Here is a 66295-nt window from a genome sequence, read left to right as displayed (position 1 = left end):
TCCTCTAATTATGCAGAGATGAAAAAAAATATTATTCCAGTTAGATTACCCTGTGGGGCAGGGATGAGATCAAAATTGGAAATATGTTCTTCCAAATTAAGAAAATCTTGTTAATCTACCCCACAGTGTATGTATGTGAGTGAGAGCAGTACCTGTATGGAAAACCCTCATAAGCAAAAAATCAGCTAGAATGATCTCCCTTCTAACAATACAAACTGCAACATAAAAGAATGAATGACTAATGAGTGACACTTACGTGGAAGTCATTGGCTTTATTGTAGTGCATGTTCAGTGCCCGGAACAGCTCTGAGTCCCTGCTAACTGTAATGTCTTTGACATCACTGATGCCATCAACAATAGCCTGGCGGGCAAACTTCTCCATCTGGATATAGTAGAACTCCCTGAAGTTACTGAACCACTTGATCAGCTGAGAGGTGATGCAGCGGTTGAACTGCAAATGGAGAAAAATACTTCACTTAATACCATTCATACGTTTACAACAGAGGATTAAAAGGACCCTTCTGCAAGCAAAGCGCCTGCATTCAGAACAATTTGCCGGGCTGAAGAGTCCCTGAGCAAAACAACGAATGCCTAGCAGCTCCAGAAGTGCTTTTCTGACCCGTGATCTCCCTGTGAAGAGAGCAAATGAAAGCAGAGATCGCCGTTTTCAGGATAAATGAAAAGTGTAATGTCAGAATTTAATTTCAGACTTCAACAAGAGCATATAGAAATTTAAAAATATGAATCCTCATGTTTTAATTAAAAATGTAATGGCCACCCTTTCCATAATTGGCTGAAAACCTGAATTTGGTACCTGTAGGGCAAAAAGCTACCAAATGGTCTGTCACTCTACGCAACATTAATTGCTCTAATCCTTTCCCACCAATGTCCGGGGTGAAAAAACATCTGTCAGGGCTCTGTATTTCTAAACTCAGTCTTGACATTAGTCTTGTTATTCTATCTCCTCATCCAGAAAGACAGAAAAAAATGCCTAAGGGCTGGGCAGGCATCAAAGACGCTTCTTCTCTCTGGTGTGGTGGGTGAGAAAGCGGCAGCATAAGGACAGAAGGAAGCTTCCCTCTCATTGACTCGGGCTGATAGGATGGAATCAGACACTGGGATTAGGTGCTCTTTTGTTCAGTGCCACTTCCCACCACGGGATTGTAAGCAAGGAGGAGACGTTCGCAGGGCTGCAGCAACAGCATCCTCCCCCCTGACCCCGGGGGTCAGAGCAGATTGAGAAGCAGGGGCCCGCACTGGCTCAGAGATCCAGAGCCGTGGCGGAAGGAGAGGAGATAGTAGAGGAGATGGGAGAGAAACTCGAGAGGAGAAAACTAGAGGCAGGAGGAGGTCTGAGGGGGAGATGGTGCTATAATCAGGAAGGATATACTGTTCCTATTGGAAAAGATTAAAAAGAAGGGAGTTGGAATATATAGGATGAATGAGAAGAGCTAACAAAAGGACACAGATAAGGAGACAAGAGAGAAGACAAAAAGAGGAGATAGAAGAGGAGGCATGACATGAGCCCAAGGCCAAAATACACAGGATGTTGTGTTTAGGGCCAGCTCACCACCGCCTGGTTGCTGCTGCGAAAGTCTCTAATACCAACTCTGTGTTGACACTCAATAGCAATGCCTTGCCTACAGAGTCCTTTGTCACTCCATTTGCTGACTGGAGTGGCTTTTTTAAAGAGAGAATGCCCCTGTATCTCCCTCTGCCCCCAGGACATACTAGCAGCTCAGTGGCTTTGTTATTTAAACCCTCTGCGTTTTTGTTTCTCTCCTCCGACACGCTGCTGAATTTTTCTGTCCCAAACACACACTGACAAGTCGATACCAGGGAGCTGAACGCGGGACAAACAATTCTGCAGGTTGTTTGACAAGCACAATAAAAAGCGGCATAATTTTGTTTGTAAAAAAAATAAAAAATACCTTGACATCAGGGAAGAAGGTTTTCAGCACGTTGGAGCTGGGGTAGCGGGTGTAGAAGAACATGAGCTTTGCCTTCTTCAGGTGGCTCGGGGTGAGACCCTCCTGGATGTTCACGTTTAAGTTAAGGCAGAAAAGCTGACAATTAAATATAACACGCAGCATACAGTCCTGTGCAAAGTGATAGTAGACCGGAGTATTGTGTTGCCTCAATCTTCAGCTAAATTGAATTTCCCTAAAGAACAGCTCGGCATTAACCAGGGAGTCAATAATGACCCTAACATGTGCTTATTGGCAAAACAGAATTACGAATTAGATTACGGATTTTTAATTAGAGAGCGAAGCACTTCATGCCTGGCAGTTAAGACAGCTTGTTTTGAAATGTTTTGAAAAAGGAGCTGACTTGATTTAAAGACGGCATATGTCGCTATATACATTTTCCTCGGAAAAACACCCACAAAAATGGGAAATTTGGTCAAATATTACAAAGTTGCAGATTATATATATTTTAAAGCATTACTTGGGTTATATGGTATATTTAAAATAATTTAAATGGTATAAAATGTGTTCAACATATATTTCCTTTATTGCAAATATGAATAAATTGAATACCTTCTCAAGTTTTCCCCCTATGGCAATAAAGACGCTCAGGAGCATTTCCTCTGTAGTCCACCACTATGCCTTAGGTTATAATATTTCCTTATCAGGTCACCATACCATACATTTTATTAGGGAACCCTACCTTTGAAATAAGGAAGTTGGGATGAAAGATTTATTTGGTATTGTTCAAAGAGAAGCAGAGCTCTTTGCACTGTAAAGATAAAGCGAGAGAGAGGCACCTCATATTATTCCTCTCTAATGCCTTGCTACAAGAGAATCAAAAAACCTGAACACTTTTCAATTAAATTAGGCAAAGAATAAAGAAATGTTGCTATTATTCTAGACATACTGATCATGGATATCAGCATCAACATCATTTAAAAAAAATCTATTTTACTTTCCAAACAATAGCCAAATTGTTCAACAAATAAAATCTTAGAATGATTTTATACCTATGAGGCAAAAATACTGTTATCTTGCACTCTATTGCAATCATGTACATTCTGACAAAGGTATCCAACAACAAATGCTCAAGACAAGAGCTCAAGTGTTATGGTTGGGAGGCACTTTTGATTTCCACCAGCACTCAGATGTGACCTTTTAGATGCACCCCTATCACTCTGATGATGGAGAAATAGATCCTGCACCTTTTCAAGTCTGAAAAAACGACGCTTCCTGAAACAGAAACCGATGCTTTCTCTGCCTTTGAAAAATTGGCTTTTGTTCCTGGCAATTCTTATCAAAGCCTTGTATTCCTTTTTATTTGTCTTTTTCTAAACTTAAAGTCATTACTCTGCTCAGATTAAAGAAGACGCTATAATTTTCTATGGGGTTAGCAAGATCAAAGAAAAAATTCTCCTTGAAGTTTGTTACTGGAACTGCCCATGCTGCAATGAACCTCAACCAGCCATTGTTCAGATGGAAGAGCTGATATATAGAGAGTTTGTATAAAATAAAAAAGGTAAATACACTATATCTAAACAAACCTTGCTGTAATGGGAATAGTACAGAATAGTATGATGTGACACCAAGGTTTTCATTGCATTTTTTTTTCAATTTGTGCTGGTAGATTTTTTGACTTTGAGTATATACATTTATCATCAAATATCATTCTATAAAAGCTAATTTGTATTTACACAGTATAGTCATTACTAAATTTAAACCTAAATATGTCAAAAACATATTCACAACATCTGGGTATTTTCTATATATTTTATCATCATTAATGAACAATATAGTTCTTAATCCTGCATCAAGAAATAGGAAAAAGCAAAGCCCTACTGGTTAATATTTCTTGTGAAAGGATATGTTGAGTGACATGTAGGGGTTCCGTTCAGCCATGCTCTGCAGTTCGCCACACTCGATCTTGACATGAGGGAGACACAGACTGTCCACTGTCACTGCCCCCAGGGCGGAGGAGCGCGCGTGGTGGCCGAGGTGGCTGGATGTCACCTTGGACCTCATGGCGATGGTGTCCCAGGGCAGGTCCACTGAGTCTGGGGAGGTCCTGTCCATTGATGGAGGCATGCAAGGGAGACCCCCAAAGTTGGAATGGGGCCCGTACTTAAGAAGATGCTCTAGGATCTGGCTGTCATGCAAAGGGGTGCTGTAATTGAACTGAAATGGTGTCTGGTGAACAGGATAGGGCCTCTTCACTGTCGGGTTGACTGAGCTCAGAGGGGTCACTGACGGCTTGCGGACCACCAGCGACAGAGCCTCTGTTTGGTCCTGTGGGCTCTGAGCCTCGGAGCTTTCATAATACTCCAAAGAGCGGGGCTTTACTGCAGCCTCCTCAGCCTGGGGCTGTTCCTGGATGGAGCCGGCCTGCTGGCTCTTCCTGTCTGCGCCCAGGCTGATCTGCATCTCTGGAGATGAGCACATGCGCTGCTGAGGGGACGGGTCCAGTCCTGTGGAGGACACCTTCTTGAACACCCTGTCCACACAGTCATTCACAGCCCTCGAGAGCTCCTGCTTCAGGGTTTCTTTTAGGTTCTGACTCTCTCTTTGGTGTACCAGAAAACCAACTACTTTCATTTGGTCCTTACACTCTGCCGTCACTCTGCTGTTCTTCCTCTCAAAATCATCTTCAGTGCTTATGTAGTGTGATGCTATGCTTTCTCCCAGGGTGTCATGCTCAACAGCAACTTCTGTCTCACCTCTGTTTTCAGGGTCTTCCTGGTTGTAAACTTGAAGGAACTTTTCCTGGAGCTGACGCAGGAGCCTTTGCATGCTGTGGAGCTGCTCTTTGAGCTTGTGACACTCCTCATCCTTGGTGTTGCTGTTCTCACTACTGCTGCTTGCGGGTCTTCTGTTTGTCGGTCCTCCAACACTGTGTTCCTGATGCTGAGGCAACCTCTGTTTGCGTTTGTTCTCCCTGTATGCTTCTCTGGCCTCTCTGTTGTCTCTGGCATCTGTGTCAGACCTCTCGCTGTCTCCATGCTGCCTGCTGTTGGGAGAGCCCGCCATGACCCTGATAATGTTCTCCACTCTGGCCCTCTTGGCCTGCAGGTGGTCAGTCATGGGATGCTCCCTCTCTGGGCTGGCTGCTGTAGAAACATGACCAGTGGGAGAGGCAGCTTCCACCGTGCTGTCCTTTGAGGAGACGCTGCTCTGGTCCTCCTGGCTGGAATCAACGGCAGTGGAGCTGGAAAGGTAGAAATGGCTATCATCTAGTGCCCTCTTGTTGTGGATTGTCTTGCGGAGGAGTTGAGAGATGATGGATCCGTTGGAGTATGAGGCCAGAGGCTCGTCATACATGTTTCTGCGGAAGCAAGGCAACATGACATCAGGTTTGTCGTCCTCTAGGCAGCCTTCACTGGAGCTGTGCATGTTCTGGTCGGGATGACTGAGGTTCATCCTCAATAAGAAAGCTGCTTCGGATTCACACGTAACAGAATCAGAGTTACGTGAAATGCAAGAATCTGAAATGACAGAAAAATGGAAAACAATTAAGATAAAAAATAATGAAAAAACACATTTAAAATAAGATTAAATGTATAACCCTTTGTGTTTTTTTAGTCCTATATGCGTCATATGCATATATGAGGCTGATTGCCTCTTTAACATTTTAAAGTAAAAAAGACAAATAAATAAGTAAGTATAAGTAATAAATCTGACAATATGATGTAATGTCTCTTTGTGATTTGGGTAGATAGCACAGATAAAGTATATTCGTATATTGTAAAATTACATTTATAATATTAATCTAATAGATGCAACCTTCTCGTGTAATTCTGTCATTTGTGTACAAAGCTTCAAATTTCACTTGTGATTTTAAAATGACTAAATTAACAAACAAAAGTAGAATTACTGTCACATATGATAGGAAATCAAAGAACCCTGCATTTTTTGAAGATCTGCAAAGAAAAGAAATCCTTGATCTTGATCTTTTTATCATTTCATCTTGGGGTTGCAATAATGGTTAACACAAAGGATAAAAAGAACAATTGTGAGATACCCATGAAAGGTAAATTTCAGCTTATGAAAGCCACAGAACACGCACAAGACACGGCTCTGTGTATACATTATTAATAAGAGAAAATATCATGAAAACCTTTTATTTTTCATCTTAAGGAATGATCAAGTGATGCTCTTCTGTGGTAAAAATAAAGGGCTTAATTACTCGATTCTGTGGTCACTGGCTTTATTCTCTTTAACTGTTTATTTTAAAATATTTTCTCTGCTGTAACACACGATATACTCACACAATGGGCTGCAAGTTTATTGTTAAACCAATTCAACATACTTATATATATATATATATATATATATATATATATATATATATATGGAACGGCTGGACTGAACAGATTCTACTATACATTTCTAAATTAGACACTGTATCACTGTATTAGTCCCGTTTATGTTTCTATTTCTTACTTTTAATATAAGTGAACGTCCAAACTGCTTTGGAAAAGAGAAAAACAAGCAGACTCTCTTATCCCACAATGCAAAGTTTAAGATTATTGAGATAATTCTCCTAGAATTTGTGTACAATATGAATCATTTCAATGTTTCCTTTACTCTCTACAGTTTGTACATTTCTTGCAATATAACAAGCTGTGGACCCGTTTGTGGATAAATGGTGAATTAGCTGGCACACACTACCCAAAAGAAGAACATCAAATTTACTGCTGAAATTAAATTCAAAATTAGGAAACTAATTTATATATGAATCTTTTGCAAAACTATGAAGGTGCACACTGTTTAATTGTCTACTTTAAACCTGAAAAATAAGCTACAGGCCTACATTATCCCAATAATCAAACCAAATACTTTTAAGAGTTAAAACCTAAAACAATCACTTAACAGCCAATAAACACGCAATAACTAATAATAACAATTAAAAACTAATAATAACAAACAACTGAAAACTCACCAAACATGTGATTACAGTTGGCAGCTGTATTGTGAAAGCATGCGTGAGAGTGTCAAAAACACGAGTGCAAATGTCGCATGAAAAAACCACAAAACTGAAGTGATGAGGTTTTTTTGTTGCGAGTTGAGCTGCAGGCATGCACTTTGTCACACTCCTACAGAGCTGCACTTCTAACCACCGCTCTCTCTCACACACTCACACACACACACACACACTCACACTCACTCTGAGAGAGAGAGAGAGAGAGAGAGAGAGAGAGAGCGCCAGTGATGGGACCACCTTACCTGTTGCTGCCGGGATGTGGAGCCGATGGCCTGCGCAGACTGAGTGAGTTGGACAGCGGCAGTGCAGGAGAGAGACGGTGCATCAAACTGAGCTGGGGCGTGGCCATGTGGAAGCAAAGAGGTGGTCGGACATCATCACCCACATAGTGTCAAGAGGAGGGAAGTGTTTGTAAGGTATTTGGAGCGAGAGCGGCGTGCTCGTGGTAGTTTGAAGGAGAAACGGATTTATTCAAAGAAGTCGGTCAGAATCATGTAGCCTATTCAATATAAACGTGTTTTATTCCCTCTAGTGAAACCGAGAGAGGATTAAAAACATTAACAGTATTATATAGATAGAAACACAAAGAAAATAGGAGTGAAAACCGGAGTACACAAGTTGAAAAAGTTACAATTTTAAGACAAAACATAATTATCTTCTATATTGTTTGCAGCATCTTTAAAGAGATAGGAGTCTCTTCTCATTTCAATTTTTAGTTTAGTTGAAAAAGTTGAACGTTTGCATTTATTCTCACTGTTACCTAAAGGCAGGGGCGGATAGAAAGCGTTGGATTGTTCACCCACCCACTCACACATCACATGTATCAGTATTTGCTTGGAAAAGCCCCCAAGTGAAGATATTTAAACTCAAAAACATTTCAATATTGTGGCACATTAGTAAAGCATTGGATAGAAATATCTAAAGGTGGCATTAGAAATTGATAAATTGTTTCACTTACAAATCTTCAGACCTTTTTTCCCACATACATGTTGATTCATTTAAACTTAAGCCTCATTTAGTCTAAAATGTCACATTCCTACAAACTGTACAGCTCTTCATTCAGTTATTTAATAATGGTCATGATTTGAAATCCAACAATCTAATCACATCCTCCGATTCACTTTTGTTATTGTGGAGGAAACTAGCTCGGAAGATGGAAACACTTATCTTCAGGGGTTAGAACTATTCACATTACTTTGATTTTAACTAATAAATCTGGATTTTGGGGAGAAAGCAATTAGGCTTCAAATTTTGTGGGGAGTAGCAGAACAGTAATATATACTGTAACGTATTACTGTTGGCAGGGAGTAATAAGTAAAGTAATATCACTTTTTAAGAGTAATGGGTAATGGATAATATTTTTTGAGTAACTAACCATGTTTTTATATTTGTTTATAAAACCAATTCTGAAGTCTGTTAATGTTAATCTAAAGTAATGTGTTAAATTTGACAGCATTTGACAGCAAACTGGGGTGGCCAGGCATGTTTTAATGCTCGTGCCTAGGCATAGTCTATTATCTAATTTCTGTTCTACTGGTATTGTTTTATTCTATTCTCTGTCTTTACACTGTCACCTGTATGCTATCTGTAGTTGGAGGCGCATCGTATTTACACTACTGTAGATTATTTCTCAGGGGCAGTGGTTACAACTTCGTGCAGGGGGGTTTAGAGGGGACCACAGGGGAGGACTCCCCCCCCGCCCACCCCCCCTACACTCGGAGCACTTGGTTTATCCCACACTACTTCCTCGGTTCTTGCGCGTGCCTATCCTAGCTTGTCGGTGTGACCAGAGTTTCCCTTCCGCTGGCAGGCTGCTGTCACACAGCCATCATGTTATCCCATTCCCGGTGTCTCACCAGGAATTTTGGCCGTTCCCTCTCTGCTATCCGCCAGGTAGGCAGCAAGCAAACACAATGTTGTCGTTGCCTCTCGCGGCAGCACTCCTCGCCGCGTTTGGCCGCGGGTTCAGCTGTGTGAGAGCTAGCATTAGCATTAGCCAGCTGGCTGCAGTAGGCCGGGGACAGGCCGTAACACTGCAAGCCAAGGACAGTATGACACTTAACTTCACAAGTCCTTGCTGCAGTCTGTATTAAAGTTTAAAACCATTTCCCTCTGTGTTTGATTGGTCTGGTCTCACGTGTTGACACGAGCGTTAAAGGTGTTTGACCCGAGCAGAAAGTCTCTGGTTCACGTTCATGTTCAGTCGAGGCAAACTTATCCGACATTATTTATGTGGCTAGCAAGAACATGCTAGCCACTCAAAGCTAAATGTACGGGTAGTTAAGCTAGGTGCCTTTAGCTGTCATGCTGAGGTCATATTGTGGTTGTGGTCAACTTAATGGAGGCATTGAGTTAATTATTTTTTTCGTTCATGGTGTAACTTTCTGTAGCTGCATTAGAAGCTAGGTCGTCAATGTCAAATGTCTTGGTGTTTAATTGTCACTTTGTCAGTAAGATTAGCACTAAATTATATTATTCAGTGTTAATACAACTGTTCAAACAGTGGCTTAAATAAAAATATGTTTTATGCATTTGCAGTTCTCATGCAAAACAGGACAAGCCACCTGTTTGACAGATAATTTATAGATTATGTCAGAGGTCATCGTAGAAGTAACCTTTGACCGAAAGCAGTGATTGCTCTCCCTGTTGTTGACTCCATTTCCATTTGCAATTCCCATGGAATTGGATTATCCCTGGTAGACATAGTTGGTTAACTTGATGTCCATGATAACTTATGATTGCATAAATTTACAGACATTTTATGCTCGTGAAACTCTGAGTAGTTGTTTTTCTGCGCAGTACATTTAAAAATTTTAATTCTTGATTGTATCTTTTCACAGGGGAATAATGTGTTAGCTCGTCGGGCTGCGTCAGGTATGTGTGCATACTGTTCAAGCACGTCTTAAACCTTTGCTTTGGGTAGTCCTGTTGCAAGAAGTTATTAATACATCACTCTTGCCATTTTTTCCTACAGCTCTATCGGTTAGCCATTCTATCACCTTTAACAACAATGTGTAAGTACACTAACTCATAAAACACTAAACTATTAGAAGAGACAAGGAACTGTACTATCAGAATTTAAATACAGCTCCCTAATTGTCAGTATCTATCTCTATTAGTCAGCAGTTGTCTCCCATTCAAATGATACAGCAAATATTGTGTGTGTCGTTCCAGACACATAATGTGAATCATGATTTTTGATTTTTTTTGTGGCAATCTTGAATGATAAATCAGATTTTTCTTTTCAGAAAATCTGATCCCCGGTCCAGCGTCTTCCAAATCCAGTACTTCAGGACGTCTGTAGCCTACAGTATGTTTGAGCCTGCGTGCCTTTCATTTCTACACTGAATGTGAAGCACAACCACTTAAGTCTGGAATGAAGAAAAGTAAGAAATTTCCTTTTACTTGTCTTTGTTCTCCAGGAGATGAAGTTGTCACAGTTAAGACCCCTGCATTTGCAGAATCCGTCACAGAGGGGGACGTGAGGTGGGAGAAAGGTAACTCCTTTTTTATTAATGAACATACATTAGTTGCTTCTGATACAGACACCAGACAGAACAGTCAGTTTGTATGTGGATGCTAAAACAGTTTTCTCCTTACAGCTGTTGGAGATACCGTCAAAGAGGATGAGGTGGTGTGCGAAATTGAGACTGATAAGGTAAAACTACGTTTAAATTCATAGAAATTCCCAAGGTTTATGATTGCTGGTAATTGTTTGTCTTTGCCTATGAAAATGAAAGCCTTCAGAATGTGTGGCACAACATGAAGGAAAGAATAAGGGCATGTTGTTTTTTTTCCAAAATAGCATTCCACTTTAGCCTTAAAAATGTGTATTTCTTTGGTGCCGACTGTTGTGGGAGAAATTAGAAAAAGGGCAATTCATTACTGGAATGTTCTTTTCCATATTTCTCGAAATATTCCTGAATGTCAGTATTATTTAAAATATTTTTCAATAATGGCATATAAGACTGTAGCAAAAACATTGAACTTGATTGCCAAGTTTACACTTAACACTGCATGCATTTGGTTAGTTTGGCGCCATACAAATCACAACATATACCCTATTTAGAAAATATCTGACAACTTTTTACATTTCTGTTTTAAATGTGTGATTATTTTGACTTTTTTTGTTGTAAGACATCAGTTCAAGTTCCCTCTCCTTCTGCTGGAGTGATCGAGGAGCTTTTGGTCCCTGATGGAGGGAAGGTCGAGGGAGGGACTCCGCTCTTTAAGCTTCGAAAAGGAGGTCTTAAATATTGTGTTTTTATTAAAAATTAAAAATGCACAAAAAATACTATTGTTAAGACAATACTCGAAAGTTACTGTTATCCTAACTTTTCCCCTCTGTGTCTTCAGCTGGTGCTCCCAAAGCTGAAGCAGCTCCAAAAGTCGAGGCCTCCACTGCAGCCCCCCCACCACCTTCTGCTGCTCCTCCACCTCCTCCCACCTCAGCTGTGGGCCCCATTCCCACCACTATGCCCCCTGTGCCACCTGTGCCAGCACATGCTATGGACACCAAACCAGGTTAGTTGTAATGAGACAGACGGTCTGTGTCATGTGAGAACTGTTTTGCTTGACATCTGTGCTCTTGACCTCTAGCTTACATGATTAATCATTGTTCAGCTTTCTGCAGGCAGTGGCTTTCACCAGTTCCACTAAACTGAAGTCTAGAGATACTTAATGCTTCTTTATTTCTTTTTCATAGTTTCGGCCATCAAACCCACTGCTGCTCCTGTGGCACCAGTGGCTCAAGCAGAAGGAGGGGCTAAAGTAGCCAGGACGGAGAGCAGGGTAAAGTGCAGAAATTAATATATATATATATATATATATATATATATATCTGATCACTTTTAGACTTGTTCATAGTTTAGTAAACGCATAGTCAGAGTTGGGAACTGTATACTGAGTTTGATCATTTCTGTTTTTTGATTTTAGGTTAAGATGAACCGCATGAGACTGAGAATTGCCCAGAGACTGAAGGAAGCCCAAAACACCTGCGCTATGTTGACTACGTTTAATGAGGTCGACATGAGGTAGGAAATTCGAAATTAGTTGACCTACATTATTAAGCCCCCCAGTGCTATTTAAGGTGGTAAATGTGAAATGTTCTCTGCCACATTTACATTGAAGGAAAAGGACAGACTTTGTAGAGTGTAGGAATCAAAATCTGTTAAAATATTTATAAACATGTTTGTAAGTGTGTATTTGTATGCGGTACATATACAGTGTCCTAACTGTATGTGTGTTGTGTTAAAAGCCAAAACAACACTTGCACAAATGGTTATAGATTGGAATCTGCCCAATAGGAAAAGCTTTTTGAAACCCGATATCCTCTTAAACACTGGAATGTAAATATTTGGTCGTAATGCCATCTAAAACGAAGATAAGAATTGTTAAAACAGGTTTTATTAATTTACAAGGAAATGTTATTGTCTGCACTTGCCCCCTGTGCCGAAGAGGACACTTTGAGGATTTCTTTTCCCCGCAAATGTGTGGTGTCAGCTTTCGGCTATTCAGGGTTTTCTATGTATCCTAATTGGATTGACATTGACAGTCTGGAGGAAGACTTCCCAGGCTAGGGCTCATCTGGAGCCGAAGGAGCTAGTCAGAGCAGGAGGCTGGAGCATCTGTAGGGGCCCACAGAGACCTGTGCTCTGAGTGGAAGAGCTGCCTCAACCGATATGGGCTTTTATGACAGCCCAATAAGATTTACAGGCTCTAGAAAGTGAAGATTTTTATCGCTTCTTCTCTCCTTTCTCGGAGAGTCTGTGTCTTGGGAGGGGCTAATTATGTTAGCGTAGAAACCCTAGAGCTTCAACAGGGTTAGAGACAGGAAAACAAACAATTAAAAAGAGAGATACAAGAGAAAAATGAGCAATGGTGAAACGATTAGCAGGCCAATTTCAATAGCTTTAATTCACCATGATCCGTAACAGCATTCTTTTATAGCCGTAAAACGGCAGTTTGTTTTTCCTTTTTAAAATGATATTAGATTTGTATCTTTTATAACATGGTTCTAGTCTGTTTCTAGTGTATCTTAGAGTTTAGTATACTTTAAGGCTTCTAAAATAAATTAAATATTTAAAGAGTTGTTTCAAGCAAAAGCCATGAATGGTAATTTTTTTTGCCAATAGACACCTTTTTTATTTTAATGAACGTAATTTATAAATTGCTGCTTGGTTTGTTGTACATACAGTGACAAAGCAGTAACCCACGTCTAAACAATTAATCTCTCTGAAGCTGTAGTCAGCCCATCAGCTTTAAGAAGTACACATTATTGACCAGTTGAATTTCAGTGATTTAGACTCTGTTATGACAGATATTTGATTTTTTTTTCTCTCTTATTACTTCCTCCTCTATTTTGAGAACTGCATTCAAATCCAGTAATTCAACCCTATAGGCTTCAACCCTGCTCGTTGCCTCAAATTGTTAGTGGAATTACTATGCATTTTTTTTTCCTTTCCCTGCAGCAACATCTCCGAGTTGAGGAAGAGTTACAAAGATGCCTTCCTGAAAAAGCACAACATCAAGTTGGGCTTCATGTCTGCATTTGTCAAGGCTGCTGCCTATGCTCTGGCTGACCAACCCGCTGTCAATGCTGGTATAGATTTACCCTTATAAGACCTAATTTTGTGGTGTCAGTTTGTCTGGGTCTTTGCATGTCTGATATGGAGTCTTGTGAAGAAAACGATTTAAGTTTCAGTATACTCACTGCCAAACCTCAAAACCATCAGTGACTTATTTACTGCCTTTAGACCACTCTGACCTATTTAGATAGACCACAATGAAGCAGGGGTGGTCTGTATTGCTGGCTTTTTAAAAATCCAAAATAGTCTGTGGGTTTCACCTTCCACTGCTTTTTACAGAAAATGGCACATGTGAAAAGAAGATGAATCTTGGTGGCAGATGTTGAGATCATTTACAGTTTTAATCGGTAAACATATTTATTTTTTTCTGTGTACAATGTTTATGCTTTCTCTGTGTTTCAGTAATTGATGACACGACCAAAGAGATTGTGTACAGGGACTACGTCGACATCAGTGTGGCTGTGTCCACGCCAAAGGTAAGACAAGTGCATTATATTGTAATGCTAAGTGTAAGTGCTTCATAGTCCACTTGTCTCTAATGTGAAAGGCAGAAAATTCACTAATATGACATCTCTCTCAGGGTCTGGTGGTTCCTGTAATCCGAAGCGTGGAGGGAATGAATTTTGCTGATATTGAGAAGGCCATCAATTTGTTGGGAGAAAAGGTAATATTCTATAATGCATATTATGACACATTTGAAGCCATGTGTCTGTCTTAATTGTTCATTCTTTGTTTTGTACACTTCGTCGTCAACGGTTCACATCTGGAGATTTGCTCATGTTGTGATTAACAGTATTTGTGGATGTGTGTTTGTAGGCCCGTAAGAATGAGCTGGCTGTTGAGGACATGGACGGAGGAACCTTCACCATCAGCAATGGTGGCGTGTTTGGGTCCATGTTCGGCACACCTATAATCAATCCACCACAGTCTGCGATCTTAGGCATGCATGGCATCTTTGACAGGCCTGTTGCTGTCGGTGGCAAGGTTTGTCTCCTCAATGTTAAACATGCAAATATGTGAGCAAGAATATGTGCAGAAAAACATATTTAGCAATGTAATGGTCACATATGGAAAATGGTAAAAATTAGTTAAATATCTTCAGCAGATCAAAGGGTAATTGAACTGATAAATGTTCTGTTTTCAACAAAAACATCAGTGATTAGATTACAGCATAATTAACAAAACCAACCACTATTAAATAAGAATGAGCTTGGTTTGAGGTATCTCTGTCATACATTACATCTCTGCTAATTATTTAATATTCACTGGTGTAAGTATTGAAGGCATCATTCATAATCTACACCCAGTGACAGTCAGCAATTTTCTCCAATAAGCTTAACACGTGTTCTTACCTTGTTAGTTTTTATTTTTTATTTTTGTAGTTGTAGCACCATTTTCAGTGTAGCACATCACAGGATAAGGGGATCTTATGCTTGGTCCGTGATATATTCTCACACTAATGCAAATATTGCATGATACTATGGTAAACAGGTGTGAATATTAAACTTATATTGTATCAAATCAAGCTAAACTTCAAGAAAAATACAACTCAGTTAGCCTTTTTAATCTCTTTTTTTGTGTAAAAGTTTGTTAGAATTTGGTCTCAGCAATTTTCTCTTGTGTAGGTGGAGATCCGTCCCATGATGTATGTTGCCCTGACGTATGACCATCGTCTGATTGATGGAAGAGAGGCCGTAACTTTCCTGCGCAAGATCAAGTCAGTGGTGGAGGACCCCAGGGTGCTGCTCCTTGACATGTGAACCCTTGTGAACTCCAGGCCCAACCAAACAAACCACCCTACACAAACAGTGGCCGTACTCACCTGATGAACATTACCGTAACTGCAGTTGATGTATTGTTGTATTGGTTAACTAGAAAAAAGGATTGACAGAATGGACATTTGTAGGGCTGGCGGTGATAAAATGCTTGGTGCTGTTGTGGAAAAATGTCGGGGTCTGGGGTTTCTGTGGTGCTGGTCTATAGATCAAAAAATATATTCTATAACTCATGTGCGCCATATGTCATTTTCTACATACAACTGAAACATTTTCAATTTGTTGTAAGATGAATGGCAAACATAGATGAACTGCATAGTATAATTTCATTATTTTGGTTGAGAGAAGAACAATGAGCATGTATTGGGCCAGAAACCAAGAAACACTATGTTCTGAAATGTCCAAAGAGAAGAAATCCTCAGAATTTATGCCATCTGTTTCACAAAAATGGGGAAAATTCTCTTTATGCTGTGTACGAAAGACTATTTAAGAAAAAAGAAAGTTTTAAACAATAAAAGCTGCATTACTTGACTGTAGTTTTTGTTTTGGTTTTTTTGGGGGTTCGGTTTGACAGTCTGTGTCACAAAAGTTACGAGAACAGACACTGGGCATAGATAGCTGAAAAGGTGCTTCATCCACATATAATATGCAGATGGTTGACAGATTAAAATAAAGCCAAAAGATTTAAGTTTGATGTTGAGATGTTAGGTGATGAACTGCTTATCATAATGCAGCACATCTGAATGGCAGCATTTTCTATGTTTCTCCCTTCATTTACTCGGTTTTTCCTTTAACTTGTCACCTGCCTGTACGTCAGTGGGTTGTGGAATATTGGTTACTGATTATCGATAAGTTAAAAAGGTCTTACCACCTTAGATGCCCCTTTGTTTTCACATTCACAAGTGAAATATTATTTTATCAATTAAATAGTAATGAATCTCTTTGTCCAAGACAAGTCAATCAACAGGACTGAGCCGTTTGACTGTTTGTATTAACTGAGTTAAAAATGTCTTTGGGTGCATGGTACCTCACCCAATTGAGTGCACGTCCCATATAGGCTGAGTCCTTACCGCAGAAGCCCGGGTTCAATTCCAACCTGTTGCCCTTTGCTGCATGTTGTGCCCCCTCTATCGCCCCCTTTTCCTGTCTTATCTTCCTGTCAAGGCTTGTGGTACTTGATGCCTGCTCTCCCAAAGATAATTTAAACATAATTTTACACATGTAGTGGCAGGTGTCATATGTAGCCTATTAATGAATTATAAGACATAAAGATGAAGGCCTCAGCAGTAAGAAAAATGCCAGGGATAGAGAAGTGGTAACAATTTATTGCCTAATATCCTAGTTTTTCTACAATAATGATGGCAGACAGTCCAAACATTTATAATTATCAGTCTCAGATTAAAATAATATTATAATACTATAATATTATAATTAATATCAATTTGTTTAATGTTTTGGAAAGGACACAGTTCACCAGTTTTGTTTCAGTTTTTATTACTTAATTATTCTTTGGGAAGCACAAAATGCATCCATTTTGGCCACACAAGGGTTCTTGGATGATTCAGGTGAGGGTTCCACTTCACCTCTAATGCAGGACAGAGAAATCAGAGGTGCAGCACCTGCTAGCAGCTCAGAGCTTTCCAGGATACAGCACTGAAGAAGGGATGACACTTGATGTCACTCACACCTCCACCTCCAGAACCCAAGCGATAGCCAGCGTCAAACTGAAGCAACTGTGGAGCGGCATAATGGAGAGGGGAGATACTGTAAGATTAAATTACACCGCATGCGTTGCAATTTTACAAAAAGCAGAAGCCTTGCAGGTGTTTGGAGCCACCAATCTGACCTCAGTGAGCAGTGATGCAGCTGCGGTGCTCAGGTGGTCGGGGATGAGCAGCTGGGTGTGGGAGTGGATTCCTGCTGGATGGAGCTGCCACAGTGGCTGGAGGCACAGTAAACAGGGTGTGTGAGAAACCATGACCCAGTGACAAAGTTGCAGACTTTACTCTGTAAGACTGAACATGCTTGTAGAGCCTGCACTTACCATTCCTGTTAGGAGTTCAAACAACAAAGCCCCAAGACTCCACCAATCACACGCCTCTGTAACCCTGGACACCCCACCAATTTCTGCCAACATAGAATTAGCTGAGTTTAGTTGCATTCATGCACATTATTTTATATTCCCATACAATGTGCAGTGCTTGGCCTTTTATTCAGAATTGGTGAACCAACTGAATCTTGCCACTAGGTGGTAGCTTACACCATGGAACAACCACTGGTTTTAGCTTGCAGTAAACCATGTTTTTACCTGGAGCACAGTACATCTGTTCCATGGCTCTGGAGCAAATCTCTGACTGAACTTCACTCCACTGGCCAAAAAATGTCAAACACACCTTTCCTGAAGAGAAAACATTAAAACATTTGATCAAAATCCAAAGTCCATCCAAAGCGGTATTGCACGTCTCTTTTACAGGTGTTTGATGAACTTACCATTGCTGGTGAGCAGAACATTTCTAGGGTTGAGGTCCCGACAAAGGATGCCTTGCTGATGCAGACTCTCCAGGGCCAGCAGGATCTGAGCCCCCCAGACACGCACCTCCGCCTCGGGAAGACCCCAGCATGTCTGCATGGCCTTATCTGTGGGCCCGGAGGACTTGACAGGGAACCGAGGCAGGTGGCACCAGCCATCCACCTCTATGATCTGGTCTCCTCCCTGCCCCTCTGATCCTTCTGATTTAAAGAAAGCATCCATGTCCTCCCTCGCCCTGTCGGGTGGGGCTCCAGGAGGGCCAGAGGAGAGCCAGCCCACAGATGATTGGTCTTCTGCAGGTGCTACCTTCTCTCTAGGAATCAGTTCGCGGGCCTCCTCTACACCATCTCTTGCCTCACTCGAACATGCTTCCCCTTTGTACCTCAACCCTGAGAGGGCCAGGGGGACCCCTGATAATGTCCCCTGTTTTCCTGCAGTGCTGTGGCAGAGGGAAGTAGGGGAAGACCACGAGCTTTCTGAGGGGATCCTGGTGTCTGTGTGGTCAGAAAATACTGCTCTGTCAGTGCTCCTAATGACTACCATTCCATTTCTTTCCTCTGCTGTGGGACTGCAGCTGTTGTGCTTTGAGTCTGTGACCAAATCTGCAGAGTTACTGCTCAAAACAGATCCTTGGTGAGAGCCATTGGTATCCCATGATGCCCTGCCACGAATCTGGGTTTGGCAATGGAGAGGAAGATGCAAAATGGCAGGGGACGAACTCAAACCATTATTTTCACTGTTTGGTGATCCTGCTTTTATAAATGAGGTCTGATTTGCATGAGGTGCCGTTGATCCTAGTGTGCTATGTGAATGGCTGTCAGTCACTGCATAGGGGTTTATTTTCTCACAGTTTTGTGCTTGATCGGCAGCTTTCAAAGCCATTTCAAACTCAGAGCTGCACTCGGTCAGTCCCATTGCAGCTCTCTTTGTATGGAGTTCTGACATGACATCGAGAGCTTTATTGACACGAGCGCAAGAGAGGGGAAGAGCAGGCTGTTCCTGAGTTTCACTGGAGTGCAAACACAAACTAGGAGCTGGTGGATGGATGCGGGTGTTGACCTGTGTCCTTGTTGAGCCAGAATGCAGAGTTAGTCGATCAAGCTTGGTATAAAATGATGCTGCAGAGCGTGTGTTCTGCAGACAACCTGTCTCTTCGATGTAGGAGTGAGTCCCGCAGCTCTCCAGTCGCTGCTGAGTCTCGTCCCAGGAAGTTGGGAAGTCTGTATCTGGGCTCTCATCAATTAATTTCTCTGGAATCACTCCTATGCTCCCTCTGCTGTTGTGCTGGTAGTCTGTGCTGATTGAGGGCGAGGTGTAGCTGGTCTTCAGCTTGATGCTGTGCTGGCCAGAAGTGAAGCATTCAGGGTGTTCCTTGGCCTTCTCACTCTTCAGCTTGTGCAGCTTGGAGAAGAGCCTCCCACCTAGGACAATAGGGGAAGACACTGTATCAGATATAGGAGCACAGAATAGGAGTAATGACACTTTTCATTGGTGCTACAGATAGTGTATCCATGGTTAAATGCTCAACATTGTCCCAGGAGCACTGAGAACAGAGCAGTTGTTGACAGCTCACCTTTGACATGCTCAAGATGCAGGTACACAGCATCCTCACTGACGTAATATCTTAGCAGCTTAACCATGTATGGCACCCCCTGAGGAATGATGGTTGACTGGTCCCTGCTCTCCCAGCTAGACTTGACCAGACTCTAAAAGAACACATACACATAATGACCGATCTCTTTAGAAAGCGGAAATGGTGTATTAAATCAGACATGGTTGAAAGAAAAAAAGTGGATTGCCCCTTTAGAGATTAGTGCCTGTCTGTTACCATGTCCCTCTATAGTCACTGAAATTTGAGGTGCACTGGCACCAACTAAAAGGGTGAGAGCTTTCAGGCAGATCAATGCTGGGTGATACTCAGGGAGACAGGATGGAGAGAGCTCCCATCGACTGCCCTGACACAGAATACAAGGGCTGGCTTGCTTCCAGACGGCAACCCCCAAAACGTCTCCTCTACCAGTAGATAAATGTCGGCCTGTCTTTAGTTTACGTGTATTATAAAGTGCCCAGTCATTTTTTTACTGTGTTTTTCTTCAGTGTCATACTATATCTGTTGAAGAAAGCAGAACACTCACCTTTACAACAAATGTCTCCTTATTGACCATACTCTGGACAATCAGGACCTTAGGAATAAAATAAAATAGAAATAGCATCTTTAGGCTACTGTAGCAAAGCAGCTAGTGTTAATACACAAAGCCAACACTGATACAGAAACACACAGGTACTAAAAGTCTGTCTTACTTTATCAGTCACTCCCACCACCTTACACATCTCCAGGTCCTCCACAGGCGAACTCAAGTGTCTGATTGGACGGAATCTCAGACTGCTGTATCCCTGGTGATGAAAGCCACAGAGGATATTAGCAACAGTACAATGAAGCAAGCAAGAAGACTTACTTGAATGCCCAAAACACACAAATGCTCAATTTTTGAGAGTTAGAGTAATGGGGTGTCACATAGTCAGGTGCCTCGAGCAGTAAAGGGTATTGGTGCCTTGCTCAAGGGCACGTCAGCAGTGCCTGAGGGGTGAACTGGCACCTCTACAGCTACCAGTTTACTACATCCCTTTCTGGTTACCAGTTCGCACTCTGTACCATTATCCATGCTGCCAGCTACCCTCCAGTTCCCAACCCAAGTCCCTAAGGACTGAGATTTTTTCCACAGTATTTGAGATGAATAAGGCTTAGTGTGAGACAGACAGACAGTAATTGTTTCATCTAATGTAAGAAGCAAAACAGGAGGTGCTCTTGTCAACTCATCTAATATTAGACTTAAAAAGGCCACACTGAAATAAATGACACTTTGAAGTAGTCAGTCAACAAGATTTACTTTTTGTAAACGATAGTCAAGGATAATTGCCTTACCCCTAAATGAGAGCTCCCCTTCCCGAGGTTGTCCTGCAGATGTGTTATAAAGATTTCTTCAGCTCTCTTCAGATACTGGGTTGTCTTCCTTTTCACTGCCTCCCGACGATCCTTGTTTGGGTCCACTGTAAAACATCAGACACCAATAAAAAAAAAGAAAAATACCGTAGCTGTGTGAATAGAATAAATCTAACAGACAAAACACCACACCTACCTTAACTAAAAGTGTTTTTTATCTAGGGTAAGTATTTATAACACAGAGCTAACTATTGACACTGTGGGGAAAAAATCTGTTCAACCTTTGGTTTGTGACTTCCTGTTTTTATTTTTGGTGCACATGTTCCCATCACATGTCTTGTGCAAACACGCCTCTTCAAATTCCCCACTCACAGTATCACATAGCATTAAATACTTGTGTGAAATGTTACCCACTTACACTGAACCCCATTCAGCAGCAAATCCACCCCATTCTTATAGTAGCTGAAAGCTGCCTCATAGTCCTCATTGACCTCGCTGTCCAGTGCCATGCGGATCTGCTTGGCTGCCTCCACCAGGTAATCTCTCTTTGCCATCGCTGCCTCGTTTTGGACCCGTCAAGGACCGGATGAGCCTGAGCACAGTACAGAAAGTTAGATATTACTGTTGATTCAGCTGGACTACATTCAGCCATGGCAGACAGTTGATGCGTGAACAAGCTGCTTCATTAAAACAGAAACTGAATCTTAAGCTGTTGTAAGTGAATCATACTGCTACTGTTCGGCTCTTAAACGGTATTCAACTAATAACTTTGGATTGGGACTCACCTTTGCTCCCTCGTCTTATCAGTAGCAGGACACATCTCTATCTGTTGGCACTGGGCTCGGTGTATGTCTGCCCCCAGTGACTCCAAGGCTCGGCATGATCATCTGAGCCATAGGAAAAAGCAAAGAGTTAACCTCCAGACCAGCACAGGAAGTGAGTACAAGCTTGCGCCTACTATTTCTGATGAATGGGAAGAAGCAGATTTGCAAACATCCAAGATGACTGGGAGATGACTCAGAGCACTGAGGCACATTGTCGTGTGTCTCAGTTTAATTTTTCATATATCCTTGCAGGATGGTGGAAACCTAAAGATTATACTGGAAAAGGTGTCCACACCCATATCTTACTATATTATCCCAATAATGAATGCTGACACTGATGTGGTCTAAGATATCAACTTACACCCTTACACAAATCACATGAAATGGATTATTTCCAATGGGCAAATCTGCTGACAGGAATTTTTAAAATCTCTAGTACTATGCAATTAATATTTGTTACATTATACAAATGTGTTACCAGCCAAGTACAGAAGGCTAATACTGACTAGAAAACCTCCCACTGATGTAAAATATAACGTTTCTTTTTGCTCAATTCTGCTAGACACTGAAATACAAACATCACACACATACACACCCCATCCTGGTTACAGTCATGGAGGCGACATCATCTAAGGAGTGTTATGAAACACACAAAGCCATCTTCAGTCTCCTCCAGCACCATCCATCATCTTCTCAACATGCACTGCCATAGCAGATGAGTTAGACGTACACCATACTAAATAAATGAATAAATAGCACAGAAAACAGGCCTACAGGCACACATACACACGCTGTACCTGATGTGAGGCGAGCATGCCCCGGACCATCCACCACATCAGCAGCATCAGCAGCAGCAGCACCAGCAGTCCGTGTCTTCAGCAGCCTGAACACACTCATCTCAGGAGAAAGGGGAGGAGAAGAGAGCTCAGGCGAGGCTGCTGATTGGTTTAGCATGATGTCACTATAGGGTACCATTTCACGCAAGGCGCTCACTTCCCCCCTCTCATCCTGACAGATGCTGGCCGATTTAAAGAGGCAGTACTGTTTTTTGTGTGCACTGACTGAAGGCTATTTTCAACCCTAGTTTTTACTTTCAAAATGATGATGTTTAGCTTTTAGTGTCGACAAATCCTATATTTAAACTGCTTAATTTATAACATGATTATGAATTAAAGTGTTTCTTTGATGTCTCCCATCCACTATGAATGGAGGGATCACCATGCCCAGAATCCATAATCTGCTGGGTCTCAGTACTCAGTACCAGATGGAGCCGGGCACCAACCACAGCACAAAAGGAGAGTCGTTCCCCCCCAAGGGAGGGCCGGTTTACAGAGAGAGGGGGGGGGGGGCAGGATGTGTAGGAGACAAGGGTGGGGGGGCCTAAGATCAGATGCTGCAACCTTATCCAAAAAGCAGAAAGGGTGGGCTCGTATTTATCACAGATGTTTATGATTTCTTTACACGCATTCTCAGTCGTTCATTCAGTCGTATTTAATTTTGCACACTTTTACTGAAACTGAAACAAATCAGGACACTCATTTGAATGCTCAATTTTGATTTTATTCCAGAAAAAAAGTGTAGTTTCTACATGGCATACAGATATCAGAAGGTTTGAGATAGTCAATGTAGATCATTTGTATCAATCACAATACAGCAGATCAAGAACAAGAGACATCATTCTTTGTTAAACCTCACACTGTAGGAAACATAATAGCCATTGTTGTACATGTAAAGCCTCTGATCAGTGGGGTTGTAGTGCAGGTTGGTGTATTTCTCCTGGAATTTCTGAAGGGGAATACTCATGTATTTCTCCTCTCCAGTCTCAGTGTCATATGAGTAATAGATCTCCTCTGTCTTCAAATCTCCTGGCCTAGTGGCATACATGACTCCACACACCATAAAAGCATTGCCTACTAGAGGCTTAAATGCACTAGTGGTCCACTCATTCTCAATACCAAATGATTTCTCATCTATCTTCGCGACGACAATTTTACCCTTGGCCTCGTCCGTGGCATACATTACCCACAATCCTTTCTCATCAGCTGAAAAGTCCAGATACTGGTTTGGTGAATAGGTGTAGGTGAAACTTTCACTTGCCTTTGTGACTTGTCTGTGACTATAAACAGAAGAGGTCAGGTTTAATTTTGACATTCTGAATGGGTTGGCAGCCTGGTAATACACAGTGTTACCATGAACAATGTAATTATTACCAGTACCTTCGTACCCTTGTGGCAGACCATGGTGTGTGAAGGAGGATCTCTGAGTAAGTTTGTCGTAATTGGAGTACAAGTAGAATTCATACACAGTGGGACTGCTGTATGCACCGTACCAGTGCATTGACTCATGGCCACGAACAGGTTTGGAATCTTTTCCCCAGCCACCATACTGGTATCCTGGGTTCAAATGTGCATTCATTTGGAAGAGTGTAGGCTTGCTGACGCTCATGATTCCTGTGTGATTGCAGTTGCCTGAGAAGAAAAGAAAAATCACTGTCACATGCCACTTACTGACCAGATACTGCAAAAAAAATTTAACAAATTGGCCATACCAATATCTGGCTTGACGATGTCCTGCTCCTTCTGGCACTCCTCCAGTTTCCTCTGCAGCTTAGCGAACTCAATGCGGATCACTTCCAGGTTGTTCTTGTCGAGAGTCTCCAGTTGGTTCACAATCAGGGTCATGTTGTGAATCTGGCTCAAAGAGATAACCATATAACCAATGATACAATGACAGAAGAAGCGAAGCTCAGCATTGAACTTGTCTTCTAACCTCAGCGTACAGACTGTCAAGCATGGGCGAGGAGGAGTTGAGGGAGTCTTTGAGCTGAGACACCAGAGCTTCAAACTCTCTGAGCTCAATCCTGAGCAGCTCAAAGTCTAGTTTGATGTAATTGTCAGGACTGCTCTCCAGCATGGCCACTCTCACCGTCAGGTCCATCAGTTCTCCTAAGAAGATATCCAATTTGCCTCCGTAGTGGACAAGCTAAAAGACACACACTCATCAGTTTGTGTACTGTGAAGTAATTATGTCATGCAGTTGCATTTAACAATGTATCTTATCTTTAATAACATTAACTAATTGAATTGTATGTGTAATGTGTATTGTATTGTAATTTTCTGCGGCTATTAATGGTTCTTGGCAACATTCTGAATAGTTAATCATTGCAACAATGCAACATATTTTGTAGACATTAATACACAATGACACATTTCTTGGTTTTACAGGGCATAATAAACAGAATCTGAATGCATCTGGTTTGCCAAGAATGTTGACACACAAAGAATTTTACTCCGGTTGTCAATGTCTTACAGTACAAATCATTCATACATACAAAGATAGAGAGAAAGAACAAATATAGACCAAAAAAGATGTAGTTATTACAGTATGTACTGGCTATTAAGTTTGAAAATAGATACTCAAATCATCTGGACAAAAAAGTATTACATACAGTATCTATATCCCGGTAAAATTGTGCATATACTATACAGTTGTGGTCTGGTTGGTATTGAGCTATTACACTAGAGCCTTAGACAAGAGAGAAGTCCAAATGATGCTGGAATAAATATTGTATGGCTAATATATGTTATTTTTTATGCAAATGTAGTGTTATGAGTTTCTATTGTATCTATTGTCTATTGAGTATATAGTATATAAGTAAGATCTGTAAGACCTAGTGGCCACTATCAATTATGAAAGTCCATAGAAATTACCATTATCACTGGAAATGTGGAAACAATTCAGAATTCTCATTTTTATTAGGATTTATTATTGAATTAAATGAGGATTTGGATTTTAGTTTTAGTAACTAGCAGCAATACTGTATATAATGTGCCTATCATATCATTCTAATATGATTATACTGGTAATATTATTAAATTAATTGAGATTTACTACTACTACTAAAGTCACTACTGTATCTAGTCACCTGTTTTCTATTCTTTTATGATGACTAAAATTGTCCACTAAATAGTGGCTTTTTCAGCTGGAGCTGAAAATTCCAGACGACATGAAAAACATTTAGGAAGCTGTTTCATACTTACTTTATTCATCTGGATCTCCACCTCCAGCTTCAGACCGGTGGTAACTTGCTGCATGTGTTGCACTCGGTCAGCGGGAAAGGTGCTGTCAGGCAGGAACACACTGCAAACACACTCCAGTTCTCCACCAGATGTGGTCACATTCCCTGACTCCCAGTCCTCTACTGGCTGCAAGTAAACTCAGTTATTTTATTTAGATATTAAACATACTACTATTAAATCTGAATAGTCATGTTTAAAACTTACGAGCCAAGCCAGAGCGGGGCTCAGTATTGTAAAGAGAAGAAGCAGAGTCAGAAGCATTGTGTTTGCTGTCTTACTCAGATCTGTAGGTTTTACACCTCTTATCAGCCTAGCTAAAGCACATGACATCATCCACACCTCATAACAAGTTTATTTGCATCCTTGAGATCCATGCAGGTGTGCATATTAAACACACTATCTGGGGATTACTGCAGAAGTTTTAGTTTATTTAGTCATTGACAAAAAGTGTCAAGAGTAACTCCATACATGCTGGAAAAAGAGTCACTAAAGTCAAGTGACACTATACCTGAACTCAACATTGTGCGTTTATTTAACAAAGGCACCACTTTGGCACATGTACACAGTATTTTTGAGTGAAGTGAGGATAATTTTTCTTCCTGAGGTTTATGATTATACTTTATATCATACTAAAGTACATATATGTACTTCCTCTGTGACACAAAATAGGATGGTCTCACCCACTTTTATTATCTCATCCTAAGTGCCAAAATGTGGCCTGAAATGACATCCAAACTCACTTAGCATGATAAAACACAGCTATATTGCATTCAGTTAATATACTTCAACTCAAGAGCAAAATGTAACAGTACCACTGACTTCCATTAGTCATGTGTTGTTTGATTGTCAACTTCATCTTTTCAGTCAGTTTGTATTTTTGATCAGCTGGGGCTATTGGTTCAGTATTAATCTTAAACTTTCATTCCACCCTGAAGAAAAAGAGAAAATGTAATATGAGTCTAACCAAGCAACCTGTTCTTGAAAAATCCCTGTCCATGTAATAGAAAAAGCAGAGGTCAACATGAGCATTGTGTCTTTTCTCTCTAAGCAGCAGAAAGCAATAAGTGCTGGTTCATGTTGATTTCTGATTTCTCACTCTGTTTTGAGATCATTAAACGTATATTAACGTAATACCTGTCTGCTGCAGTACTTGCACATTTTGTACTTGATTTTATATCTGTAACATTCTGTTGCTCTATGTTCTTTTAATTCTGTTGTGGTTATAGCGTATGTGTGTGTGCCATGGACAGCTTTGGCAACCCTACCCTTGGATCCATTATTCAGTTTGATTTAAAATCATGTTCAACGTAACCTAAACCTAACCCTAACCCTAACCCATATGTAAAATGCACACATATCTTAGATTAACTGATATTTCCTTATGTCTTTGTCCATTTAGTGTTTACTTGTAAAATATCCCTTTTCCTATAGCCAGAATGCATCATTTGAAGCCACCAACTTCTATTAGGGAATGTTGGGGGTTTTTTTTAAGTTTTTTTTTTTTTTTTCATGCCTTTATTATCCAATCCAACCCAACTTTATTTGTTAAGCACTTTAAAAACAACCGGGACAGCCAAAGATAGACAGGAAAGGTGGGTAGAGAGAGGGGGGATGACACACTGCGAAGGGCCACAGGTCGGATTAGAACCTGGGCCGCTGCAGCAACTCTGTATATGGGTCGCCAGCTCTACTAACTGAATGTTACACAACAACTTCATTGATGCTATATTGGATTGAACACACAGGATCTAACTTTCATTCATTTATAATTTAACACTATTTTATTATCTGGAATTAACCTTTAATTGTACGTCCCCCCCTTATTCTATGTATCAGTAATTTTGTAATAGTATTATTTATTTGCATGAAAAGTTAATTAAAAAACACATTTTGAATGCTTCAGTTTGATTTTATTCTGGAAAATACAGTTTAAAGGTCTATGTGTTACAGTACATAGCCTTATAGAGCTCCAGTGACAAAGTGAGTAGATACAGATTAATCATATCAATCACAATACAGTAGATCAAAAAGAGGAGGGATCATTCTTTGTCAAACCTCACATTGTAGGACACATAGTAGCCATTGTTGTACATGTAGAGCTTCTGGTCAGTGGGATTGTAGTCCAGGTTTGTGTATTTCTCTTGGAACTTCTGGAAGGGAATGTTGAGGTGTCTCTCCTCCCCGGTCTTAGTGTCGAACGCATAAAAGATCTCTTCTGTGGTCAGATCCACTGACCTGGTGGCATACATGACTCCACATGTCATGAAAGCATTGCCAGCTAACTGCTTGAACACACCAGTGTTCCACTCATCCTCGATGCCAAAAGATTTCTCATCTACTTTAGCAAGGATGATTTTGCCTTTGCTCTCCTCTGAAGCATACATTACCCACAAACCATTTTCATCAGCTGCAAAGTCAATGTTCTGATTACCTGAGTAACTGTATGAGAATTTTGTGCTAGCAGATGAGATCACTCTGTAGTCATATTTGGAACTGGTCAGATTCAGTTTGGTCATACTCAAAGGTGTGTTGTGCTGGTAATATATGGTGTTACCGTGAACAATGTAATTGTTTCCGGTACCCTCCCACCCGTTTGGTAAGTCATGGGTTTTGAATGCGGACCTCAGAATGAGGTTTTCATAGTTAGAGTACAAATAGAAGTCATACACATACGGACCGCTGTATGCACCATAGAAGTACATTGATTCATAGCCTCTCACAGGTTTGGAGTCTTTACCCCAACCCCCATACTGAAAACCGGCATTCAAATGAGCATTCAGTTGGACCACCATTGGCTTGCTGATGCTCATGATTCCTGTGTGATTGCAGTTGCCTGGAAAGAAAAGAAAAATGTTGACTTTGGCTGGCAAAATCGGATTTTTAACCATTGTCCACAATCTTCTGACTTGTTGTCTTACCAATATCTGGCTTGATGAACTCCTGCTCCTTCTGGCACTCCTCCAGCTTCTTCTGCAGCTTGGCGAACTCAATACGGATCACTTCCAGGTTGCTCTTGTCATAAGTCTCCAGTTGGTTCACAATGAGAGTCATGTTGCGGATCTGGGAATAAACACATGAATCAAATTTAAATCTGATATTCTGATTATGAAGAAAGCCATGCCATTTGCAGGTAGGTTAAAACAATGTCTCTTTTACCTCAATATACAGACTGTCAAACAGGGGCAAGGAGGAATTGAGGGAGTCTTTGAGCTGAGACACCAGAGCCTCAAACTCTCTGAGCTCAATCCTGAGCAGCTCAAAGTCCAGTTTGATGTAATTGTCGGCACTGCTCTCCAGCATGGCCACTCTCACCGTCAGGTCCTTAAGATCTTTCAAGTAGACCTCCAACTTACCCTCATAGCTCACTATCTGAAAGAGTGAAAAATCAAAATCTATATTTTAATGTATAAATGCTGTGGAACAATCAGGATTTAAAAGTCTTAATATGTTACTGCACCTTGTTCATTTGAATTTCCACTTCCAGGATTAGATCCTTGCTGACTTGTTGCATGTGCTCAACCCGGTCGGCAGGGAAGGTGGTTTCAGGCAGATACACATGACAAACACACTGACCTGACTCACCCACTGATGCAGTCACATTACCAGACTCCCAGTCCTCCACTGGCTGAAAAAAAATACCATCATTAAAGTTGATTATAACCACCTGCATGTTTTAACAGAAAATGAGTGTCACTTACAATCCAGGCCAAAGCAGGGCTAAGGGCTGAAAGAAGCAACAGCAGAATTGGCAGCATCGTGTCTCGGGTTACCTTTCAAGTGTCTTCTTGGTGGCCTGGTCATAGGGGTTTTAAAGACAATTCTTATCACATCATCACAGCCAGCTTTTTTCTTCCCAAAGTTATTAGTTTATGATAGGCATTGTCCTTGTTTGCTACCACGTCAGGTTTGATCTGAGCATGGGATGTGGATGAGAAAAATGCCATATGTAGTGGATTCTGGCAGCACCTTGGTACGTTTATGGCCTGTTAGCTGAGCGTTGCACGTGTTATACAGTAGAAAAAGGTCATCACATTCACAGGCAGACATTGTTTCAGGGTGTATAATTTAATTATATTTAATCTAATCCAAATAGACAGATCATATTTGTTTGTATAGTAATTATCTTAGAGGTCAGTTCTCACTGTATTGTAAATGAAAGGATCAAATTGCTTCTTTGTATTGCTTCCTCATACACATGGTTAATTGCATAATCTTATGCATGTGATTTGGGTTGTGCTTTTGACTGGTGGTTCACCAGAAGAAGATATTGTGCCACAGAGGAAAAGCTTTTGAGGGAAATGCTGACTCAAACTGCAGGAAATCACAATGCACTACATGTCCAATTTTTACTCACTTCAGTAGCAATACTTAAAGGAAAGATACACTTGTAGAGAGAAAGATTTGCAGGTATGACAGTTGTAGACATGAAATTGTAAAATTGAACCTCTGCTATGTAAAACAAACATTAAAAACTGAATCTGGAATCAAACAAGTTTTTATGGTTTCCATTTGAATTAACAAAGGAGTTAAAATATGATGTAATTGAGAAGTTTAGTCTGTGTCTAAATGTGCAGGTGACAAATCTACTAATTAAGACACAGGATGAATGCAGTTGCTTCCATACAGCGCATGAGAGGTCACTAAATAGTTTGATGAGTATGAAAATTCTGCGAATTATACATGCTGTGGTTCACAGTCACTAGAACTCAACAGGCCTTTTTCACAATAGCTTACTCACTGGAACATCTTACTGGGACTCTTACATGTAACTAACACCATGTACTTTTTGTATGTGACAAGTGCTTGAACAGCTATGGTAGAATATCTCCGGTACACTTCAGATATGAAGAATTTATGCCAAGGTGCATTGAAGCCATTCTGGCAGCATGTAATAGCCCAACATTTTACTAAGACACTTTATTTAGTTTTTCTTTTAATTTGTCATCCGTCTATCTGGGTAGTACCACAGGCTGTATGCAGGCTTGACAACATTACTGTTGCAGACATAGAAGAAGGGCAGAAAATGTACATCCCACTCTACAATGGAAATAAGTCTTCGATTTGATCATGAAATGAAAGTAAATTAATGCAGACTACAACACCTAAATTAACAATCAGTTTATGTATAGTATTTCTGCTAGTTCACTGCAGTCTTCTCCCTCTCTGAGAGTTCACTAAATGGTTTTTGGGATGTCGGTCAGGAATATATTTTAAGACTTGAGACTTAAGATTCTAAGAATACAATGTTTACAAAAACAAAATGATATTGTCAAAACTTAGCACATGCCACATAGAGTACCTCGACCAGGGAGAGCGGGATCAACATGCAGCAGCAGTGGAGAGAAGAGCAGAGCTGACTTTAGGCGTAGAACTACCCAGTGGTACTACAGGGTATTTATTTGTTTTACTTGTGGGATATAGATGAGCAAACACACCACATGTGCTACGTAATACATCCATGACATTTTCATTTTTTAGGTTTTTTAGGATATATTTTTTATTCACAAATCCGATGAAGAAAATTTGATATTAGATTTCTGTAGCCTATTGAGAAAGGTTCTCACACAAACAACAGAACCAACAGAAATTCAGTTTAGCTTCCAGACATTATTCATCCACCATCAGCTGCTATTTTATACAAATTAAATTCTGTTTAGCATTATCTTTTAAACTAATCTTAAAATATTCGACATCTTTTGTGCATTTTTAAGCCAGCAATGTAGACTAGCGTCAGCTTTTCTACATCCAGAAATTGCTCAATTGATCCTGCAATGCAACATTTCCAATCTAATGTCATGTACATAACATGCATAATTGCTCATATAATATGGCAATACATTCCTCCTTTTGTGTGGATGTCTAAGGGACCTACTAGGCATGTTTAGATCAAGGAAATGGGAAAACAGGCCTTTAAAGTGTATTTTTTTCATTATAAATCAGAATCCAGTTCTGCATGTATACTTCCTTTCAATGTCAGAAACTATTACAAATGTAAATAAACCATAAGTAGTGGGGTGTGTCAGGCACTAGAATTAATGGGTTAAAGTAGTGAGGTGAATTAATAGTATCTGTACTCTCATTAGAAATTAGTCATATAGAAAATAATGCACTCTTTTTATGAGAATTTGCACAAGAACACACTCGACACTTTTTTGTAATGCTCAAGATCATTTATTAGTGATCAAGGAGAAGGAAAAGAGAGAAAGAAAGATAATGATTGCTTCATTCATAAAACTGGAGACACAGATAATGATTTAGATCAGGGCAAATGGTGGTTCCACAGTGGCTTTAGCTGTGTGGTTAAACCACAGATGGTAGTTAACATAGTAGCCGTCATTGTACATGTAGAGCTTCTGGTCAGTGGGATTATAGTCCAGGTTGGAAAACTTATCCTGGAACCTCTCAAAGGGAACACTAATGTAGCGCTCCTGCTTGGTTTTGGTGTCATACTTATAAAATATCTCTTCCGTTTGAATGTCAACTGTTCTGACAGCATACAGAACGCCACACACCATGAAAGCATTGCTCACACCTGGTTTATAGACACTAGTCTGCCATTCCTCCACAACCCCAAAAGAAGGCTCGTCTATTTTAGCAATGACCATCCGGCCACCGGACACCTCTGTAGCATAGGTCACCCACAGGCCGGTTTCATCAGCAGCAAAGTCAAAATTCTGATTGGGAGAGTTAGTGTAGGAGAATCTGCTGCTAGCCCTAGGAATTACCCTGGACTCATATTTCATGGTGGTGAAATTCAGTTTGGCCAACCCAAACGGGTTTTTGATCTGATAATATAGAGTGTTGTCACGGATGATGAAATTGTTCCCTGTACCATACCAGCTGCTGTGTAAGTTGTAATGCTGGAACTGGTTTCTCAAAATGAGGTTCTTGTAGTTAGTGTAGAACCTAATGTCAACAATGGAGCCACTAGTGTACCCAGAGTACCAATACATAGATTCTCTGTCGGGAAGAGGCTTTGAATCTTTTCCCCAGCCTCCATATTTGTAGCCAGCATTAAGGTGAGCATTCAGTTGGCTTACAATGGGTTTGCTGATCTTGATGATACCTGTATGTGCACAAGACCCTGCAGAGAGAGAGGAAAGGTTAGTTAAATGACTCCAAATGGGGCTTACATTTAGATGTGGCTATTAGTGTGAATAAACTTACCAATGTTGGGGTTGAAAAGCTCCTGGTGGCGTCTCTCGCACTCCTCTAGTTGCAGCTGCACTTTGATGTACTCCCGCCGCGTCACCAGAACCACATTCTTGTCGTAGGTCTTCTCCAGCCTGTTCAGGGTGACCACCATGGCTGTGATCTGAGAGGGAAAACACGTGTTTGCCAGTGGATTGGCATTATGTCTATCTGACTCATATGGCGACTGCCATCAGCAGGACTTACCTGTACGTGCAGAGACTTAAAGACAGTGGTGGAGCCATTGATGGAGAGCTGCAGCTCTTTAATCAGAGCTTCCACTTGTTTAATCTCCACCTTCACCTCATCCTTGTCGGCATCATTGTAAGCATCAGGATTCTTCTCCATTTTTTCAATTTCTACTGTCAGCTTTATTATCTTTTCTGCATAGGCTGTCAGCTTGGTCTCGTAGTCTTCCAGCTGAAAAAATAAATATATTTTACACATTTTTTGGTCTGTCAAAATATATGCTCAATATGTCATCGCCTATTGAGCATGCCTTTAATATGCCTGAGTACCTTGCCCATCTCCAGCTCCAGTTTGTGTGAGATCTCCACAACTGTCTGCTCTACCACCACCAGGTCTTTGATAGGAAAGGTAGAGCTTGGCAAGAAGGCATCACAAGTGCACCTGTCCCCACTTCCACCTCCTGTCTCATTCCTCCCCTCGCTCCACAGGCCTACTCGCTGAAAAACAAAGGTTCACATGAACATATCAGCTTACCTTTAATGTAGGAAGAGCCTCAAGGAATAAAGATTTATCAGTAGATCTAAGTCATGCCATACATACCCCCCAGGCCATCGTGGAGCTCAGTAGTGCTAAGAAATACAGAGTGCAGATCATTCTGCCGCAGTCAGGGTTAATGACTGAGATAGCTCAATCTTTAGGGGCTTATATAGCCACTTCCAACATCTTGCAGGTTGCAGCACCTGTCCTAGTTCACAGCATTGTTAGCAAAGGCACATACCAAGATATAATACTTAATGTCAGCAAACAGAAATGAAATACTCTGACGTTTGTTTGAAATGATCTTTCAATGTTTAGGTATGGATCAGAATTCATAAAATGACGATGGGTGGGTCTACTATCTGACAGAGTTCCTAGGTGTTATGAAATGTTTTGTTTCCCCAGATGGGACATCTCATTCAGTAGCAAACTGAATGAATTGTTGATTAGGAGACAAATGCTGATGCACATAAGTGAGAGATTAGAAGCAAGATACATAATCAAAATGCATCTTTATTAAGTAACCGTGTAACAAAGAAGCCAACAATGTCAAAAAGAATCATAACATTTTATAGCATTACAAAGTTTGACAGTCACTTGACAGTTTGCGTAGAATTCTTTGAGCCTTTATCCACGCGTTTTGCAGTTTTCTTTTTCTTTACTTTCTTGGTTTTGGCTTTAACCTCTGGCTGCTTGGCATTAAGAGCAGGTCTGGACCGGGTCAGGTGGTTAGCAGTGGGGCTTAGCTTGCTGTGGCCCATCTCTGGATCGGAGTGTATACCCTGGGCAGAAATGGATTTGCCTGGAGCAGAGCAAGGGGAGTCATCCAGCAGGTTTGGCTGGGAGTAGGAGCGCATAGCTGGGGAACTGGTGGGACGGTAAGGTGTGGTGCCTCCTAACATGGGCAGGTGGACATGTTCATTGCTCATATTAGTGACAGAATAGCGACTGCTGTTGGACATGACAATGTGGTGCCATGAACTTAGAGGGGTGGCAGAGAAGTGCTGAGGGCCACTTGAATCCTCTTTGGCTCCTCCTGGAGATATGACCATGGAGCTGCGCGGTGTTACCGCCTCCACAGCACTCTGGAAGGTCTTGAGGATGCGGTCACTCTTCTGCTTCTCTTTCTTCTGACGGGACTCAACCTTCCTCAGCTGGCGACGGTGATCCCTCATCATCTGTTTCCTTGTGTCTGCAAGTCCCCTGCAAAGAAACATCAGATAACTCCATGTAAAGCTGCTTTGTAGAGCCAAACTTCAGGACTGCAACCTATTTACTACAGGCTCCTCTCTGGGCCATAAACAAACATTCACTCATTTACAACATCATTCAAGGTGAAGATCTGGACAAATTCCCAGCTCTTAACTAAAACACATGGTTTAACTATGCCATCATTCAAACAATGATAAAGCATTGTGTAAAACAAACACCATTACTCAATGTTTTGCAATAAGAAACCTTAACAAATCACAGGCCAACTCTGTGAAGCATTTTAGAAGGCCCATCTGTGACTATGAGCAAACAGTAGGAGACATGCTCACCTGTAGTCTACCATTCCTGTCCTGTCGCGATCAAGTCTATGAATGAGCTCCTCAATCTGGTATCGATCCAAAGGAATACTTGATTGCTATCATAGTTTCACAGAGCAGAAGGAAAAAGTCAGTGTAGACTAGGAGAGAGCTCATCGGGCATGAGAAGACAATTTCATGGTATTCTATCAGTGAAATTCATCAGTGCAGTATGTCCTGCAAATGTCACTGACTCTGCACAGGTCAATATTTGAATGCATTTGGAAACCTGCACTGCCTTCCTGAAGTCAGCAACAGGGACTCGCATGGTGCCATCTTTGTCAATGTTCCGAAAGAAATCCCACAGGCGTAGCTTGCGTTGATCCAAATAATCCTTTAAAAACATTGGGAGAAGACATTTATGAAATTCATGCTGAACCAAACAATGAAAGAACCATTTGACTGTCTTACTAAAGTAATATGTGAGTAAATATTTACATGAATATGAACATTTTCATACAAAATGGTGGAATGTAACCATTCATTTCAGACTTTTAGGACTACTGATTCTCATTATGTGATCAAACAGACCTGGATGACTTTCATTGGATCAACACGTTTTGGTGGCTTCTTAGCAATGAAGCCTCCTACACCTCCATACTGTACATCCAGCCCAGGATGCTCCTGACATGTCACCTCCAAGAGGTGCACAAAGGTCTCATTTACCAGCACATTCTGCTTGGTAAAGCGGGAAAAGAATTATGATGGTGGAGACCAGATGGTATGACTTAGTAGCTTAATAGTGTATTAATTGTACTTCATTTCATAGTGACAGGTATGATTTGATGAGACAGTGCCACAGTAACTCACACATATGTTGATCTCCTCCAAGGCAGTTTTAGGTGTGTTCTTCACCACATTAACCAGGGCCAGAGCGCCCTCTACTGTTAAAGAATTGTAAGCCAGCTACAGGAGTGGAAGAGAATAAAACATCACCTTAAAATAAATGTATCTGTAGCCATATTGATGATGTATATTAGGGTAACATAACCTCATCTACCCACCAGCAGGACTCGGAGTGTGTCATTGAACTCAAGACCCCTGCACAGCATGCCTACACCCTCATTGGTGAGGCGGTTGTTGTTGAGGTTGAGGTGCACCAGGGTATTGTTGAATTTTAGGGCCTCTCCCATGGCCAGGGCGCCCTCATTCCCAAAACCGTTCCATGACAAGTCGAGGTGTTTTAACATCATATTCACCTAAATGTGGAGAATGTGATCAGATGTTGAATATACCAAGCCAGTGAACAAATGAATTCCTTATACAGTACACACCTTGAGTCCGGCACAAAAAGCCACAGCCCCTTTCATTCTAAGATGGTTCCAGCTAAGATCCAGCATCTCAAGACCCTCATTGTTTGCTATAGACATGGAAGGTAAAATCAGAGAAAAAGACTAGGCTCTCGTGTTTGTGTTTTTCTTGGTTCATCAAGTAAAGCAGTGTATTTGGGCACATCTACAAATATTTTACTGTACCCAGAAGTTGGCCCAAATGTTCCCCTCCTTTTCCACAAAACTCATTATGGCTCAGGTCTAGTTCCTTTATTCTGGAATTGGTCTAAATGTAAACATGTTAGCAACATTATAATTGCAAAAGAAATCAAATATTCATTACCTAATAACAAACCACAACTAAAATGTGTTTAGATAACTGATCATTAATCACTTACCGACAAAGCATCTGCAAAATATTTTGCATCATCATCTGTAAATCCATTTCCTGTAGGGACGAAATATTAAATGTTTAAATATACAAAATAATAATCTAATTACTGCTGTTGTTAAATTCACTGATCTTGATCACAACCTTGACAGGCACCATGAGCTAGTTGAGATTCACTGTCTTGATTATGGATGCTTGAAATGGTTGTGTTGGTTTGTATCCCCCAACTATCAGTACAGTTGCTGTTAATGTGCTCATTACCTGAAAGTTTCATAGATTTTAAGGAAATGTTGTCCAGCAAGATTTTAGCCACACACTCAGCTCCTGCAGACTGCAGATAGTTGTTGGACAAATCCTGAAAGCAAAACAGATGCTGGTACAGTATACTGTTTACTACACTGTAAAGGTCAAAAGTAAAATATCACCTGAAAGGCACTTGTGCCCTCTACTGGCGGTTCAACATACCAGGTGCTGGATGGTGAAATTTGCCCTCAACATCTCCACAAGGTATTTTGCTCCCTCAGCTTGAATGTTATTGTCTGCCACTTCCAGAGTGTTGATATGCATATCAGACTAAATACAAAGAGCTTGTCAGAAATGTTCTATTTTAAAAAGTCACACTCAATGACACTTGCATTTTAAACTTACCACTAAAGCAATGGCAAGTGCCTTGCACCCCAAAGGTCCTAGCCCATGGTGGCTGAGGGTCATGGTTGTGGAGTCAAGGTTTCGTATAAAGTAGGAGACTGGCACCACACCCACCAGCCTGCAGGCCTGGAGGTACAGTTCAGATATAGATGTCTGCTTCTTGCTCTCCTCTTTTTCTGGAAATGGGTCAACCCATACAGCATGAGTACTACTATATGAGCCCTTGTCTGTACATAAAGTAATGGATGTATCTGTCACAGCAACCGTGTAACAGCAATAATGAATTAACAGTACGAATGTACAGCTTTACAGAAAGAGCAGCACAATAGCTTATACCAAGAATTAACTTTATTTACTTACCATCCCACTCCAAGTCTGTGTCAAACTCATCCTCCGTGCCTTGGGGTTGAATAGGGGAAGGACAATCATCGTCTTTTAAGCAGAGGGACTCAAAAGACAGTGTCGACATTGCTGCCTGCTGTCAGAGTCTATGTCCTGTTTGAAACCATTTCCCTAACACAAAATGAATACAGTTTTCAGGGTTATTTGTTCATTTATTCCTGTGTGTTCTGTAAGGGCTAGCACTGTGAAATGAAATAGGCCTGGGCTGTCCAGCAGGTAATTCTACCCTGCAGGTAACATGTCATGTGCAGGGATATTAACAATTTATGGCCCAGCGTGGTTACAATCATGTGTTTTATTAACTCCAAGATAAACACTATAAGTACAGCATGACATAGTAGTGAAATTATAGTTTAACACTTTTATACACTTTTGACCATTTTCATATTATCTTATTTTATAGAATGCTAAATGTTTTTTGTTTTTTTTAATCAGATTAAGACAACATTTAAAAAACAAAAACACATCCATGAGGACGAGGAAACGACACCACTGACATTTAACTTGACCCATAACGTCTCACACGCACTTCAGAAAGCGCATGCGCTGATTATGGTAGAGAAACATGATTGGCAGTGTGTTGTTTTACGCGCTGTACCCGTTATCACGGTACCTGATCAGTCGAGCCTCAAGTAAGTGTTGCAAACGTGTCGTGTCGACTGAGCAACCTTTGAAAAAGTATGTGTGCGTTTGACCTTAGTGTCTGGGGGCTAACGGCTGCTAATGTTAAATGTGGGTCGCTGCTGACTGAGCAGTTAGTCTTGACAGCCGTGGCGCCAGCGTTTGGTTGTTGACTTAAACTTGTATTTCATTACAAGCTCGGTACGACACGTTCCTCATTGTTCTCCAGTGTGAGAGTGCACTTTAGCTAACGTTAGCTCGTGGTAACGCGTTAGCTTCCACCTGTTTGTTTGTTTTGTTTTTTTTTAGCTCCACTTTTTTCACGTGTCTAATGACGTCAGGACGTCACCACCTGTGATTGCTTTGCTCTGTCGTTTGTGTGCAGTAAGACAAGTTTTATATGTTGGATTGAACACTGGTTGTCATAAACATTGGCAAAGTTAGCTACACAGGCTTAATGATTCAGTTTAGTATAAACGCATCACTGTTTCCTGACATTAATCTTGTTTTGCAGAGGCATCAAAGAAGGATCTCCCTCCTGAAGTGGTTAATGGCACGGCAGTGTGGGATGGTGGTGCTGTTACAACCAGAAAGTTCACCCAGTCTCAGACAACCCTGCTGGACCAGTGGCTCAGCCCAAGCAGCGGGACTAAGGGAGAAACGAAAGAAAGGATGAAAGAACCAAGCCCAGAAGAGGAAGACCATATGAGACCTGACACGGACAAAGAACAGCTGATGGCTGTCCTGCATGAAGAAGCACAGGATGAGGCCGCTTCAAAGACGAGTGAGGTGCAACCTGCGGTGATGGAGCAGGAAGCAGAAACCAGAAATGGGCCACAACAAGACAAAGTGGAAGCTCCCAAGCAAGAGGAAAAGGAAATAACATTTCAAAACACAGAGGGTGGAAGTATTTTTCCAAACGAGGACATTAACCCAGAGCAAGAACTTAGGGCACATTTAGAGTGCCTGCAAACAGATGACAGTACTCAACCACCTCAAACCACCTGTCCAGTGCAGAAAAAAGTAGCGATACCAAGCCTAGAAGAGTCAGTAACTCTTGCTGAGCCCAGCATACAAGAAACCACCAGTCCAGTATGGGAACAAACACAGATACCGAGCATTGAAGAGTCAATAACTCCAGCTGAATTTACAGCTGAAGTAACTGAGTGCTGGGATGAATATATAGCTCCTGCTGCTGATGAAATGCATTGTGGGGAAAGCTCTAACCTAATATTTACCTCCCTCCTCTCTGACACCCGCCTTAAACTCAGCGGGGAACATGCTATGCAAACTGGCTGGCACTTTCCTGCAGGACCTGGTCTGGCAGAAGAAGTGCAGTGCCTACTGGGGCAGTTTCCAGCAGTGAGCTATTACCCTCCAATAGAGCTGACGGTGCCATTTGAAGGTGAGGATCTTATTTTTTTTTCACAGATTTGTCTAAACTCACCAATGATTTAATACCCATCTGTTGCATAGAATTGTATGTATGCGTTTGTTTTCCACCCAGTAATGTGGAGAGTATGGGTGGAGGTGGATGAGAGTGCCTCTGCAGCCCTGATACCTCTCCCATTCACAAAGCCTTGGATGGACTTCACTGTTATGTCCTACAACATCCTTGCACAGGACCTACTAGAGGCCAACCAGGAGCTGTACATACACTGCCCCCTGGAGGTGCTTGACTGGAGCTACCGGTGCAGCCTATTACTGGAGGAAATACGGAAATGGGCTCCAGATGTGAGTCAGATTCGCCTTTTTTTACCCCTGAAATTTAAATTGTCCATTAATGAGTTGCTTATATCCTGTGTGTAGATTCTGTGTCTCCAAGAGGTTCAGGAGAACCACTACCACGAACAACTGTTTCCGTTCCTGTCTCAGATGGGTAGGTTGTTGGAGACAGTACAGTGGAACAGTCATGTTGGAGGATATTATGACAAGACATTACATATATTGTCTTCATGTTGTCGCTCCAGGCTACACCTGTGTGTACAAGCGTCGCACAGGGACCAAGACAGACGGCTGTGCTACTTGCTATCGTAGCAGTTGCTTCTCTGAGATATCAGTCACCACACTGGAGTTCTTCAGGCCTGAGACGGAGCTGCTGGACCGGCACAACGTAGGCATTGTTGTGTTGCTTCAGCCAGTGGTCACCCGGGGGTCAGAGGTCAAAGCGAAGGGCCCACCCCTCTGCGTGGCCAACACTCATCTCCTGTTCAACCCCAGGAGGGGCGATGTGAAGCTGGCTCAGCTAGCTATAATGCTGGCAGAAATTGACAGCGTGGTCAAGTCCTGTAAGGCCAAAGGCGAACACTGTAATCTTATTTTGTGTGGGGACTTTAACACTGTTCCCCACATGCCTCTGTACCAGCTGATCACCACCGGTGAGCTTTACTTCCAGGGTCTACCAGCGTGGATGGTGAGTATAATCAGTGCCTGCAAATATATCTAGCTTCTCTGAGATGATGCTTTTCTGCCATGATGCTTGCAGGAATTACTTATGTACCCATGTACGTTACATCCTTGTCCAACAGATATCTGGTCAAGAGGACATGTCACACAGAGTTTATGGTCACAGGCTTTTTGCTCCCCTGTGGCCCAGCTGTCTGGGAATCACTGACAACTGCCAGTACACGACTGCCAAGGAGACATTTGAGAGCCAGAGTCAGAAACCAGGTCAGTGTTTGAAGCCGTTGCATGCTTTGTACCTACTGTTATTTTTGTCTTCTTTGTTTCATTTCCTCTCCCTGTCTTCACTTCCTATCCTACATTTGTTCTTCTTGTGCAGGGAAATATCAGTACAGCCATGACTTCCTGCTGCAGCTGCGGTTCTGTCCAGCTACATGTGTCCGTCCTCTGGACTTAGAGCTGATCCCAGGTGTGACTGACAACACACCAGGTACAGTCAACATCATTTATTACCATTCTACCATTTACATGATTATCTGATTTTCATACCATATTGGTTTGAATATCTGGGTCATGTGTCTTTTTATGTACAGATGCTTCAAGGGAAAATCAGCCTTATGATAAAAGGTCAGTTTAGCATCATGATTCAGAGTCAACTATCTGGCTTGTCACCTATGACCCAGGGTAAATGTGTGTGGTGCAAAACAACAAGATATAGGTGCTGTTAGGTGGAATTGAGATGTGACTTTTTTTTGTCATAAATTGTATCTTAGTTTCAGACCCACTATCAGTCACCAGTTAGACCTGGAGTCTGTCTACACACACATCCTTCCAGGCTCTGGAAATCCAGAAGTCACGACCCTGCACTCTGAAGTGGGAGCTACTGTCGACTACATCTTCTACACTCCAAGACGCTACCACTTAACCGCTGATCAAAAAGGTATGAGGACATGACACAAAGTCTCTAAATTAATTTGCTACTGTAGAGAACTTATTTGTTGTTTTATTTCTCAGCTTGTGGTGACTTTGAGAGTAAGGGTCTGAAGCTGATTGCTTCTCTCTCCCTCCTATCGGAGGATGTTGTGTGGTCAATGAGGGGCCTTCCCAATCACATATTCCCCTCTGACCATCTCAGTCTTCTGGCCAAATTCCAGCTGGACCTGAATGCTGCATGATGGAAAAGACTGGGTGAACTCAAAGAGATGTCGGAGGATAAGCATATTTTCATTCAAATGATTCAGGTCTTGCTCTGTACACATTTTGTTTTTGTTAGTATGAATACCATTACTCGTAGTTCACTCCTGGCATCACAGGATCATCATTTTCTAACTTAATAGAAGTTAATATTTCTGTTCAAAAGAGTCAGGAAAAATAATGGATGCCAATATTAAGTCTTGTTCCACATGTTTTTTTATAATGCAGAGCTATGGCTGAGATGTGACAAATCTTATTAATATTGATGATGTAATAGTTGATTGAAAAAATGAAGAAAGTTATTGCTTTAACTCTTATTGGTGTGATAATACACCGACCTGTTCATTTTGCTGTTTACAGCAAGTCACATTTTAATTTATTTTCAAATGAGAATTAAATATCTCTGATTATAAGTCGGTTCTATTTTTTCATACGGCAAAAAATATTGAATAAATATTTTCCATTAATTTGTGGCTCCTTTTGTGCTTTTTGCTCTTTAACACATTACAGAAAGCACAAAGTCTGCCTCCAGGCCTCAGAGTGTGTAGTTATTTCCTGGATTTATAATGTAGTAGTTAAATGCATCCACCAGCAGTAAATCCCCCAGTTGGTGTCTGGCTTTGTGTGTACCCTGCTTGGTCTAGCGTTGAGATTGTGACCCGGGCGTTTGCTCCCTCCCCCCCATCTCACAAACACTGAGGTACTCTGTCAGGGCGAAGATGTATGTGGGTGTGTCTGGTTGATGCATGAATGAATAATTCATGTAGATAGTTGAGTGTTCATGCATGATGGAGCGCAGTGAGAGAGCTTTGTGTTTGTGTGGACTGTAAAATATTTGCGAAGGTGAGTCCCATCAGTAGGACGTCTTTCACTCGCTCCACACTTCTTGACAGTACTATGTAAATATATTTGCCATACAATACCATCATCCATAAGTTAAAGACTTATAGTGTATAGAGGAATCGGATTGTGTGTGTCTTCACTTACCATGTGGCATTAAATGCATGCTAAGTAGGTCAGTAGGTCCCCCCCCCCCCCATATAGGTCATTATGTCTTCTGTTTATATCTTACAAACGCTGGTGGACAAAGTGTTTGACATCTGGAATCCCCTGGATGGGAGGATAGGGATTTGTTTATCATGACTTTTATCTCTTCATAATTCACCAAGGCAACTTCCACAACATTTACAAACCATTTGTTTTAAGGAGCTTACTTGTACAAATCACGTCACTCTTAAATAACATGAAGGTATTTTACCGTATTAGCTGATGGCTGTGTGGTGAGATTCACTTGGGGATCCATTAAACAGCAGGATCCCTGATCATGAGAACACATGCATACTACAGCTATTATTTATATGACTGCAGCACTGGCCACACCTAAACAATATACATATGGAATGATAACTGGAAACAGTGTCAGGCTTACTTTTGTCCAAATAGTTTTTCTATTTCAGATGCATTGAGGAGTTAATAGATATAATGAGATCTACATGTTGAAATTGTCCCACTTGGTCAGAATGAGTGTTTAAATTCTTGTGTGTTTTGCTGCACACAGGCTTCCCATTTATGGAGTTGCTGGAGTTAAGTTTCCTTTGTGTAAACGGTTAGTGTTAAGAGATCTCCTGAGTCTGCCCGCATCATTTGCCTTGATGCCAAAAGATGCCCTTCAACTGAGGACACCCTGTGCTCAGTTTGAATTATTGGTTGATGGAAAACTGGCACCATTCCCTGCCTGACAACTTATTACAGCATACCTACTGATTAGCCGCTGAGTTTCTGGAGTTTTTTTTGGATGCAGACTGCTTAAAAAAGGGCCAGAAGATTAAATGCATACCCATTAATTTATAAGAAATTCCTATTATGGCAGAATTGAATAAGAAAACAGTGTTGCCACAATCCAAGTGAGCCTTTATTGTGATCCTGTAAATCAAGTCTTTTGTTACAAAACAATTGTGTTACAGAGCACTGAAATGAAAATGGACAACACCTACAGTACTGTACACATAAAAATGTTGACTGTGGCAACATATTTAAAACAGGTTGTGGAAAATATTACGTGGTCCACTGGTGATCACCAACACTGAAGGAAGTATAAAATGACAGAATTTCCAATTTAAAAAAATACAAAATGCAGATAAAAGTGCTGTAAACAAACTTCTTTACACCTCAAATGGAAGTCAGTTGCTTGGATACCACTTAAGGCAAGTGAAATATTGGATAAAATTGCTACAAATAAAAGTTAGAAACGATGTATATATAAAGCAGTTATACAGTACATATAAACTGACTTGTCTTTAATTTACATCTACATTAAATGCAGACGAGGTCAGTCAGCTGCGTTGCCATGTGTCACCTTGATAATTGTCTTGGTTCATGTGAAAGGTTCTCCTGTTCCTCATTATCACTCAACAGATGCCTTTATACTCTTGAATACACTTTAGTATATTGTGTATTCAATCCAATATTCACTTAACATCTCAATAAGGTAAATAGCATACCAAACATGCTAGCATCTGGATATTAGATGTCAAAAAACTCCATTTATTTCGTTCATTTTCAGTATTTTGGAGGAGCAGAGATTACACTGCTTTGTGTTTAGTTATGCAATGAGACTAATGGGTTGGATATATAAAAAAAAAAGTATTTTTCTTCTCTTTGAATTTTCATACAAGGCACGAGGGTAGTGGTTTGCAAACTAGTCACTACACAAGCAGTTGCTGCCCAGCAGAGCCTAAGTGGATTTAAAATGACATTACATGTATTTGCACACTCACAGTATGACGATACAGATTGCAGACGAGCCTTAAGAGCTTCTGTTGAACGTAACACCACATAAACCTATGATATGTCCAGTAGCACAATTACACTGAGTGGTAGTCCTGCCCAGCATCAGGGAAGTCATATTTCTCGTTGTGTTGAATAAGCAAAACTGCGCAGTTATTTAAAAATATTTTACAAAGTACTGCACATTTGACCCCTTTTTATAATTTGGGAACATTGCCAGCACCAATTACTATCCACAGTAGAGCTCCAGTAAACGCCTCATACACATGGAAGCTGAATGAGGCGTTTGTTTTGAGACGAAAAGTTGCTGGTGACCTATTCAACATTGCATCCTGTGAATAGGCCAATGTGTTGTACAAAGAATGAAGAGTAAATCAATGGCCCCATGAAACAAGTGTGTGGTACCTTGTAACTTTACAAGCAAGCTAAAATTCTTCAGACTCGAATCTGGTATCCATTCATGTCTGCAGATGACTTTTGCTCCAAAACCTTCTTCTCTCCGGAGGGACTGCAACAAAACAAACAGTAATATGAGACTAGACAATAAGTTTTATTCATATAAGAAGGAAACTGTGACTAATTCAGACTCTTTTGCCTTAGATCATGAGACATCTACAGTCAGACTTTTTTCCAGTGAGTAAAAACATTTCACATCAGTGGACATGGTGCCTGTATTTTTAGTGAATAACCAAGTATCTGAAGCACATGACTATCATACCGTCTCTCAACACGGCTGATCCTGCGTATGGGGCTGCTTGGTCCTCTGAGGGGAGAACCCATGCTGTTTCTCCTGTCTTTGGTGGGAGAGGGCGGTGCAGGCTTTCCTATCTGCAAAAACAATTCACAGCAGAATTTCAATCATTTTTAAAAAACACCAACTGGGCTAAGCTAACTATGCTTATGTCCTCCCTGTACAGGGAGAGAGGCCCAATGTCAGCAGCTGAAATCTGTCTGTAGTTTTAATGTGATGATGTCACTGTAAAAGATCAGCTATTGATGGATTGAGCCGGCCATGCATGAAGCACCGCAGAGCAGAGTCAAGCCATCGCATTAGTTTTATTATACACAGACCTCAGCATCAAGGCTGCCATCATTATGTTAGCGTGAGAGGTGATGAGAGAGCATCGTTTGAGAGAAATCGCTCCTCAAATAGCAGGTCAACCCTGTGTCACTGTGCGTGAAGACACAGCACGTCAACAGAAAACCTAATAAGCAGTTAGGAAGGACGGACAGATTCAGTTTCCTTTAGTGCCGCAAGAGCATCAGCTTATACTGGTGTCAGTCACTAGATGATGCAAAATTTTACCTTTTGAATACAGAAGAAAAGTTTATTAAGAAACAGTAAGAAAAAGCTAAAAGCTATGGTTATATTGCAATTTTTCTGCAATGCGATCATTCACAATGTTTATGAAAACTCCCCTACAGAACACATTCCCTGATTGCTGTTTGCCCCAGATACCACTGTGCTCTACCTTCAGCCTCATGTCTCGAGTGTGTCTCTCCAGCTCCTTGCGTAGCTCCTCCTTGGTCAGTTTGTCCACATCTAGTATCGAATGTTTCCATTCTATCTGCTCTACGCTGTGCGGGTCATGGGACACGTACTGGCCGATCCTGACCTTGCGCAGCGTGTGCCAGTAGCCCCTGTAGGATCCTTCATACTCTTGCACCAAATCCATCAGAGTCCGGAACTCCAGGGGCTTGAACATCAGGTCCTCCCTCCGGCTGATGCCCAGCGCTCCAAAGCGTCCCCCGCTGTGAACTCCCAGCACGATATGGTGGAAGTGGTTCCCTGAGAACTGAGACTGAAAGCTGAGGGGGAAACGCTCAACACCCGGCATGCTGTTGGTGAGGTAACTGTGCGAAGGTGGGTCAAGGAAATTTGATCTCCGAATCGAGTCTCGAGCAACAAAAGTCTGCCAAAAAACACACCAGGCCTCATTATTATAGTCAGTCCCTACAGGCATTGCAATGAAACGTACAACAATACAACTTTTAAGATATTAAAACATATTAAGTATCATGCAACATGATCTTCCGCTGTAAGGATACATCCCCAGGATCACCGCCTCCAGGCATTTGATTGGCAGCGCCTCCCGTGTCATCTCTTTAGCAATATCCATCAACCTGTGCAGAACAATTGAACAAAAGAGTGACACTTTTACTGGGTATCTGTGGTATAAGACACTAGTGCACTACTGAGTGCACAACAAATGAATGATGTACACGCTTATTGATTTTAATGCAGACAAAGACAAACATTTTCCATGAGCCAGCGAAATAAAATTTGTGCAACTAAATCTAATAAAGCGAGGTCTGGAAAACTGTGTTCCAGGCCTCCGCTGCTTGCTGTTGTTTGTACTCATAGAGCTCTGGGTTGAACCAGAGCTGATCCACACACATCAGGCTTTAGCAGCACAAAATAAATCATAAGAAACGCCAACGCTGACATCCCTGTGACTGCTGCCACAGAGCTCTGTGAGTCTATCTCTGATGATCAGTCGGATAAAAGAAACAAATGTGCTTACGCAGTAAGAGGCCGGCTCTTCTTAATTTCAAAAAACTGTGTTCCCGTGTGATTGTACCTGGAGGACACAGTTAAGGTCGCGCCGTAACGAAGCAATGTGACACTGCTTTTGGGAGAAAACTCTGCTGCATGCGGCGGGGAGGACAGACAACCACTTAAAGCTCTTTGTGATATTCATAGGTTGTTGGTTAATTATGGATGAATCTCTGCTCTGACTGGAAATCAAGCTTAATATAGAATACAGTATCCACAGTGGCCTAGTTTATACTGTTATACCATATTTATCAAAACAGTGGGTCACTGGGATTAATAAAAGGTAGTTTGTAAGCATTAATTTACATCATTCATCCATTTTAGTAATATCAGTGTGCAGAATATATTTCCCTACTATGAATGGCATGTTTTACTAACCAGCCAGTTGTACCAACTTAGTCAAAGGATACTGCAATTCCCTGATGTATTTCTGTATGGCTTCCAGGCGCTGTGGGATAGTCGTAGTAGGTTGGTATGTAGGCACACTCGGTATTGGAATCTGTGGGACGGAGCATCAAAACAACTGCATTAGCATTACACAATCCCAATATTCATTGCAGCCAGAGAATGTCGTCTTGTTGTGACCTCTATGCTCTTCTCTATTCAGCATAACTAACAGCAAGAGTTATCTTAATGGCCTCTTTAACCACCCTCATGAGGAATGAATGAAAAGTACCATTCTTCTGTGTCCAAAACATCTGTATGGTGCAAATGTGCTGTAAACAAAACAACCATTGTGTTTTACTACAGTGATGAAACTGGAAAAAATAACTATTGAGGAAAAATAATCATTTATAGTGGAGTATTTGGGGTTGGTTCAGTGGCACATGGCTTTCTGTATTTCTATCAGCAATGTGGGAGAGCATAGTAACACTGTAACTCAACATTTCCCCACAACACATGGGTGTAAATTGCTTCTCCACTGTTCACAAGCCTTCACTGTGAACAGTGTGAAGTGCACCGCTTACTCCTGCCATCTTTAATCAGCCGCGGCTTTTCATATTCAACCATTTTACCTTGGGCAGGTCAGTGGCACGCCGGACCTCCTTCCCCAAAGCTTCACCATTGGGGTGTATTCGAGCCACATGGCGCCACATCCTCTCCCAAGTCTCCTCATCCACCGGGAGGCCTCCTCTGTTCACGTAGAAAGGCACCCCTCCATCCCTCAGCTCTTCTTCACCCTCATCCTCCTGCTCCTCGTCTCTCTCCTGCACCGAGCACACAGTGGCCCTCAGCATCCCTTCTCCTCCTCCTTCTCCTCCTCCTCCACCAGGAAGACCAGCTGAGTTCAGGCACACAGAACGTCCTGACTGATGCCTTGGACCTTTTTCTGCTGGTTAATCTGCTTGCAGGTTTAAGTAGGTTCCCACAACAGATGGCCAACTCATGACACCCAGCAGCTGGCGCCACCAGTCTCTTAAAACTAAAAGTCAATGCTGTGGTGTCTTATATCTTAAAGGTGATCTGCTGTGATTGAAACTCACCTCTGTAGTAGAAGCAGCTGGAGATGCAGCAATAATTTAAAAAGGTGAAGAACAAAAAAAATCCTCTTTTTAGAATAAAGAAGGAAAAAGCACTTTGGTTAGATGTAGTAGACTACAGGCCATTCAATGATCACATATTCATGTTAATCAATAAACTAAGACACTAAGGTGGTTCAGCCTTTAGATGCGGAGCCTATTTTAAAGACAGATACTGTGGAAGTTCATCATAAAGCAAACACAAGCCCGCCAGTGTAAAGCTATCAGCCGTAAACCGGATTGACTCTGCAGACAACAAAGTATTAGAAATGACTAATTCCCTGTTACCGTTAGAGGTCATTTACACCACACATGTATCCCGCAAATCACTGCTGCCGCACAATCCAATCCCATCACCTCGACACTCCTCAGACGGCCGCTTCATCTCCGTTTCAAACCATTTCCTTCCCAGTCAGCCGGCTCATTGTTCAGGCAGATGCTCCTGGGCTCAGTGACTGCGGGTTGGATTCACGTCCAACGAGCCGCTCAGACACTCCCAGATCATCATCTACTGCGCATGCTCCCTACTTAGCGGATGATCTAAGCCGTGACAAATGCTGCATTCAGGTGCTTCCCGGAAGGTGCCAATCTCAGATACGCCAACTCGTCTTCTCATGTTTCAATGTATTCATCCAACAGTATAGTGTTTGGATTAAAAAAAAATTTATTTCAGTCATTTCTCAAAGATAAAACGAAAACTATTTAAAAAAAAGAATGAAAATAGACATCCTACAGTTACAATCAATGTTTTAAAGATTGACAAAAGATTGTTTTTACCATCAATTGAAATTCCAGCTTGCTCTAGTCATGTCACAGTTGACTTCATTAATATTTCATTTGTCATTAATTTAAGTAGTAGAAGGAAGAAGTATATGTTTCATTAGTTTAACATTTACGTTGTAACTAAAGTCAAAACAGCTGAATTAAGAAGACAGATATAACTGTGTAAATATGTCCCTAGGTTATGTTTCCCATGTTAAATCAGCATCTTTACACATAAACGTAACATTTGGGGTGCTGGGGGAAAAAAAACCTGGAGACTGAGGATGATGTGCAGTGCAACAATTCCTTTATTCTTGTAACACAATGTTTTATAAGAACAAAACTTAAAGTAATTTGCAGTTTCATCAAACACATCCCATCTTTACCAAACCAAACATTAAACCCTCACAATATTTCTGATATGTATAAAAGGAAAAACAATCTTAAACAGGAAACTTCAGTCTATTTACAGGTCTAGCTCAGTTGGAGAGATATTAAAACCTTGGAGCACCGTAGTCATCAGGCATCCGTTCAATATTGTACCTATATGAATAAAGAAATAAAAATAAAAATCAGCATAGTTGCATTTTATGCAAAAAAAGCACACACACGAAAGGCATATAAAGTCACATATTTAAAGATAAATGTGTAACAGTGTTACCTGTGGTTTGAGATGTACATGATGGGCACCCCAGGGATCTTCCTGACCCTTCTCTTTAGATCTCTGTCCACTGTAGCCAGAATGTAACACTTGTGCTGTGGAAATATATGCATATATGCAATTAAGTGCCAAAACTACAGTGTTACATGACATACATGTACCCTTAACTACAACAAAATGATGACCGTTGTGCCACCAGAAGTTCATGTCAGTTGTGTGGTCCTTTTGCTAGTAGCAGCCACCAGGTAGGTTGTAGAGCAGTTTAACCAACATTGTTACATCCAAAACATTTGTTTTGTCAAATCAGTGGCCATGCAGTTATTAATCAGTATATTTAATCTGCTATCCAAATGTCCTTGTTATTACAGCTGTTTAGTTCAGTAACTAACTGAGTTACTACTAACCAATCTAGTTATTACACTATCTAGCTGTCTGGGGTTAATGTGTTGCTTTAACTTAACTGTTAAGTTGTTTTTTTTTTAAATCTGTGTGCATGTTTACAAGCATTGCATGAATTACTGTGTTGTTATTGATAGCTTTGTTTCTTCCTAGAATGAAGGACAATGTAATGTGACGGTTTGAAAAGCATTGACTTTCACAGTTTTACAATTACTTCCAGTAAAAGCTGTTGTTGGCTTGTCCTCAACCTTTATTAGAAGTGTGTTGAGCTTGCTGCAAAGTTGTGCACCTTCATGCACAGTGACAGCAGGAGAATGATAATTTTATCAGCTCTGCATACAATGAATAGAAATACATTTTCTGGACACATTTCTACAAGTAAAACATAAATTACTGTACAAGTAACCTAGAAATGTAAATACCAAGGACATTACGTGACTTCATAGTTCTCACAATCATCTGTAACACTTCTATTTTTATAGTAATATTTAATTGTTATGTATTTCAATACTATACACCTCTGTATTATTCACATAACCCTTAAACTAGCTCACCTAATGGAATACAGTTGTTTTAAATCTTATCAATTACACCTGGGCTTTTCCTGCTATAACAATCCAAAATGTCCCCTGTGGAAAAAAGTTCATTACTATTCATCCTTAAGTGAACACTGACATTCTGTTATACGTATGTATACCAACAGCTGTACATTAAAGCACATTACCTGTGTTACCCTTTGGACTAAACAGTCATCGGCATATGTTCCCTTATGGGTGCACGGCAGGCGTTCAAACCTCGGATCCTTGGCTATCCTGCAAAAACAAAACAACAACAACAATGTAATTATAACGATAACAGAATAATAATAGAACAGGTTTGTGTCCCCACAGCCATATTATATTAAGCATATTGTACCTCATATACATTTCTATTTTCTTTTTTCTATTTCTAGATATATTGTTAGATTTTGTAATATAATTATTATTTATTTTCTTTAATGTCGTGTGAGCACCTTGAGCAGCTGTAATGAGAAAATTTCACCCCGGGGATCAATAAAGTATTTCTGATTCTGATTGTACCTGAGTGCAACTCTGTACTTCATTCCAAGCTTTTCAATCTCAGCCATGACACAGTCTGTGATCTGTGGGACACCTGGATAGGACGAAAGTGCAGGAAAAAATTGAAATGTATTGAAAATGTTAATTCTGAGTCGTTCTATATAATAGTTAGATTGAAAAAAGGTTTAGTATCCTCATTATTACAAACCACTTGGCAACGGTACTTACATTTTGCATACAGGCAATCCATCATAGACTGAACAATGTCCAGTTTGGCCTTGATGGAGAAGTTGATGAAATTGGTGTCGACTAGAATGTGGTATGGTGGACCAAGCTGAGTGTTGTACTGGAAGAACAGGCATGATGGGTGTTTCAGCCTGCACAATAATTAAGAAGAAATCAAGTTAAGGAGCTATACAACATAAGTTATCATTCAATCTAAGTGTGGCCAACTTACACTTCTCTCTCCTTAAGCTCTGAGGGGTCTTTCTTCTTTTTCTCCTTTCCTTTAGCACGGTCTTTCTCTTTTCTACAAAAACAAACAGATAGTTAGAGTGCCTGCACAGATCTTTAAGATTCCCATTGTAACTATTAAATATTTTGGTTTGTTTGATTTGTATGTGAGAATCAGTGCGAGTATAAGGCTGGACAGAGCTAATGGATAAGATCGGGGGTGACTTTGGTTAGAAAAACAGAAAGCAATTACTAAAACTCACATTCTGTGATCTTTCAGATTAATCATTCTCTTCATTGCAGCAAACTTCTTTGTTTTCTGCTTCCCCTAGAGTGAACAAGTTACAACACACACACACACACACACAACACACACACAACTGATTACAACCAACAGTATCTATTGTAGACCTGTGTAAGTGGAGGGGCTGAGACCACCTTACAAGACAAGCTCTCTATTGATTAAACACAATGTTAAATAAAATGTTAAAGGTTAACCACACAGAAACAAAACTGAACTTTACTGGCATTATTGAAGCCGTTCTTTAGATAGGAAGTTGACTTACATATCTAATGTTACAGTACAAAACAAACACTAAACTCATTAGCTAAACACAGGTGGTCGCAACTTCAGGTAAACTACTAACGACTGAATTTCACAAACATTGTGACTAAGGTCTTTACAGTAAATAATGTAAACTATATATATATATATATATATATATATATATATATATATATATATACATATAAGATGAGTATTCCTTTCAGCAGCTGTACGTGTAGGAATAGCTCACTTAACGTTAAGGTGCTAGGCTAGCTAACTTAGCTCAGTGGCTTGCCTGCCCCCCAAAAAAAACCGTCAACGCCAAATTAACGATGGACACAATATCCTAATGTAGCGTACAACACTTATCAGGACAGCTGTGTCACTGTAACACAGTTAGAGGTTACATACCATGTTGTAAAGAGCACAGGTCTCGTTAGCTCCCCTTCCCCTCGTGTATCCACAGTGACGTAATCAAAAATCGACACCCTTTCTGCGCATTTTCCGGTTGCTAAGCTAACAGACGAAGGTAGCTGCTGCTGCTGCTGTGTTTAATAGCATCTGTTAAGGGCATTTTAACATTTGCAGTTTTCTCTTTGCGTCGTTGTGCTCTTGCAAGCGGCGTCTTGTGAACACGTTGTGCTGTGCCCGTTGATAGCCGCCTCGGGTTGGCGACGAAGCTTTCTGAAATTACCGCTGACATTGTTGGCTAACTTGGCTAGCTGTTAGCATCGCGCTGTTGTTCGGTCAGTATGATGTTTACAGTTCGCGTTAGCCTCCAGCTTTACCTTGCGCCCCTGCTGTCAGTACACCAGCGATAAGTGATGATGTTACAGCTAGCCCGTTTATGTTCCGCTCCCGGTGTTGACTGGGTTTGAAACGTTATTCAAGCAGCTGTCCGGTAAACTTTAGTTAAGCTGAGTGGTTAAGGTTATTATTATTATTTTTTTTAGGTATCCGGTTGTTTGTGACACCTGAGCTAGCACGTTTCTAGCTCATCATTGTCAGTACCATCCCCATCACCTGTGCTGTTGTTGTTGGAGGGGATTGAGTGTAATGAGACTGCAGTTGACTCTGTTTCTTTGACTTCGATAGCTCGTCCTGGATAAACACAGGCTGATGAGAGTGTTAGGACCACCCTTTAGCCAAGTTCTTCATGCATATTTCAGTGCTGTGGATTACATGTTATGTTATTCTCCCATCAGCCAACACTTCTCCAAGGTGACACTTAAATATTCATGCTTTTTTTTGGCAGAGCAGTTTAGTGTGGAGCTCTTAGGCTTAATCATTTCCCACCTGTTTAACCAAGGTTGTTGAAAAGTGTTTTGTTCTTTATTTTGGTCTAGTTGTTTTGAGCTTAAGCAATTTCATCTTCAATTGTAGGAGTCTTGAGTAGCCCCCTGGTGAGTGGCAGTTTTCCTTTGAGCTCGGAGGGGTCTCAGTGAAGGCTGAAAGATGGTCTGATGGACCGCCGCTTCTTCCTGACCTTACTCTTCTTCTCCTTGTCGTGGATCTTCTTCTGGGAAGTGCGCTGGAAGAAAGGAAAAGAAAGTCAGATTGAGGAATGGCTCCAAGGACATAGCCTCACTCAATACAGGCACTTATTGGAAGGTCAGTGGGTTACAGTCATTTTTATTTTATATTTACATGACCACTGCAGCTTTGGAGTTTGGTTCATGGTATAATCCAGGGTGAAGGAAGCAGGTGTACCTTCACTGACCTGCAGAGGGACACTTCTGCAAGACAGATTAGTATTGCTTCAAACTTTATGGTTAGGATGGTTTCTCAAACCATGAGCTTTTGCTTGAACTATGTTTTATGCAAGGAGATTGTGATACTTATTTCTTTGACCCTGGTAAATTTTTTTAGTTTTGAACACTGAATATTTAGGCTTATGAGATAAATATGGCATGCATAGACAATCAGCACAGGCTTAAATACTCATTCTAATAGACTTTAATGAGTATGAGCCCGTGCTGGGGCATTACTGATGCTGATTTGTTTGCCAGCATGTGATTGGGGATTTTTATGTGTTACTCATGTGTCATCCAGATGTACAGACGCTGGAAGAACTGAGTCTGAGTGTACTGAGTCGTCTGGAAGAGGTGGTGAAGGAACAGCAGCGCTGGAGGGAAATTGCAGAGGCCCACATCCAGCTGCTCCGAGACTTTGCCTTCCAGGAGTGGCTTTGCTCCCAGAACCTGGAGCACTATTACCATACGTAAGCAATGAAAGGTTTTAACTTCAACCCCAATCTGGCAAAAAGTCGTCCTCAGAAACAATTACTTGTTGGCGTTTCATTAATGTAGACTTTTAACAGCATAGTTTTTGTTTAGTGTCTTAAATTGGTTATTTGATTATGTTCATGTTTTCTGCTGGTTAACACTAACACAGGCTATATTTATTTATGTCCACTTGAGGGCAGCCTCTCCATTTCATGGCTAGCTGAGTTTGCTGACACAGAGCTGTGGAGCTGCAGTGTTTGTGAGGGTCACTGCAGTAAAAAGTATTCTTTAGAGACTGTTAGTATGAGACCCTGCAGCAATGCAGATGTTTGTGTTTGTGTGTTGGGTGTTGTCTATAGATCCTATCAGAACCGGTTGTGATAAGTAGTTGCAAGATGTTGCCTGTTTGTCAGTTTAAGGAAAGTCAATTGTAATGTTTCCAAAGGTCAGTTGTGTTTCTCAAACGCATCTTAATGTCATAGTTAGCATGTTTTTAAGGACATTTCTAATGGGAAACGGCGTCAAATTTCTGAAGGTCGTGACTGTCACACTATCGCAGCCCCCGTTGCCATTTTGATTGACTGGGCTTTATCACTCACATAGTTATGGCTGAGCGTCTATTGAGTTACTAACTGTGTAGTAACAGAAGATGATTTTGCACTCATTTCTTGGCTTGGAAGTTGAGGTTGCAGACTCACAGAGGCCTCTCAGAAATATTGTAGTTAGTAGTGGGCTGATTTTAAAAAGAAAAATGATGTACTATAAGTAAATAATAAGAGGATTCCGTTTTACATTATCACCCGCCACTCACTGTGATGCCGCTGCATACCTGTACACATTTTGCTTAACAGATGTCTTGTTGCCAGAGAAAATTTTAAAAACTGGAAAACTCACATGTTTAAGAGATTTATGGTTTGAAATGTGTTTTAAAATGAAAAACATTCCGTGTGTTTTTAGTCACTGGAGAATCCGATTTTAGTAATTATTGAGATAATATTGTGTGCTACCATCTTTTTGTGTATGATAACCACACCATGAAAGTTTCATTCGAGCACAAGCACGTTCCTAGTGTTAACAGCCAAACTCTCAATCTTGTGTTACAATAGGAGATTAGGTTGCAGTTTTAATGGTTACAACAATTTAACTGCTCAGCTTATCATAACATAACAGTGTAATAAAGCCTTACTGTACAGAGGCCAAATGAAACATGCTACACAATCTCACTACTCCCTATTGACAGAGCATAGCTTAGCTGATAAGATTGAGGCTTGTCTTCATGCAGAGTTTCACAAAAAGTGTTTATTTTCAGTGTGGAACAACCTGTTTTGCAAAGTGATGTCAGCAGTCTTGCTCAGTAGACGTGGAGCAACATAGCACACGTAGGGTTGCATTTCTAAAGAATGTACTTTAGAGGCTGTAAAGTAATTACGCATTGCCGCCTATTATCTACTTCATTTACTTTCACTTTTCTTTCCACTGCAGACTGAAGACCTTGGGTTGTATGAATCTGGATGATCTGTCTCAGTTTGACAGTCAACTGCAGCTGTCTCTAGCTGCTTGGGGTTACTACTACGAAGACTACATAAGGTTGTCTACAGGCGTCAAGATCCTCCAGACATCCAGGGGGAGTCGTGACCAGGACTACGAGGTCCGGCTGGTGCACAGCCTTGCTGAAAGGCGTCTGAATGAGAAGTGGTCAATTGGTGAGATCCTGATCATTTTCTTCCTTCGAATGCTTTTAGTGTCGGTTGCTTTCCACAGCTGCAGAGTGTCAGGAGGCATTTCAATTTAAGACGTAAACATAAGCTGTTGCTTGGTTTTGCTAAGTGTTTTCACAAATGGTGTTATAATAAGATCAGTTGAATGTAGCTTAAGTGGTGTAATGGAGAAGTTCAGTGTTGCTTCATCTGTATGTACAGCCCAACATCTGTCTTTTTCTCTCATAGTATTCACTCCAGGACAATATAACATTAATAAATGTTACATTATACCATTCCTAATGAACAACCAATAACTCTTGTTATCTTAGTGTTCTTGCCCAGGGCGGCCTGGTTTTCAACTTCCGTACTAAAGTTCAAAACTAGCCAATTATATCATACCATTACTTGGCAGTTGTTATTGTTTCATTTGACAGGACACTATTTAAGATATAGTGGTGCTAAAGTCCAGCCTGGGTTCATGTTATCATTAAACAGTATCTTAAAGAAGAGAAAGCACAGCTATCAAGATTTAAGCTGCAGGTTCAGAACAGGAAATATTGGCCACATTTAAATTATTATTCATTGGTACATTGTCTGCTTGTCTTTTCAGCTGGAGCGCTCATATTTGGCTGTACTGTGGCGCTGTGCTTCTTGATAAGGGACCTCATGTTTTACGTGATTGGTAAGTCTTGTGTTAGCTGTTTGGACAGGGGTTTGGACTGACGTGGCTTGTTCTGGAGTCACTAAAGGGACTCATTCTTCCTACAACCATATACTTAAACTGGATGTGGTTCGACCAGTTTTACAAAGTGCTTTCCAGTACTTGAATTGCCCAAGGATTTGTTTTAAAATGTTTGTCCCATTAACCTCGGCCAGTCTTTGCTCTGTTTTAGTAGTGAATCAATGCTTGCTAAATGCCTTGCCTTTATTGCAAACAATGTTCCAACAGCTTATCTCCTGTGCTTCTTCCCTTCTTGTTGCAGGTGGAATTACTGTTTCCATCATACTGTTTGTCTTCACCATCAAGTTCCTCTGTGAGCTTGCAGCGAGAGTGGTCAGCTTCCTGCAGAATGAGGATCCCGGGCGACGCGGTGACCGCAGCATCTACGACTATGTCAGAGGGAATTACCTGGACCCACGTTCCTGCAAGGTGTCTTGGGATTGGAAGGAACCGCAGGAAGTGGGGCAGACTATGAGCTTCAGAGTCCAGGTGATTATTGATTTCTCTTTGTTTGTAGTGTAACTGACTGTCTTACAAGTGGCTTACACAAGCAGCATGAAATGGAAAAAATGAACTGTGTTTTCTCTGTATTGAATTATACTTTGTTTGTACTTTGTCTTTGTCTTTTCAGCTGTTCTATAAGAATGGCCAGCCTTTCCCGGCCCATCGACCTGTGGGACTGAGGGTCAACATCACCCACATTGAATTGGCTCTGGACATCCCTGTTACACAGGAGGTTCTGCATGAACCAGAGTCCAATGTAGTCAAAGTGGCCTTCACAGTACGAAAGGCAGGACGCTATGAGGTTGCCGTCAAGCTGGGTGGCCTCAATGTGGCCTACAGCCCTTATTACAAGATATTCCAACCAGGTTATTATTACTGTATCTGTTTTACAATAAACCCATGTTGTGTAATTGATTTGACAAGTTTGTGTTGATTGAGTATTTTTCTCTTTCTTTGTTCACCTCAGGTACAGTTGTCCCATCCAAAACCAAGATAGCCTACCATTTTTCAACCCTGGTGCTAACAAATGGCCAGCAGCACACTTTGCAGATTGAGCCTAGGGACGAGTATGGAAACCCCACCAGTAACTCCACATCTCTCACAGATGAAGCCAACTACAGCGTCCATGTGCACTCTGTAAGGCAACAAAGTCCTTTTTCTATTATGCATAGAAAAATGTAATTGGAAGATATATTTCTTGATTATAACTGTAAAAATGAAAGCCAGCGTTTCTTCTTACCCTTCTGTTCACAATTACACAGTCACTAGCTTTATAGTATAGCATAACAGGTTCCTACCAGTCCTTTCCAAAAGCCAGAGCTGGGATTCAATTGAGTTTTTCCTGTTCTTCCAGCTGGGCACAGTGGACGATGACAGTATGGAGGACTGCTTCAGTAAGTCAGTTACTCTCAACAAGCAGCAGTGCCAGGTTCTGCTGAGACTGACGCTGCGGAGAACAGGTTGTTTCCGGGCCTGCATATCGTACAAGGACCAGCCACTCAGCAATGGGGAATTTGACATTATTGTTCTCAATGGTGAGCAGCCTTTCCATGCTGAATAAAAAATGCGCTACGATAGAAGAAATTGGGCCCAGAAATGCAGTGTGCCTTTCAACATTTTGTTTTCAAAGCCTAATACTCGTATTCTCAACGCATATTTCAGAGAATGAGAAGGCCTGCGTGGAGAAGAATGTGTCCACTCCAGGCATAAGTATCTACTTTGAGGCGTACCTTTACAGCAGTGGGAACTACAGCAGTTCCTCATGGCAGTTACCAGCCTCCTCTTTGCTGGCTCCACAGAGGAGGCCCTCCATGGGAGAAGAGGAGGATGAGCATGACTCTCCTGTGGAGGGACAACCTGAGAAGGTCAAGAAACCAAAAAAGGTCTACTGTTACATATCGCCAAAGGTAAGCACATAAAGGTTAAGTTAAATGTAGTAGATTTTTTCCCTTGTTCTTTTTGGGGTTTGTGAATAGAAAGTAAGAGAGTTTGTATTTGAGAGGACAGTACTCAACATGCTTTAATGAAAGATGACATGGACTTTATGTCAAACAGCAACTATCCGTGAAGGAGTTCTACCTGAAGATTATTCCATGGCGCCTTTTCACCTTTCGTGTTTGTCCAGGAACGAAGGTAAGAAGAACTGGCGTCAGGAAACCCTGGAGAACAGCCCGCTTTCATTTGGTTTGACAAGCTCAACATATTCCTCTGCTCTCTTTTCAGTTTACCTATTATGGTCCTGACCCGGTTCACAAGTACCTAACTCTTGTGGTGGATGATGGGATACAGCCTCCCGTAGAGCTCAGCTGCAAAGACAGGAACATCATGGCTGCCACCTTCATTCGCTTCCTGCACAAGAACATTGGTTTGTTTGAGTCTAATGTGATTACTTTGTACTTGAGCGGCACTTAATAAATACTGTCTTTTGTGGAGCCGGCAGCAGTAATTTGATGGTATGGTCCACAGGTGGCTCTGAAACCTTCCAAGACAAGGTGAACTTCTTTCAACGTGAACTCAGGCACATCCACTCCAAGAGACCTCGCACCAAGACCTGCCTAAAAATCACTCGTCACTCCATTCTAGATTCAGTGAGTGCTGCTTTACTTTGTTACAAAGCTGTTTCAGAAGCGCATGTGCATTATGAAAAAAGGAATGTAATCATAACAGTCGTGACGCTTGTTTGTCTGTCCCTCTCCCTGTTGCTCAGTCCCTAAAGGCTACAAGGAACTTCTCAGTGTCAGACTGGAGTAAGAACTTTGAGGTCGTGTTTCAGGATGAGGAAGGTAAACAGAAATTGCAGACATTTTTCTAGCAAGCATTTTACTGAAAACCAAAGAAGTCTTAAAATTACATCCGAATGAAAATTACAGACCCAGTAATTCATTATGGTTACCACACGGCTAAAACCTTTGCCATTTCTCTGCAGCTCTGGACTGGGGAGGACCTCGCAGGGAGTGGTTTGAGCTAATTTGTAAGACTCTTTTTGACACCTCCAACCAGCTGTTTACCCGCTTCAGCGACAACAACCAGGGCCTGGTATGTTAGTCTTTTTAACCACTTCCACCTTCAGTAATCACTTATGGATGCTTAGTATCTAAAAATAAGAGCGCATTCATCTTCATTTTCTAGGTGCACCCAAATGCTGAACGGCCAGCGCACCTGCGTCTAAAGATGTACGAGTTTGCGGGTCGCATTGTAGGGAAGTGCCTGTATGAGTCGGCTCTGGGTGGCGCCTACAAACAGCTGGTCAGAGCTCGCTTCACACGGTCCTTCTTGGCTCAGATCATTGGCCTCAGGATGAACTACAAGGTATGGAACACAGTACAGGTCATGTTTTGAAATGTTAACCTTCGGGTGTCAGCTGGTCTGTCTCATCACTGTAACATTACTGGCAAAGCCAAGATACCGGATTTTTGTCTTGGCATTATTTATTTCACGGAGAACAAGCCAGCGTGTTTTGCTGTTTATCCAACTTCCTACGATTTCAAAGTCGAGAACTAAAGCCGACCCCAATCATCGTCTTATCCTTCCACCGGGAAGATGGAGTGCCGTGTTTATTTTAAAAACGTCATTTTATTGTGTTTTCGTTTTATTTTCCACACACAGTACTTTGAGACAGACGACCAGGAGTTCTACAAAACTAAAGTCTGCTTCATCCTAAACAATGACGTGAGTGAAATGGACCTGGTGTTCGCCGAAGAGAAGTACAGCAAGTCAGGACAGCTGGAGAAGGTGAGGCAACACTTTGGAAAGGAACATCCCCTTTTATCCCTGATGTAATTTCACAGGAGATAGGAGCAATAAACCAAACAAAATAAACCATATTGGTTGTTTGGCAAGCGTCTCATTTTTCTTAAAGAGGGGGAGTGGTGGGTTTACATAAAAGTGGATGGGGAGAGTTTGGCATTCTTTAAACTTTGTTGCTCACACAATATCTGTCTGTGTTTAAAACAGACCTACTTATTTTTAATTAGATTTGTATTGCTCCAAACAGATATTTTTTTACATTTAGATTAATCGCCCAAACGTTCGTTCTAATGCTGACAAGTGCGTGACAGCCTTGCGTGTTAGACCTGAATAAACAGATTTTACAAGTCCAGAAAGTTTCTGAACTCTTGTTTAACTCATATTCTAATCCTGCCATTTCGCCCTCACTGGCCATTTCTCTCAGTCCCACAATAATATAATTGTCACGTCTTATGATGTTTTCCTGTTTTATGTATTCTGTCTGACATTTATACCCCGCCACATGTTCTCTTCCAGGTTGTGGAGCTGATATCAGGGGGAGCTCAGATCGCTGTTACCAATGAAAACAAGATGCATTATCTCAACCTGCTGGCCCAGTACCGACTGGCCAGCCAGGTGAGAGATGAGGTGGAACACTTCCTGAAAGGTAAGGAAACTAGCACAGCTGCAATCGGACAGTTTTTTTGCCAATCCCCCTCATTTGAGATCTCCGGTAATATGCACATAATTAGTGTAATTTCCTGATCAATTGCAGGTTTGAATGAACTGGTTCCAGAAAACCTGCTAGCCATATTTGATGAGAATGAGTTGGAGGTATGTGTGATGTTTATAATAAAATCCTCTAATCTTTAAAACACCGCCGGGTAGTTCTAATTTTTAACTTTTAATCTCTTCAGCTGTTGATGTGTGGCACTGGTGATATAAACGTTCAGGACTTCAAGGCCCATGCTGTGATTGTCGGAGGGTCGTGGCACTTCAGAGAGAAAGTATGTCATGGAAATTTTCTGTCTCCATTTTCTTCCAACAGCAGGGTGCTGATTAAAATGATGTCTGTGCTTTTTCTGTTGCCACAGGTGATGAAGTGGTTCTGGGCCGTGGTGTCCAGCTTCACCCAGGAGGAGCTGGCCCGTCTGCTGCAGTTCACCACTGGTTCCTCTCAGCTTCCCCCTGGGGGTTTCAACACCCTTTGCCCCTCCTTCCAGATCATCGCCGCCCCCACACACAGCACCTTGCCCACTGCACACACGTGGTGAGTAGGAAAATCCAGGCAATCGGTCTACCACTCTGATCCCGACTGAAATTTTGGTGATCACTAACTCTTTCTCTAGCCCCACCAATATGTCAGAGTTTTTGGGATGGAATATCTCAACATCTACTATTTGGTTTGGCTCAAACATTGTGCAGGAGTGTGGTTCCTAGATGACTTTGGTAAACTCCTGACTTTTCCCTAGCACCATCATTTGGTCAAAGTATTTGTCCCAGTTGGAGTCCTGGTGACTTTTATTGTCTCTGATCGATTCCTGTCATCTTTCCACTATCACTGTCTACTGAAAATGCAGCAAAAAATTATATATACAATTTCTCCATTTGTTCCCTTTGCTTTATTACCAGTGTTGTTCAGATATGCCATCACTCTCAGCAGTACTTTGTTTTTACTACTAATTCTTAAGATGGTGAATTGGTCATTATACCTGATGAACATCATCATGTTAACATTATAATTATGACAGTTTGTTACTTTTGAGAGTGCACGTATTGTGGCGCATTCCAGTGTGAGCTTCAGTGCAAAAGTACTCAGTGCAGAACTCGAGTGCACAGTGCTTTGTTCACCAGATGTTTTTGACTATGTCTTGCCTTCATCATGGTGGTGGTTTCTTTATATACAACGCACTGATCTGTCATATGATCAGTATATCAACATGTATATCATATTGAAACATGTAATCTGACATTCATTTACTTCATTCACCTATTCATTTCTGAGTTAAAAAGAAAACTATACATTTTTATAGATACATGTTAATTATGGTGATATATTGTGTTGTAAATGAGGAAACCAGAAACTGCCTTAGACACCATGATGATGAAAGCAATGTATCCGCAATCATTTGGTTAAGAAACCGTGATGTACCAGAGTTGTGCAACATGTAAAATGTCATTGTGAACATGTTGAACAAATGTTCTTTTACACCTAGTTTTAGTTTTCAGTTTAGTTTTTGTAACTATAATAACCTTGGTACAACAGTGTGGTTGATTGTGTTTGTTTTGAAAAGTTCTTGGACAACAATGGAGCCATGTGGCACAGAAGAATATGCTAATCAGGCTAGGAAATGCTTACAGTCAAGTCATTGTTGGTTCTTCCCTTTTTCATTGGATTTGTTAACAATAAGAAAAACCTAGAACATCACCAAACCTTGTCCACAAAAGTTTCAATCACGCATAGCATTATGTATGAATGTTATATAAATTCTTTATGCAGATCTAAACATTAGCCGACTCTTTGTGTTCCTCTTTTCTCTGTCTAGTTTTAACCAGCTGTGCCTCCCTACCTACGACTCCTACGAGGAGCTCCACAAGATGTTGAAGCTGGCCATCAGTGAGGGCAGCGAGGGCTTCGGCATGCTCTGACTCTCCCATCACTGGCACTGTGTGTTCCACTTGTATAAGAGGAGACCAGCACTGTCCACTCAAGTGCACCGGTTCCCTGCATTCATCTGCAGGTAAAAGTGGGTTTCTTGGCAGAGAATCACCCCGACTCCCTATAAATACTCTCTCAGGACGAGAGGGCGTTACAGGAAGTCCCAGAAGGCTGTGGTGAGACCGGGACTCAATCACACAAACTCTACTGTATGTACATAAAGGTATCTCGCTTTTGTAAAAAAAAAAAAAAAAAAAAAAAAAGGAAACCACAAACTGCTGAAAACGGTGAGGTTTGGGCTAGTTTTAATTCTTAATGCTAAAGTTTGCTTAGTTTCATACGTTTTGAAAGACATGACACTAGAGCAAATGCCTTGAGTATTATTGTATAACTGCTTCTTTGGCATTTTGCAAACTGAGGAACACTTAAGTGCAACAGCAGCCTACATGTGATGTGGGTGACGCGTGCATCTACAGCACTTTGGCCTTAATCGATCAGGGACTGATGTGTGTATGTAAATATATAATATCACTCTTTTATTTCAAAACTTGTACATAATAATGTGTATACATAGTTTTTCATCTGGTTACCTTTTTGATTTGATGTTCAAGGAGAAGGGATTTCTTTATTGTTGCACGTTTAATAGGTTAAGAGTTTATATAATTATTATATTAATTTTTTCTGTCAGAAATGAATGGGTTTTAAAGGAAGCCAAGTAATTTCTATTGTTTATATATGTTTTTAACTTATTATGTCTTGAAAAAAAGTACTTGTTTTGACCCCTACTGTTTAAAATATGTTTGTCTGGAACGGGAAAATGTTTTTGTTATGTTTTATAACCTGCCTTATTCATGCCCTTTGCCTCTGATTGTATCCAGAGAGGTGCGTAGGTGAGAGAAGCGTAGTCAACAATAATAGGTAGTAGGTATATTATGATGTCACTGTGGCTGTGAGTGTTGGGTGGATGTTAGGGAGAGCCCATATATAACAAATATGTTAGTATATATTCTGTATGCTTTTTCTTTTTTCATTCACAGCCTTCAATGGGTTTACCTCAGAATCTCCTATGCCACCTTTGCATCCTCTGACACAGGTTGTTCAAGCACATGTATAGCAAAGCATACACATACAGTTCACTGTTCATAGTTGCCTCCTTCCAGTCCTGACTATACAACCTTTAGCCATATTATCCCACATCCACTATGAACTAAAGCATTCGATCAGTAGAGATTATCCCCTTTATGTTATTTTAAAACAATTTATCTTTAATGCTGTTAGTATTGTCAATATCCTGAGCCAACAGAGTTGCTTTCTCTCTTTTGTTCTCTGTTTATAATTGTGTAGCAATTCCTTTGCTGTTCCAGAGTTTACATGTTCATTAGCCATTTTGTAATGTGTGCCAGTCAGTGTTTGTAGAGCATTTAGGAAAATTCATTTTTAGTAGCAAAGAAGCAAATGGAAAACATTAATGGATGATTATTCTCAATGCTATTTTTATTTGAGTATGTCCATGCCCCCTACAAACACAAAGACACACACACATATACACACACACAACATTTATTCTCACAGTCGGAAGTAAAAGTTTGACTCGGCCACTAAGAGATTTAACATTTTGATGCAGGTAGGGATTAAATACATTGGTTCACCCGAGCTAAAACGGCTTCCACTTGGGATTTGATGAGCATTTGTTTGTGCTTTGGCTGACTTTTTACAGTGTTAAGAGGTTTATAAGAGGGTTTATGGATTTGTGTTTGTTTGGGTTGTGCAATGTTGACCTGATGTACTGAGGAGAGCTGTGAAAATGTGCTTATGAAATGTTTAAGGGTGTGTTTTCAGCACCAATACCAATGGCTGATATCTTATTTATCAAAAGTAAAGGTAGTTTAAGCATTACATGTGTTAGCTGTCCCATTAGATATGGCCATTATAAACAAATATGAAGGAGTTCTGTCCTGTAGTTTTATGTTCTTGTTTAATGTTTTGCTTTTCATGAGCATCTACTACTGTTTTATGTTTGGGTTGTTTCTGGATTAGATGGCTTGAACAGCGTGACTTTTAGCAATGTACATATTGTGAAATATTTGCCTATGACTTTGAAGCTGGGGTATTTTTTTTTTTTTTAAACGGCAAGCCACTGCTGATGAATGCTTGACATTCTCTGCACTGAAGGCCATTTGTTTATGGGAATAAAAAATGATGGACTAAATTCTTATCACCTTATCCCATTTTTTGTGTAACATATATTTGGATTGGGTTAAGCAGTGTGATTACACACACTTTTTACACTCTCAAACCTGGAGATGGCATTTGGTGCTGAACGTACAGACCAGTGGTTCCTAAACTGGGGTCCATAATTTGCCACAAATAGTTTTGCCTTTACTTGAGATTAGGAACAGATGAAGATGTATGACTTGT

General features: G+C 41.0%; 11 protein-coding genes across 16 annotated transcripts in view; 3 read left to right on the top strand and 8 right to left on the bottom strand.

Annotated features, from left to right (window-relative positions):
- Window positions 1-7409, bottom strand: part of prox2 (prospero homeobox 2) — a 10685-nt gene extending 3276 nt beyond the window's left edge. Inside the window, exons 1-4 of one of the 2 annotated variants that reach the window (XM_051396178.1) lie at window positions 7191-7409; window positions 3840-5449; window positions 1932-2042; window positions 257-451 (exon numbers count right to left, since the gene is read on the bottom strand). In XM_051396178.1, the coding sequence (XP_051252138.1) occupies window positions 257-451; window positions 1932-2042; window positions 3840-5384 (1851 nt within the window). In that variant the 5' untranslated portion in view covers window positions 5385-5449; window positions 7191-7409. Of the gene's footprint in view, window positions 1-256; window positions 452-1931; window positions 2043-3839; window positions 5450-6906; window positions 7055-7190 lie in introns of those variants that run through there. The other variant, XM_051396177.1, reaches the window with a different exon arrangement.
- Window positions 7410-8679: 1270 nt separating this feature from the next.
- Window positions 8680-15846, top strand: dlst (dihydrolipoamide S-succinyltransferase). The gene is made up of 15 exons (XM_051396180.1): window positions 8680-8841; window positions 9789-9822; window positions 9923-9962; window positions 10197-10258; window positions 10371-10445; window positions 10551-10606; window positions 11086-11194; window positions 11305-11472; window positions 11654-11739; window positions 11884-11981; window positions 13419-13549; window positions 13938-14011; window positions 14116-14199; window positions 14352-14519; window positions 15161-15846. The coding sequence occupies exons 1-15, from the start codon at window positions 8779-8781 to the stop codon at window positions 15293-15295; spliced, it is 1383 nt and encodes a 460-aa protein (XP_051252140.1). The 5' UTR covers window positions 8680-8778; the 3' UTR covers window positions 15296-15846.
- Window positions 15847-16615: 769 nt separating this feature from the next.
- Window positions 16616-21667, bottom strand: rps6kl1 (ribosomal protein S6 kinase-like 1). 2 transcript variants are annotated; one of them, XM_051396172.1, is made up of 11 exons: window positions 21567-21667; window positions 21200-21373; window positions 20764-20888; window positions 20142-20234; window positions 19976-20023; window positions 19414-19546; window positions 17801-19261; window positions 17619-17708; window positions 17355-17437; window positions 17157-17252; window positions 16616-17043 (listed from the first exon to the last, which is right to left on the bottom strand). In XM_051396172.1, exons 2-11 carry the CDS (start codon window positions 21333-21335, stop codon window positions 16933-16935), a joined length of 2376 nt encoding a protein of 791 aa, XP_051252132.1. In that variant the 5' UTR covers window positions 21336-21373; window positions 21567-21667; the 3' UTR covers window positions 16616-16932. The 2 variants fall into 2 exon arrangements, with proteins under 2 accessions (XP_051252132.1, XP_051252133.1); XM_051396173.1 differs by lacking the exons at window positions 21200-21373; window positions 21567-21667 and adding an exon at window positions 20978-21125.
- A 1612-nt stretch (window positions 21668-23279) lies between these two features.
- Window positions 23280-25945, bottom strand: LOC127361506 (olfactomedin-4-like). Its single transcript, XM_051396186.1, has 5 exons — window positions 25889-25945; window positions 25646-25810; window positions 24375-24587; window positions 24154-24295; window positions 23280-24073 (listed from the first exon to the last, which is right to left on the bottom strand). Exons 1-5 carry the CDS (start codon window positions 25943-25945, stop codon window positions 23280-23282), a joined length of 1371 nt encoding a protein of 456 aa, XP_051252146.1.
- A 1643-nt stretch (window positions 25946-27588) lies between these two features.
- Window positions 27589-29447, bottom strand: LOC127361501 (olfactomedin-4-like). Its single transcript, XM_051396181.1, has 5 exons — window positions 29383-29447; window positions 29142-29309; window positions 28841-29053; window positions 28603-28744; window positions 27589-28517 (listed from the first exon to the last, which is right to left on the bottom strand). Exons 1-5 carry the CDS (start codon window positions 29437-29439, stop codon window positions 27724-27726), a joined length of 1374 nt encoding a protein of 457 aa, XP_051252141.1. The 5' UTR covers window positions 29440-29447; the 3' UTR covers window positions 27589-27723.
- Window positions 29448-31840: 2393 nt separating this feature from the next.
- On the bottom strand, window positions 31841-33719 carry olfm4.1 (olfactomedin 4, tandem duplicate 1). Its single transcript, XM_051396179.1, has 5 exons — window positions 33665-33719; window positions 33394-33561; window positions 33083-33295; window positions 32852-32999; window positions 31841-32768 (listed from the first exon to the last, which is right to left on the bottom strand). Exons 1-5 carry the CDS (start codon window positions 33716-33718, stop codon window positions 31939-31941), a joined length of 1413 nt encoding a protein of 470 aa, XP_051252139.1. The 5' UTR covers window position 33719; the 3' UTR covers window positions 31841-31938.
- A 377-nt stretch (window positions 33720-34096) lies between these two features.
- On the bottom strand, window positions 34097-37948 carry LOC127361505 (leucine-rich repeat-containing protein 74A). Its single transcript, XM_051396185.1, has 13 exons — window positions 37840-37948; window positions 37480-37655; window positions 37297-37404; window positions 37093-37186; window positions 36839-36888; window positions 36645-36726; window positions 36444-36529; window positions 36174-36368; window positions 35980-36075; window positions 35701-35844; window positions 35399-35503; window positions 35143-35228; window positions 34097-34804 (listed from the first exon to the last, which is right to left on the bottom strand). The coding sequence occupies exons 1-13, from the start codon at window positions 37946-37948 to the stop codon at window positions 34195-34197; spliced, it is 1941 nt and encodes a 646-aa protein (XP_051252145.1). The 3' UTR covers window positions 34097-34194.
- A 469-nt stretch (window positions 37949-38417) lies between these two features.
- angel1 (angel homolog 1 (Drosophila)) lies at window positions 38418-42566 on the top strand. 2 transcript variants are annotated; one of them, XM_051396174.1, is made up of 10 exons: window positions 38418-38513; window positions 39017-39907; window positions 40010-40236; window positions 40312-40381; window positions 40473-40915; window positions 41031-41172; window positions 41285-41395; window positions 41499-41532; window positions 41679-41845; window positions 41920-42566. In XM_051396174.1, exons 1-10 carry the CDS (start codon window positions 38447-38449, stop codon window positions 42078-42080), a joined length of 2313 nt encoding a protein of 770 aa, XP_051252134.1. In that variant the 5' UTR covers window positions 38418-38446; the 3' UTR covers window positions 42081-42566. The 2 variants fall into 2 exon arrangements, with proteins under 2 accessions (XP_051252134.1, XP_051252135.1); XM_051396175.1 differs by lacking the exon at window positions 38418-38513 and adding an exon at window positions 38836-38886.
- A 1423-nt stretch (window positions 42567-43989) lies between these two features.
- Window positions 43990-49473, bottom strand: vash1 (vasohibin 1). 2 transcript variants are annotated; one of them, XM_051396182.1, is made up of 8 exons: window positions 49252-49473; window positions 48460-48944; window positions 47854-47942; window positions 47412-47468; window positions 46936-47010; window positions 46359-46740; window positions 45605-45714; window positions 43990-45394 (listed from the first exon to the last, which is right to left on the bottom strand). In XM_051396182.1, the coding sequence occupies exons 2-8, from the start codon at window positions 48679-48681 to the stop codon at window positions 45322-45324; spliced, it is 1008 nt and encodes a 335-aa protein (XP_051252142.1). In that variant the 5' UTR covers window positions 48682-48944; window positions 49252-49473; the 3' UTR covers window positions 43990-45321. The 2 variants fall into 2 exon arrangements, with proteins under 2 accessions (XP_051252142.1, XP_051252143.1); XM_051396183.1 differs by having other exon boundaries at window positions 49321-49472.
- Window positions 49474-50015: 542 nt separating this feature from the next.
- On the bottom strand, window positions 50016-53397 carry fcf1 (FCF1 rRNA-processing protein). Its single transcript, XM_051396184.1, has 8 exons — window positions 53255-53397; window positions 52560-52624; window positions 52301-52372; window positions 52072-52220; window positions 51865-51937; window positions 51510-51597; window positions 50387-50481; window positions 50016-50268 (listed from the first exon to the last, which is right to left on the bottom strand). The coding sequence occupies exons 1-8, from the start codon at window positions 53255-53257 to the stop codon at window positions 50220-50222; spliced, it is 594 nt and encodes a 197-aa protein (XP_051252144.1). The 5' UTR covers window positions 53258-53397; the 3' UTR covers window positions 50016-50219.
- arel1 (apoptosis resistant E3 ubiquitin protein ligase 1) lies at window positions 53339-66092 on the top strand. 2 transcript variants are annotated; one of them, XM_051396170.1, is made up of 22 exons: window positions 53339-53372; window positions 54227-54454; window positions 54896-55064; window positions 56551-56771; window positions 57379-57450; window positions 57752-57978; window positions 58121-58358; window positions 58460-58629; window positions 58847-59027; window positions 59155-59399; window positions 59548-59625; window positions 59716-59857; window positions 59959-60080; window positions 60200-60275; window positions 60419-60528; window positions 60622-60801; window positions 61099-61224; window positions 61756-61885; window positions 61994-62052; window positions 62136-62225; window positions 62313-62488; window positions 63765-66092. In XM_051396170.1, exons 2-22 carry the CDS (start codon window positions 54307-54309, stop codon window positions 63865-63867), a joined length of 3063 nt encoding a protein of 1020 aa, XP_051252130.1. In that variant the 5' UTR covers window positions 53339-53372; window positions 54227-54306; the 3' UTR covers window positions 63868-66092. The 2 variants fall into 2 exon arrangements, with proteins under 2 accessions (XP_051252130.1, XP_051252131.1); XM_051396171.1 differs by lacking the exons at window positions 53339-53372; window positions 54896-55064 and having other exon boundaries at window positions 54309-54454.
- Window positions 66093-66295: the final 203 nt, after the last annotated feature.

The sequence above is a fragment of the Dicentrarchus labrax genome, unplaced genomic scaffold (genome assembly GCF_905237075.1).
Source record: "Dicentrarchus labrax unplaced genomic scaffold, dlabrax2021, whole genome shotgun sequence".
NCBI lineage: Eukaryota > Metazoa > Chordata > Actinopteri > Moronidae > Dicentrarchus > Dicentrarchus labrax.
This window is presented reverse-complemented; position numbering and strand designations above follow the sequence as displayed.

Coding starts and splice junctions, on each gene's coding strand:
- dlst (XM_051396180.1), top strand. CDS start 8,779: ATGTTATCCCATTCCCGGTGTCTCACCAGGAATTTTGGCCGTTCCCTC. Junction 9,963..10,196: donor ATCACCTTTAACAACAATGT/GTAAGTACACTA, acceptor TTTTCTTTTCAG/AAAATCTGATCCCCGGTCCA. Junction 11,195..11,304: donor CTTTAAGCTTCGAAAAGGAG/GTCTTAAATATT, acceptor CTGTGTCTTCAG/CTGGTGCTCCCAAAGCTGAA.
- rps6kl1 (XM_051396172.1), bottom strand. CDS start 21,335: ATGGCAAAGAGAGATTACCTGGTGGAGGCAGCCAAGCAGATCCGCATG. Junction 20,889..21,199: donor GCTGCTGAATGGGGTTCAGT/GTAAGTGGGTAA, acceptor GATGTTTTACAG/TGGACCCAAACAAGGATCGT. Junction 17,253..17,354: donor TTGAACTCCTAACAGGAATG/GTAAGTGCAGGC, acceptor CTGTGCCTCCAG/CCACTGTGGCAGCTCCATCC.
- LOC127361506 (XM_051396186.1), bottom strand. CDS start 25,945: ATGCTTCTGACTCTGCTTCTTCTCTTTACAATACTGAGCCCCGCTCTG. Junction 25,811..25,888: donor GCCCCGCTCTGGCTTGGCTC/GTAAGTTTTAAA, acceptor GTTTACTTGCAG/CCAGTAGAGGACTGGGAGTC. Junction 24,074..24,153: donor CATCGTCAAGCCAGATATTG/GTATGGCCAATT, acceptor TTTTCTTCTCAG/GCAACTGCAATCACACAGGA.
- LOC127361501 (XM_051396181.1), bottom strand. CDS start 29,439: ATGCTGCCAATTCTGCTGTTGCTTCTTTCAGCCCTTAGCCCTGCTTTG. Junction 29,310..29,382: donor GCCCTGCTTTGGCCTGGATT/GTAAGTGACACT, acceptor ATTTTTTTTCAG/CCAGTGGAGGACTGGGAGTC. Junction 28,518..28,602: donor GTTCATCAAGCCAGATATTG/GTAAGACAACAA, acceptor TTTTCTTTCCAG/GCAACTGCAATCACACAGGA.
- olfm4.1 (XM_051396179.1), bottom strand. CDS start 33,718: ATGATCTGCACTCTGTATTTCTTAGCACTACTGAGCTCCACGATGGCC. Junction 33,562..33,664: donor GCTCCACGATGGCCTGGGGG/GTATGTATGGCA, acceptor TTTGTTTTTCAG/CGAGTAGGCCTGTGGAGCGA. Junction 33,296..33,393: donor TGGAGCTGGAGATGGGCAAG/GTACTCAGGCAT, acceptor TTATTTTTTCAG/CTGGAAGACTACGAGACCAA.
- LOC127361505 (XM_051396185.1), bottom strand. CDS start 37,948: ATGTCGACACTGTCTTTTGAGTCCCTCTGCTTAAAAGACGATGATTGT. Junction 37,187..37,296: donor ATTTCACCATCCAGCACCTG/GTATGTTGAACC, acceptor TTTTGCTTTCAG/GATTTGTCCAACAACTATCT. Junction 36,727..36,838: donor ATTTTGCAGATGCTTTGTCG/GTAAGTGATTAA, acceptor GTTTACATTTAG/ACCAATTCCAGAATAAAGGA.
- angel1 (XM_051396174.1), top strand. CDS start 38,447: ATGATTGGCAGTGTGTTGTTTTACGCGCTGTACCCGTTATCACGGTAC. Junction 39,908..40,009: donor GCTGACGGTGCCATTTGAAG/GTGAGGATCTTA, acceptor TTTTCCACCCAG/TAATGTGGAGAGTATGGGTG. Junction 40,916..41,030: donor AGGGTCTACCAGCGTGGATG/GTGAGTATAATC, acceptor CTTGTCCAACAG/ATATCTGGTCAAGAGGACAT.
- vash1 (XM_051396182.1), bottom strand. CDS start 48,681: ATGCTGAGGGCCACTGTGTGCTCGGTGCAGGAGAGAGACGAGGAGCAG. Junction 47,943..48,459: donor GTGCCACTGACCTGCCCAAG/GTAAAATGGTTG, acceptor TCCGTCCCACAG/ATTCCAATACCGAGTGTGCC. Junction 45,715..46,358: donor CTCGAGACATGAGGCTGAAG/GTAGAGCACAGT, acceptor TTGTTTTTGCAG/ATAGGAAAGCCTGCACCGCC.
- fcf1 (XM_051396184.1), bottom strand. Junction 52,373..52,559: donor AATCTGAAAGATCACAGAAT/GTGAGTTTTAGT, acceptor TTGTTTTTGTAG/AAAAGAGAAAGACCGTGCTA. Junction 50,269..50,386: donor ATGTACATCTCAAACCACAG/GTAACACTGTTA, acceptor TTATTCATATAG/GTACAATATTGAACGGATGC.
- arel1 (XM_051396170.1), top strand. CDS start 54,307: ATGGACCGCCGCTTCTTCCTGACCTTACTCTTCTTCTCCTTGTCGTGG. Junction 56,772..57,378: donor GAATGAGAAGTGGTCAATTG/GTGAGATCCTGA, acceptor TTGTCTTTTCAG/CTGGAGCGCTCATATTTGGC. Junction 62,489..63,764: donor TTGCCCACTGCACACACGTG/GTGAGTAGGAAA, acceptor TTCTCTGTCTAG/TTTTAACCAGCTGTGCCTCC.